This window comes from Tenrec ecaudatus, chromosome 1, assembly GCF_050624435.1.
Source record: "Tenrec ecaudatus isolate mTenEca1 chromosome 1, mTenEca1.hap1, whole genome shotgun sequence".
Lineage (NCBI taxonomy): Eukaryota > Metazoa > Chordata > Mammalia > Afrosoricida > Tenrecidae > Tenrec > Tenrec ecaudatus.
The window spans coordinates 170126321-170187268 of NC_134530.1; the positions used below are offsets into that span (position 1 = coordinate 170126321).

At 49.9% G+C, this 60948-nt stretch overlaps 1 protein-coding gene across 1 annotated transcript; it reads left to right on the forward strand.

Annotated features, from left to right (window-relative positions):
• The first annotated feature begins 45717 nt into the window (after positions 1 to 45717).
• SLAMF8 (SLAM family member 8) lies at positions 45718 to 58717 on the forward strand. The gene is made up of 5 exons (XM_075540432.1): positions 45718 to 45742; positions 49728 to 50054; positions 53755 to 54060; positions 54140 to 54250; positions 56043 to 58717. The coding sequence occupies exons 1-5, from the start codon at positions 45718 to 45720 to the stop codon at positions 56105 to 56107; spliced, it is 834 nt and encodes a 277-aa protein (XP_075396547.1). The 3' UTR covers positions 56108 to 58717.
• Positions 58718 to 60948: the final 2231 nt, after the last annotated feature.

Below are 60948 nucleotides of genomic sequence, written 5' to 3' on the forward strand. Positions count from 1 at the left end.
GATAGATAGATAGATAGATAGATAGATAGATAGATAGATAGATAGATAGACAGATAGATAGATGGATGGAATATATAGTATATATTCCATCCATCTATCTATCTATAGTATTAGTAACTCATTTTCCCCAAAAGGACAGGGGCGATTAAGACCACATCTCTTAGTGACTCAGACAGTGGAACGTGCTCTAAATGTGTTTCGTCCCTGGGACCCTGTCCTCCAGTGAAGATTCCCCACCTAATGCATAGCCTCTGAGAAGTAGGGAGAGAGGGGTCCAGCAGCTAGGTCCACAGCTGCCCTAGACGATAGCCAGCTGCTTGCTGCCCCCTAGTGGTCAGGCTGAGCTTGGCAGTGGCATCTTGAGGAGGCAAGAATGTGGAGCTTGGGACCATGGGAGTGGAAATTAATTGGTTCAACGCTTTGTAGAGTCGTCTGGAAATGTCTAGTAAACTTGAAGAGGCGAGTAACCCATTATGGATTTTACCCTAGAGAAATCCTCAAATATGTGCATAAGGAAACACTTATAAATGTTCTTTGCAGCGCTATTTATAAACCAAAAATCACAGCCATCAAGTCAACTCCGACTAATGACCACTTTGTACAGAATTTCCAAGGCTCTAAATCCTTACAAGGGCAGAGAGTCTCATCTACCTCCCTGTGGACAGCTGGTAGGTTTGAACCACCTACCTTGTGGCCAGTAGTCCACCGTTTCCCTGACAGTGCCACCAGGGCCCCTAGCATATTTTATAATGATGATTAGTCGACAATGGAAACTTTATCCAGCATCATGAGAACAGATCAATAGCATGAGACATCTATATCCAATGGAGCACTACACCACAAGTGACAAGTGACAGCTAGAGTCGCAGCTATCAGCATAGACGCTGAGGACAGGTGAGTTGCATACTCTTTCCCCAATAAGAAACCATAACACACCTCCACCAAAAAGCAACACTCACACCATCAAGTTGATACTGACTCACGGGACCCTCTAGGGAGGGTAGAGCTGCCCTGTGAGTTCATGGGAACCCCTTACACGAGCAGAAAGGCCCCTCTTTCCCCCTCCCTAGGTTTGAACCACCAGCCTTGTGGTTAGCAGTGCAGCGCGTAACCCACTACACCACCAGCATTTTGCAGGCATTTTCTTTCTTTTATGAAAGAAAGCAAACATCTAGAATTAAGTAGAGCTGGGAAGTGTGTAACTGAGTGTTTTTACGTGCCTAATAAGGTGCATAGACTATCTCTACAGAGAGAGACACGAGGTGGTGGTGTTGTTTTTGAAAGGTGGTGTACAGGGGAAACAGTCTCTGAGGCGGAGGGAAAGCAGACAAAGACTGGGGGGCAGCAGGAGCTTGGCGGGTAAGCAGGCCAAAAGACCAGTGGAACACAGTGAGAGAGGGCAGCATGGGCAGCGCAGCCTAAGATGGAGCAAGAGAGGGGACATGACAGAAAGGGACTGTGTTTCCCTCCTGGCACAATGAAAAGAGTCAGGGAATTTGAAGCGGAGGAGTGTTTGCATTGAACCTCTATGCATTTTGAGTTCGCTCCCGTGTCAAAAGCACAGAGGCAGGGGGAAGTGAAAAGCTTTTGTAGTACTGTGCCAGCTCCAGGACAAAGGTGGCAAGCACAGATGGTAAGAGCTAGACAGATTATAGATACATTTGAGAGAGGAGTCAATAGAACCAGGCGATACCTGTGACACCAGAGATGACTGCAGTCGCTTCATGAGTAACTGGTGGTACTCTTTGCAGAGATGAGAAGGGCTGAAGCAGGAGCTGGCACAGCAGGGAGGAGAATGAAGCGTGGACCCGGGATACGCGAAGGTCCAGGTGCTTCTGGGGATGTAGAGCAAGCGGTTGCATTTCCCACTCCCAAGCGCACAGGAGAGGTCCAGCCAGGCCAGCAGACATAAAGTTTGGTCTCGTCGAGATGTTATCTAAAGGCGTGGCACCAGGAAGACAGTGCTACATTAAGAAGAGAGGGTCCAAGACAGAACTCTGAGGATCCTTGCATTGACTGTCAGGAAGAAGGGGAAGATAGAGCAAAGTGGCCCGAGAGGTAGGAGGCGTATCAGGAGAGAAAGCGGTGACAGAGGCCAGCAGAGAGAAAAAGGGTGGCAGAGGCTTGTGCTCTGAGTTGGCAGCCCAGACTCGTCTCGTTGTGACTCTGACAAAAGCCGTGTGGCGGAGTGATGCCGGGGAGGGATGGTGGAAGTGGGGGAGCTCTTTGGAGAAGCTGGGTTATGAAAGTAGGAGAGAACTGGGGTGGGCGCTGGAAAAGATGAACAAGGCAGATGCGAGAGGTTTGTTTGGTTTGGCTTGTTGTCTTCGTGCGTGTGTGGATGCAGATGGCAGGCGGGAGTGGAGGAGATGAATGCCTGGAGAAAAGGGTGAGGCCGGAGTCTGAGTCCACACATGTGGCTGAGCCAAGATTCCCACTTAGGCCTATCTGCCCCCAAACTCCATGCTCTTCCCCGATGCCTCGTGGCCTCTTTTGGTTTATTTTCTTCCTCCTGATGTCCTCCTCTCAGGCTCCAGTGCACTAATCCTTCGCCCCGCCTCCGCTAAACACACAAGTCTTAGAATGTTCCCATTTCCATTTGGGCCCTGTCTTTACCCAGGGAACTGGAGGGGAAAATAAGCAGGCTGAGGAAAATTAAGTCTGACCTATTTTATGCATTCTGTATAAATGCATGAACTAGATTATGTTTGACAGTGGTAAACAGTGAATCCCAAAAAATTCAATTTATCGCTTTAATTATATATGCTTTTCTCCCTCAATCTCCAGGGGAAGAATGAGCCTCCAACTCGCCGGCCCTTCCCGAGAGCCATTCCTTCGGCCCCCAAGCCTGCTTTTGGTAACCACAGGCTTCTTGTTAAGGCCGTCCTATTTAAACACAATGGAAGGTGGGAAAAAAATGTAACATGCTGCTGAAGAAGATGCATGCAAGCAAGAACGCAGCGGCTGTGCATGAAATGGAGAGTAATGAGCTGGAGGTGGGTGTGCGGCTGTCAGTCAGTGGAAGAGCGCCGATGACATGGAAGGACTTCCATGGAAATGGTCTCGCGCTCCCCCTCCCGATGTGGGACTGTGATTCTCCTACTGGACGACCTCAGAGGCGACCACCACCACCCTTAAATCCACTTCCTTGGCATGCAGGACAAGCAGGTGAAAGGTTCCGAGGGAGCTGTGCTCGGTCTTGGCCTCCATCCAGCACGCATTTTGGGGTACACACGTTTTCCCAGCTACTATGACGCAGGAAGAACAAAGCAAAGATGGCCCTAGTCCTCGAGAAGCGTGCGGGACTGTCAGGAAACCTGCCCAGCGGCGCTTACAATCACAACGAGGAAAGAGAGCGCTCCGTGCTAAGGTGGGGAAGGGGGGTGGCCTTGCAGCAGCCTGGGTGGGGGACAGTGATCAGGAGTTTCTGCAGGGAGGGAGCCACAGGTTGTACCCGAAGAAATGACTGGAATCTAGCCAGACGGACAAGGGAACTATGCCGCATGTGTGCACATACACACACACATGACACCTGTGAAACAAAGGCTCACATCAACGGGGCCATTCTTATTCGGCTCATTTGGCAATAGGGGTGGCACTTTGGGGCACTTTGGAGTCTTGACACTCAAGTTGATGACTTACACAACAGAGTGGGGCGAGACAGTGTCCCCCAAGGTGGGCAACGCCAGGAGAGGAGCGAGCTGGGAGACCGTGCCTAGGCTCCATCTTCATGTCCAGTCAAAGGGGCCTCTGGGACTTCCTACAGGAGAACAGGCTCTGCAGATCGGACAACACAGGCTCCTGGGTTGCCTCGAAGAGATAGGGGAGATTCACTGGATGTGAGGTGATCATTTAAAACCATGGGCACGGGTGAGAATGCTGAGCAAGGAAAGAGCCCGGGACTGGGATTGGAAGAGCCCCAACACAGCCACTGAAGGAGGCAGAGCCTGTGAAGGAGAGCCGAAGGAACAGCGGGCGAGCTGGAGGAGAACCAGGAGAGGTCAGTGTCACCGAACGGATGTGTTAGGATGGAGGGAGTGGTCCGCAGGAGCAACGCTGGCACGCAGTCACATGAAACGAGGTCAGCATAGGGACCACTGAATGTGCTCATGATATTGCAGAGATGTGAAGAAACTGAAGCCAATTTGGAGTGGGTTCAAAGATGGGGAGAGGTAAGCAGATGAAGCCTGGCAACCGATGCCATCTTTCCAAATGCTTTCACTTCGTGGCACATAGAGAAAATCGTATTTAACCGGAACATGGACTAATTCAGCAGGGCTGCTCACTGCTGGAGGTGTAGCCTGCCCAGCTGCCCGAGGACTAAGATCTGCACATATCTCCTAACACCCATAGCCATTTCAGGCACACCAGTGTGTCGGGCCTTGGGAGGATTCTTGTTGACCATGAGGAGGCCTACGCCCAATTCCAGTCAGGTCTCTGCATGGGCAGCCACCACCTGTCTTTCCCTGGGGACTTGTGTTCCTATGATAATGAATACGTTTAATCGGGGCTCCTACTCAGGGTGTCTAGGAAGAAAAGTATAGTGACCTGCTTCCAAAAACTCAGCCAAAGGAAAGCCTGTGGTACGATCTATAACCAATCATGAGGAGGTGGCATTCCATTCCATTGATCATGGAGGAACCAAGATTAGAACTCAGATCTACCTGACTCTGGGATTCCTAACAATTCCCCTTCGGTGAATCATGGACCTCTGGAGATACAAAGATGGATTCAACTTGGCCTTTGCCTTGTGGAGATCACAGCCTGGAAGTGAAGAAAGATGAACAAATGAATCAAATAATTGGGGTCCAAAAGAGCATTGTACAAGTCATACCAAGTCTGTCCCCAAATTCCTTGAGGCTGGGATGGAGTGGGCACAGATCAAGCACTTTTAAAAATGCTTGTTGGGTGGATGGATGGATGGATGGATGGATGGATGGATGGATGGATGGATGGGTGGGTGGATGGATGGGTGGATGGATGGATGGGTGGGTGGATGGGTGGGTGGATGGATGGATGGGTGGATGGATGGGTGGATGGATGGGTGGATGGGTGGATGGATGGGTGGATGGATGGATGGGTGGGTGGATGGATGGATGGATGGATGGGTGGATGGATAGATGGATGGATGGATGGATGGATGGATGGATGGATGGATGGATGGATGGATGGATGGATGGATGGGTGGATGGGTGGGTGGATGGGTGGATGGATGGATGGAAGGGTGGAGGGATGGAGGGATGGAGGGATGAAAGGATAGATGGAGGGATGGATGGAAGGATGGGTGGAGGGGAGGGTGGAAGGATGGATGGATGGATGGAGAGATGGAAGGATAGATGGAGAGATGGGTGGTTGGATACATCGGTGGGTGGGTAGGTAGGTGGGTGGACGAGTGTGTAGCTAGACAGTGAGGTTTCAGTGTGAACGAAGGCTCTTTCCTTAGGGCAACTTGTCCCTAGAGCCACAAGAGGTCACTTGTTGCCCATAGAGCCACAAGAGGTCACTGCAGACCTGACACAAAGTTGTGGCTTTGGAGCATCCTCCTGGGTTCTCTGGGGAAGGAAGAGGAGCGAAGGAGGGAGGGAGGGAACCAGGGCAATGTCCAGGGGCTTTGTGGTATTTTCTGCCACCTGCAGGCCCGGCCCAGAACTTCCGTACCATTGTTGGTTCCATTGCTGCCAGATTCTTGGTGCTTTCCACCCACAAGTTCTAGGCTTTTGACCCATTTCTCCAACACGTTTTCTTCCTCAGCCCACACTCAGAGGAATGGCCCAGGCCTTCCACTGGGCCTCTGGTTCCAGCTGAAGATGTGACTTCAGTCCCAGCAGGGTGTACAGCTGAATGCCTTTGCACCTGTGACACTACCTCTCTGAGCCTCCTGAGTAAACGCTGAGGCTGGGAGCAAGGCTCTAGTGGCTGCAGACTGGCCGACACACTCTTCCTTCTACAACGGCTCAACAATATCCCCCCACTTGTCAGATAGTTTGTAAACTGTGGAGGCTTCCGTGTTCCCGTTGTTGGAAGCTCTGCCACTGGCCTTTAAAATGCCAGCAGGCGGACAATTTTGAGTGGCACTTCCCAGCTAAGACAGTCTAGCAAGAAAGGTTGGTGGTCTGCTTCTGAAAAAAGAGCCCCAGAAAACCTTCATTCCAGAACTCTGTCCAATGTAGCATCGAAAGACGAGTCCTCCTAGGCTGGCAGGCATTCAAAACCCACACTGGCCGCAACACTAGACTCAAGCAGATAGACGGTCGTGAAGAAGGCCCACCTCGGGCAGCATTCTGCTCTGCTCTACAGAAAGTTGTCCAAGAGTCAGAGCCAGCTCAAAGGCAGCAGCTTTCATCCAGCACCCCCGGCTTGCCAGGCATTCTTCGAAGCCTGCTATGCCCAGTGGGGTGGCCCCTAGCCACAGGCAGCTCTTCAAATGAATTGCCACTACAGACACTTAAAATTCTGTTCCTCCGTCTCGCTGGCCAGCCTCGTGTGCTCAAAGCATGTGGCTAGAACTGGATCTCCCAGAGACCATTTTCAGCACCACGGAAAGTTCTATTTGAGAGCCCGAGGTGCTCTACGTGTGTTCATTCCACTGGCCCTTCACAGCAGCCCTGTGACGCAGGAGCAATCACTGACCCACCTCAGAGAGAAGGACCCGGAGGTTAAGTGACGTGGCCAAAGTCTCCCAGCAGAGAGGTATCCAGAACATGACTCAAGCTCTGGCAGGTGACTCCAGGGCCCATGCCTCTGTGCCCAGAGCTACCCTCTGCCCTCAGTTCTCCTCATCCTACCCCCCCTCGCAGAGTCTGCATGCGCTTCCCATCTCTCACAGCTGTTCCTCTGTCAGCTGACCCTGAGCGAACCTGACCTTCGAGCTCCTTCTGAATGAGAGGCCCTGCTCCAGGATTCTCACCCCCACACCTCCTTTGGACGCCTCCATTTCTTTGGACTATTGACATGTCTTGATCCCTCCGCTAGCCTATCTCATTCTCGGCTCGGGATCAGCCTGTGTCCTGGACCCTTGCTAACCTCAGCAGCAGCCTCCCTGCCTCCGAAGGCACCTTAGGCTGCAAGCGTGGCTGGGCCTTCACTAGCTCCTCTGAAGAAGCCCTGACATCTCACCGCTCCGCAGGGGTTGAGCCCGAAGTCAGACAGCAGGTCAGACGCTCACACTGGCGGAAGCAGCCCAGGGCAGAGGTGCCAACCTCTCTGTGGGCAAAGCACCAGAGGTGCAGGAGAGCTAGGCCGTTTGTGGTGACCCCTTCTGTCCCCTACCCAGCTGCTGCTGTCACACAGGGCCTCTGTCCCACCCACTGGACCTGCAGTTGACCAAAGTTGGAGACCCCTCAAATCAGGGACCTGTGGGAAAGAATCAGAGGGGTACACGTGTTAACTAACTTCGTTAGGCGGACTCCTTCCTGAGTTCCTGGTCACGTTTTACCTCTCTGCTGAGTCTCGTCACAAAGGCTTTGCACGGTGGTGCGAGATTGGTTGCCCACTTCAGAATCAGAGACGCTGGGGTGAGAAGACTTAGAAAAGGGCCCCTCTCCATTCCTGGCTTCCGCAACCCAACTCACAGTGACCGCACGTCTACCAGAGCAGAACACTGCTGTCCCAGCACCGTCCCATGAGCAGTCGCATAGCAGACCACTGTGACCCACAAGGTTATCAGGGGCTGGTTTTCCACAGTAGATCACTAGACCTCGCTTCCTAGTCTGCCTTGGTCTGAGCTGCTCTGAGACAGTCAGCCTTGGAGCCACAAGCAAGCCTCCAGGGCCAGCAGGCAGTGGTGATGCTTGAGCTTCCCTGCCCAGGAGCCAAACCCAATTCTTGCCCACATGGAAGGCAAGAATTCTATCACCGCACAGCTACAGCCTAATCACGTATGAAAAAGATGCCTAAAAATAACTGAGGTATGAATGCTGTCCTTTAGTCCACACATCAGCCCTTAGTCAACTGCCAACGGGCTATCACAGCAGGTTCGTGCGTGCTGTAGGAAAAGCCGTACGCAAACAGAATTGCAAGGGCACAACTTGATGTCAGAACGCAATGCTTTGATGTAGAAATAAGTATTCAAGCAAGGGTTCTTACGTACAAAAAAAATAAGACACCGGTTTCTTGTCCCTTTTTCTTGTGGCTGGAATGAAAGTCTGTCGAGTAAATGATGTCAGTCCGTGACTGATTACAGTGCAAGCCCCACAAGATTGCAGCGCTCCTGCCACGGCCTCGCTGGGTTCCCTGATCCCAGCCCCGCTTCGCTCCTTCCCAGTGCTGCCTTCTGAACAAAGGCCCTGTGGGTCTCAGGGGTGATGGTTGTAAGGAGTCCATTCCTGCCCACGGTCATTGTTCACTTTCCAGGCTTGGCTTGGCATCCATTGAAAGTTGATCCATGGAGTGAGTTCAGTTCCAGGCTGGAAGGGTGTCTGAGGGCTGTCAGGGGTTCCACCAGTCTCTGTCAAAGGAGTGAGGTTAATCTTTTCTATGATTTTCTCCGCCCCCCCCACCCCCACCCCCATTTTTCTCCCACTCTATCCAGGACTTCTCTGTCACCTAAGTCAGAGAGGTCAGTAGTGGTGGTTTAGCACCATCGAATTCTTCTGCCTCTCAGTTAGTGGAGACTGATACTCTTGTGGTCCATTCACCCTTTCGACTAGTTCTTTCTTTGAGTCTTTGACTGTCCCCATTCTTCTTTGCTCCCGACAGGGAAAGACCAACAATTGTATCTTAGATGCTGAGGAGAGGCCAACAATTGCATCTTAGATGGCCATTCGCACGCTTCAAAGACCCCAATTGCTACTTACTCATCAAGGTAAGAACACTGTTCTTGCGACTATGCTCTGTCACTGATCCCAAGACTATGGTCCTAAGAAATATTGAAGTATATCTTATGAGGAGGTTAAGTTCTAAAAACAATGTTTATAATGAAATTTGCTTAAATAAAATCACTCTTAAAAATTCTTTGACCTGCACATGCTAGACAACAGACTTTAAATAATAGGCAATCTTTCCAAGATATATGGAGTATGTCTCAGCACTGCACCATCTCCCAGGCCAGTGACACCAAGTCCAAGCAAATTCAGCAATCTCTTCATTTGTCCTGAGGATGTCCCATAGCCAGGCCCTGTCCTGACTCCCTGGGGTGGGATTTTCTGAGCTACAGATAAAGTATCAGGATGCACTTTCGAATGATTTGCCTGATTCCTTTCTACCTCACCTGAGGCCAGTTAGTGCATGCAACCCTCCTTCCGCCAAAGAGGAAACACCAGTTTGAGCATTCAGAGTTCCCTGGCTATGTCATCTATTTCGAATCAAGCAGAATATATAGTGGCTTACAGATCCTTCCCCCCAGCAGCACCTCCGCTGCCTGTGTTCAGCATCACAGGCTGACCTGTGGTCCTCCTTGTGCCTCAGGGCAGCTCTGTACTGCTCTGACAGCTGTGCCGCCCTTTGCGAAGTCTCCCAATGTGAGTATCCCTTCCCGGAACCAGGGACTGTTAGTTGTAAGCTGCTGCTGGGATGCATCTTTCCAAATACAAATGGATTTATAGATGAAGCTTGCATCAGACGCATGCACGTGACCATGCGTGGGAGAGAGGAGGATGGGGTGGTTCTTATCCCACTTTCCTGGGGCCTGGGCAGGGCAGCCCTTCGATGTGTGAGCTCTACATAGGGACAGAACAACCGCATTCTGAAGCCCACTGCTTCACAATGACATTTTGGCACTGCACAAATCAAATTAAAATACTCATCAGCGCTGCCTCCAGGAAAATGGCAACATCGAAAGGCAAGCGGCTCCCAGGGGCAGGGGAAATATCAGAGGAGTACAACCCAATTCTGCCTCACCAGCCATGGGGTTTCTGAGACTAAATCTCCAAGGGAACAGACAGCCTCATCTTTTGCCCACAGAGCGAGTGGTGGGTTTAAACCATGTCCTTGCAGTTAGTACTTCAGTGCCTAACCCACAGCGCCACCCGGGCTCCCTGCCAGGGAACTAGGGAAACATAATTTCACATAAGCTCCGTGACGAGAGGCAGGGCTTTGCAGAGCGGTATGTATTTACCAGAAGGAGCCCTGGTGGCGCAGTGAGTTATGAGTCGGCTGCTAACTGCAGGGTCAGCAGTGAAACCCCACCCCCGGGCTGCTCTGTGGGAGAACTAGGAGACTGGAGCCACGGTCTTGGAGACCCAAAGGAGAAGTTTTACTATCCTGTAGGATCACTACAAGTCAGAATCAACTCTATGGCAAGGATGTTTTGTTTTGTTTTGTCTTGTCTTGTTTTATTTACGTGTTCATGAAACGTCAAGCCTTTTTTATGGACCAGTCAAGATGACCAGACTTTTTCATCTAATCCATCCTATGCTGTAAGCATACAAACCAAAGGCACTGCTACCGAGTAGATTCCTACATAGCAACCTTATATAGGGTTGCAGAGAACATCGTCTGCTGTTTCCCTTCACCCACTTTTCTGTTGTTCATCCCCATGGGAGTGGGCTATATGTCGATCTTTTTTATTGATTCCCCCTTTCTCTCCCCACCTTCCCCTTCCCCTCCTGGTATCACTATTCTTATTATTGGTCCTGAGGAGTTTATCTGTCCTGGATTCCCTGTGTTGCAAGCTCTTGTCTGTACCAGTGTACATGCTCTGATCTAGCCAAACTTGTAAGGTAGTATTGGGATCATGACAGTAGTTGGGGGTGGGGTGGAGAAGAACCATTAAAAAACAAGAGGAAAGAGGCTATACTGCACCCTGATTGGCTCATCTCTTCCTTGTGACCCTTCTTTCAAGGTATGTCCAATTGTCTACAGATGAACTTTGGGTCTCCACTCCATGCCTCCACCCCTTCACATTTGGTATGATTTTGTTCTGGGTCTTAGACGCCTGATACCTGATCTCATCAATGCCTCACGATCACACAGGCTAATATGCTTCTTCCATGTGGGCTTAGTTGTTTCTCACCTAGATGGCCGCTTATTTATCTTCAAGCCTTTAAGACCCCACACACTATAACTTTTGATAGCCGGGCACCATCAGTTTTCTTTGCCACATTTGCTTATGCACCCATTTTGTCTTCAGTGATCATGTCAGGAAGGTGAGCATCACAGAATGCTGGATTATTAGAACAAGTGTTCTTGTGTTGAGGGAGTACTTGAGTCAAGGTTCAATGTCCATCTGCTACTTTAACACTTAACATATAAATCTAAGTACATATAGCTATTTCCCTATCGTTATATATAAATAAATTTACATGCATATATGCCTGTATTTGGACCTCTATAAATTCCCTTAGATTCCTAGTTCTTTCTTGTATTTCCTTTGACTTTCCTCTTGTCCCACTATCATGTTCAGCCTTCATTTGGGTTTCAGTAATTCCTCATTGTTACATTGCCCTTGATTAAGCCCCACTAGGCATCTTTCACCCTTTTCTCCATTGATTTTAGTTCACTTGTTGTTCCCTTGTACCTGGGTTGGTTTCTCCAAAGGCCCCTTCCTTTCTCCCACCTCCCCTTCTCCTATGTCCCCCTGGAACCACCTGTCCTAATGTTTTCTTCTCCAAATTGTTTATCCCACCTATCTTATCTAGATAGACATGCAGAGACATTAATAAGCACAACAACAAGGCAAAGCCAAACAAAACAACCAAGGAAGAAAAACCCAACACACACACAAAAACAAACAAATAACCAAAAAATAGCAACAAAAAGAAAGCCAATGACAAGAAAGGAAAAACCTATAAATAGTTCCAGGTCTGTTTTTTGACCTTTAGGAGTGTTTTCCAGTCAAGACACACTCTGTCCCCACACTCTGTCCCCAGGGACTTCATTGCTTTGCTCTCCTTGCTGCTCTGGTGCGTGCCCTTAGAGACTGTAGCTGTTTATAGGAACAGACAGCCAGATCATTCTCCTGCAGAGCAGCCAGTGAGCTTGAGACTCTGACCTTGTGGTTAACAGACCAATGCCCAACTCACAATGCTCCCTAAAACCCTTATGAAATGTGAAATGCGCCCTTCTCCATCTGCCTTTGCCCTCTCCCTGTTGGGGGAGGGGGTCAAATCTTATTGGTCCTTGGAGCTAATCAAAATCCATTCTGATTCATATATTTCTCTTCTCCTGTCCACTTTTCATTATGTCATTCCTCGTGTAACTAATTGAAGAAAGGACTAAGGGGGGAGGCCCTAAGTGGGGAGGGTGTCTGGACTCGCCCGGATCCAACTCCGTCCCAACCAGTACCACCCTATCACATTAAATGAAACTAGTTTGTGCATCTATTTCACTTCCCTTTGAAATTCTGGGTTGACCTGCTCTTTGTTTTTAACTTGATGCCAGTAATTTGTTTTCATCAAACTAGAGATGTAAATTCTTCCTAACTACTATCTTTTCCTGGATAGAGACTGTAGTGATTTGATACCCATGAAGAAAATTCCTTTTTTTTAATCGTTTTATTAGGGGCTCATACGACTCTTAGCACAATCCATACATACTTCAATTGTGTAAAGCACAAAACTCTCTACCTAAGCCCCTGGCATCAGCTCCTCATTTTACCCTGCCTCTCCACTACCCCCTCCCTCATGAACCCTTGATAATTTATAAATTATTATTTTGTCATTTCTTGCCCTGTCTGACGTCTCCCCTCACCCACTCTTCTGTTGTCTGTCCCCCAGGGAGGGGGTCACATGTAGATCCTTGTAATCGGTTCCCCCCTTTCCAGCCCACCTTCCCTCCACCCTCCCAGTATCGCCACTCACACCACTGGTCCCGAAGGAGTCATCTGCCCTGGATTCCCTGTGTTTGCAGTTCCTATCTGTACTAGTGTACATCCCGTGGTCTAGCCAGGTTTGTACGGTAGAATTGAGGCCATGATAGCTTATTTTACTCGGTGCTCTCTCATCTCCAACATCACCGGGCTGCACTGTGTGCTCTATGAATGGCCACTGGGACGAGTGAAAAGTCTGAGACGCACACTGAGGGTGAGGACAGGATGGTATAGTCCCTGTGACACACTCCAGAAGAAAGGCCCCAGGGACAAATTGCCCTGTCCCAGAAAAGGAACAGTGCTTGGGCTGGATGAGATCAAGTTCAAGAGCTTCCCAGTTTGGAGCCCAGGATCTGGATGGGAAAGACAAAGGAAAAAAGTAGAAAGTAACAGATAGCATACTATAGAACCGAAGTCAACCGTGGAAGCGCAGCGCCACAGAAAAGCAGTCTAAGATGCAGGCCCAAACTATGTTCGGAAGGACTGAGCGTCCGTAAGTGCAAAGCCACTATTTTTCTCCCAGGTGCAGACAGAACAAAAAAGCTGGAGTGGGGTGGGGCTGGGGGAGAGGGGAGAATTGAGTGCCTTCTTCATAGTGTGTGTATGATCTGTCTTATCTCACCTTTAGAGCAGGTCTTTTTATCCCCATCAAGCAATTAATGAAACTGAAATACAAAAAGGTTAAGAAGCTTGCCTAGAAATTGGCCCCTCTAATAAGCGTGTTCTCCATCCTTCATTCTCCCTCTCATAGAGCCATAGATAGATTTTAATCCGATACACCTGGAAAATAGTAATCCACTTTAACTGTCTAGCAGGTCATGCCCACACAGTAAATGGTAGCTATTAGCATTATTGTCTGTCAAGGATACAGGAGTAACACATGCCTACGGTGTGACATTGAACAACCAGTGCCTGGCTGAACACTAAAGATGTAGTTAACGTTTAAGAGATGTACCTTGCTTCTTCTCAGCCAAACACTGGCCAATTTCACTCCAATAGTTTATCCACCTCCCCACATGAACACATGGCATGCATGACAGATGTCATGGCTTCTCTGCACAGCCATTCCAACAATGGCAGCCATAGCTTGGCAAAGCAACATGTCTGACCATGGGAGTGCACAACTGTCAACAGTCCTCAATGTCCAGCTGAAATTGCTTCCTTGAGCCCGGTCACTCCCCTACATAACTCTCATTGGGGCATGATGGGGAACGGTCTTGGTCTGGTGGTAGAATGATCATCTTCTATGTGGAGGACCCAGGTGTGTTCCAAGCCAAAGTGCCCCATATAGGGCTACCACCCTTCTGTCACTGGAGGGCTGTGTTGCTAGGATGCTGCACAGCCTTCAGCAGGGCTTCCAGGCTTAGATGGATGAGGAGGGACTTGTAAAAATCAGTCCATGAAAAACAAAGAGATCCGCAAAGTCTGACTCACAGCCCATCATAGGAATGGCACAGGATTGGGCAATTTTTTATCCCAGTGTGCCTGGAGTCATCACGAATTAAGAACTGACTCAACAACAACTCAGAGTAAGTCCCAATGCTCAATGGAGTCACTCAAAGTAAATATGGCCCTCATGTTCTACTTAGCTCACCAAGCACTTGAAGACTCTATCTTGTCCTTTCAACAATTAAAGAGTGGGAATTCCCACACACCTAATTGTGCTCATACAGAATGTGGGCATAGATCAAGAGGCAGCTTTTCAAAAACAAAAAACCAAGGTTTTGATTTGAAATCAGTAAAGGTGTGTGTCATGGGGTGTGTCTTTGTTGTATTCTGTCACCATATGCATTAAATTAATGCTGAGCAATCTGAGAAGCTGAACCCAAACAAGAAGTACTCTGCGTCAGGGTTGAGGGAAGGCTTATTAACCTCCTGGGATATGCCGATGACACAATTTTGCTTGATGAAAGTGTGAATGACTTGGAGTACTTAGTGATGAAAAATCAAAGACTGCAGCCTTCGGTCTGGTTTACAGCTCCATGTAAAGAAACAACCATCTTCACAACCGATCAACAGACGGCATCATAATAAGTGGAGAAAATGTTAAAGCTGTCAAGAAATTCACTTTTCTTGGATCCACAATCCATGCCCAGTGAAGCAGCCGTCAAGAAGTCAAACAACATATTTCTGGGTAAAACGTGCAGCAAAAGACATCATTAGAGAGTTAAAAAGCAAAGGTGTCACTCTGCAGACAACGGTGCGTGTGACACATGTCACGGCATTTTCTCTTTTTAAATCATTTTATTAAAGGCTCAGACAGCTCTTATCACAATCCACACATACATCCATTGTGTCAAGCACATTGATACATATGTTGCCATCATTTTCTTTCTACTTGAGCCCTTGGTATCAGCTCATTTTTCCCTCCCCCATGCTCCCTCCCTCAGGAATCCTTTATAATTTATTAATTATTATTTTTTTCATGTCTTACACAAACCACCATCTCCCTTCACCCACTTTTCTGTTGTCCGTCCCCCTGGGAGGGGGTTATATGTAGATCATTGTGATCGGCTCCCCCTTTCTCTCTGCACCTTCCCCTTCCTCTCCTGGTATGGCTATTCTCATTATTGGTCCTGAGGGGTGTATCTGTCCTGGATTTCCTGTGTTGTGAGCTCTTGTCTGTACCCATGTACATGCTCTGGTCTAGCCGAATTAGTAAGGTAGAATTGGGGTCATGATAGTGGGGGGAGGAAGCATTAAAGAACTAGAGGAAAGTCATATGTTTCATGGGTGCTATACTGTATCCTGACTGCCTCATCTCTTCCTTGTGACCCTTCTGCAAGGGGATGTCCAATTGTCTACAGATGAACTTTGGGTCTCCACTCCACCCTCCCCCTCATTCACATCAATGTGATTTTTTGTTCTGTCTTTCATGTCTGAGACCTGATCCCATCAACACCTCATGATCACACCCTGGTATGCTTCTTCCATGAGCCCTTTATATCACCTCCGCATTTTCCCTCCCTCATGAACTCTTGATATTTTATGAATTATTATTTTCATATTTTACATCGTCTGCTGTCTCCCTTCACACACTTTTCTGTTGTTCATCCTCATGGGAGTGGGCTATATGTCGATCTTTTTTATTGATTCCCTCTTTCTCTCCCCACCTTCCCCTTCCCCTCCTGGTATGGCTATTCTCATTATTGGTCCTGAGGGGTTTGTCTGTCCTGGATTCCTTGTGTTGCAAGCTCTTGTCTGTACCAGTGTACATGCTCTGATCTAGCCAGACTTGTAAGGTAGAATTGGGATCATGACAGTGGGGGGTGGGGTGGAGAGGAACCATTAAAAAACAAGAGAAAAGAGGCTATACTGCACCCTGATTGGCTCACCTCTTCCTTGTGACCCTTCTTTAAAGGATGTCCAATTGTCTACAGATGGGTCTCCACTCCATGGCCCCACCCCTTCACATTTGGTATGATTTTGTTCTGGGTCTTAGATGCCTGATACCTGATCTCATCAATGCCTCACAATCACACAGGCTAGTATGCTTCTTCCATGTGGGCTTAGTTGCTTCTCAGCTAGATGGCTGCTTATTTATCTTCAAGCCTTTAAGACCCCACACACTATATCTTTTGATAGCCGGGCACCATCAGTTTTCTTTACCACACATGCTTATGCACCCATTTTGTCTTCAGTGATCATGTCAGGAAGGTAAACATCACAAAATGCCAAATTATTAGAACAAAGTGTTCTTGTGTTGAGGGAGTACTTGAGTCGAGGCCCAATGTCTGTCTGCTACCTTAATACTTAACATATAAATCTAAGTACATAGATCTATTTCCCCGTAGTTATATATAAGTATATATACACTTGTAAATACCTGTATTTAGACCTCTATAAATGTCCTTTGACTCCTAATTCTTGCCTGTATTTCCTTTTACTTTGCTCTTGTCCCACTATAATGTTTGACCTGCATTAGGCTTTCAGTAATTCCTCTCAGTTACATTGCCCTTGATCAAGCCCCACCAGGCATCCTATACCCTCCTTGCCATCAATTTCCAGTCGCTTGTTGTTCCTTTGTCCCTGGGTTTGTTGGCACCCCTCTTCCTTTCCCCTGCCGCCTCCTCTCCCATGTCCCCCTGGAACTGTAGGTCCAATTGTTTTCTCCTCCAGAGTGTTTATCCCACCTATCTTATCTAGAGAGACATGCAAAAACAATACTAAGTACAAAAACAAAACAACAACAAAAAAGAAAAGTCTATAAATTGTTCTAGGTCTGTTTGTTGACCTCTATGAATGTTTTCTATTCAAGTTTGATAGGTTGTCACAGCCTGACCCCAAAAGTCTATTTTTGGGATTCCTCGGGTACTTCATTGCTTTGTTACCTTTGTTATTATGTTGCACATTCTTAGTGTTTCACCCTAGTGTGGTGGGGTCAGATCAAGCACAATTCACGCACTCTGTCTTCAGTGTTGCCCCCTGTAATGCTAGACATTGTGTCTCATGGTGGGGCCGGCCCTATGGTCTACTCTGTGCATTGGCTGAACCAAGCAGGAATATCCTCGGGGCTTGCTGGGCCAAGATGTGTTCCACTCTCTCTTTCTCTCTCCTTCCTTATAAGTTTGCTCCCGTGTACTCTGAACAGATGTGCCCCTCTCCCCAAGTTGTAGCTTCAGTGCTGTCCTCTGTAGTCCCTTCTTCGGGAGGGGAGTGTGGTCCATGTAGCTGGGATTGGGGCTGGCCCTACAGACCTCTCTATTGGTTCACTGCTTCATGCCAGTATCTTGCATTCACATCTTGGTATATTGGGTTGAAGTCTGGTCCCTCTTTCCCCCACCTGTGGAGATATAAACAATACCCTACCTTTGAGTAGGTTAGTGCCCTGTTCCCCCACTATCCATGTCTCTTCTTTCTTTCTTTCTTTCTTTCTTTCTTTCTTTCTTTCTTTCTTTCTTTCTTTCTTTCTTTCTTCCTTTCCCCTTCCTTTTGAGTTGGCTGCCATATGTATCCCTGGAATGGGTCTGGCACCTACCATAGTACCTGGACCTCACCCCAGGAATGTATGCATATAGTAGCTTTTCCCCTATGCCCCTTTTGCTTTTTATGTTTACCTCAGTGGACTAGTATTGTACTTGTGCTTTTGTGCTTGGCTTATTTTGTTTAGCATAATTTCCTCCAGTTCTTCCCAAGTGGCAATGTGCTTCATGCATTCATTGCTGCTTTTTAGGGATGCATAATACTCTATTGTATGTATGTACCACAGTTTTTTAATCCATTCATCTGTTGGTGGAAATTTGGATTGTTTCCAACTCCTTGCAATTGTGAACTTCACTGTGATGAACATTGGAGCACAGATGTCTGGCCATGGTTTGTTTCCTGCCTCTTCTGGGTATGTGCCCAGTAGGGGGATTGCCGGGTCGTAATGTAGCTCAACCTCCATCTGTTTTAGATATCGCCAAAATGATTTCCATAATGGCTGCACATACCTACAGGTCCACCAGCAGTAGAAGAGAGTTCCTATCTCACCACAGCCCCTCCAACACTTGTTGCTTTCTGGTTTTGTGAACTGGGCTATCTCTGAGGGGGTTCAGTGGTATCTCAGAGTTGTTTTGCTTTGCATTTCCCTTATGGCTAGTGATTGGGAACATTTTCTCATATGCTTATTGCCCATTCAGATTTCTGCCCCTGTGACACTTCTATTCAGGTCCTTTGCCAACCTCCTCTGTGGGCAGTTAGTTTTTTCTTATTATAAGCTAGCAGAGTATTATAGATTTAATAATAAGGCATGTGTCTGATGTGTCATTGATAAAGATGTTTTCCCAATCTGTGGGCTCTCTTATTACTCTCTTGTTGAATTCTTTTGATGTACACAGATGTTTTATCTTCAGTTTATCCCACTTGTCAATTTGTGCCTTCTCTGTGTTTGTGTCCTTCCCTATTTCTGATAGCCTATGTGTTCCCTGTGCCAGAGTTCTCAGGTTTGTCCCAATTCTCTCATTAATGGCCCTAATAGTTAGCGGTTTTACCTCAAGATCTGTGATCCACCTTGAGTTTATTCTTTTGCATGGAGTGAGATAAGGGTCTGCTTCATTTTTCTGCAGGTAGATCTCCATTTTTTCCAGCACCACTTATTGAAGAGGGCATCCGCTTCCCATTTGATATTTTTGGGGCCCTTATCAGAGATCAGTTGTCTGTATGATGATGATTTTATTTTATTTATGGGTTTTCATCTCCACTAATTCTGGGTTTCTTCCCTCTCCATATGAAATTGGCAATCCATTATTCCAATTTTTGAAGAAAGATGATGGTATTTGTATCAGGATCGCATTGAACTGATATAGTGCTTTGGACAGAACTGACATCTTTACTATATTGAGTCTTCTGATCCATGAGCATGAGATATTCTTCCATTTGTTGAGGTTACTCTAAATTTCTTGTAATAGTGTTCTGTAGTTTTCCTCGTACAAAACTTTTCTTTTAAGTCAGGTTTATCTCTAGATATTTCAATTTGTGTTTGGCTAATGTGAAGGGTAGTACCTTTTTGATCTCCTGTTCCATGGTCTTGTCTGATGTATATCACATGATTTTCAACTGCATTACATGCATGAGAAAACTGGGAAAAGAATAAGAAAGACCCAGGTAGAGTTGGTGTGTTAGGCAGGGTTCTCTAGAGAAATAAAGCCAGGACACTTATGATTATATATACAGTAGAACCCCAAACCTTGACATTAGTCCAGTCTTGAAGGAGCATCGAGATGTGATGCAGTCAAGTTCCAAATCATTTTTTCCCATAAGAAATAACTGAAAATGGATTAATTTGTTCTTGACCACCAAGTTTTTTCCCCTAACCTTGCCTTTTTATAAAAAAATGTCAAAGTAAATAAATTCAGAGTCAAATAATATAATTTAAATAAGAAACACAACATTAAAAATGTTGTTAATGACTGCAGTATGGCCCACACTTTGAGAATGACTAGGTTCTGGAGCTGTGCACAGGGATGTAAGTCATTGTTTGGAAGATGAATCCTCTTCCATATAATCAATTGGTAGAATCTTTTCAGGAGTTTTTTTTCACTAGAACCTGGCTGGCTTTCTCTTTAAAAAAAAAAAAAAAGGAAATCTGTCTAATGCGGTCTGCTGTGGGCATTTGTGTAACTGTTTTCCAAAAGGGCTTATTGAATTCCCATCAACAATAGCAATAACACGGTTAGGAATTTCCTTAGCATGATGATTCTTTTTTTAAAAACTCTCTATTAGCACCCTTTTTTATCTAAAAGTAGTATAAAAAGCCACACAACCTAAGAAAGTTATAGCAAAATGCTTGGACACCACCACAAGAGGTTTAAACAACGCGTACTAACAATGCCAACTAACACTGTGTGACCAAAACACAAACTGCTTTTGTTTACAAAAATCATGTGCATCAGGTCGGATTCTGATGTTTTGTGGATTGGCAGTTCGATGCAAAAATTTCTGGACGTTTCGTGTTGAAATCCGATTATGTCAAGGCCTGATGCAGTTGAGTACCAGGGTTCTACTGTATAGACATATATAAGAGGGTAGGTTTATACAGCACGAAGGAATACAACAGCTAATTGGTCCACACAGCAGTACAGAGAGCTCAGTTCAACTCACGTTTGTGGAACAATTAATATACTGGAAGTCCTTCAACTCACGAGGGCTGCTGGGTCCAAGACCAAGGAAGCAGACAGCTGAGTCTTCCCTAGGACAATGAAGGCAGTCCAGCCACAGGCAGCAAACAGCAGGACTGCTCACCAACAGTCAGCAGCTCAAGAGATTAGCAAAGCAGGCCTGGATGGGCTATCAACCTCAAGCAATCCAAGACAACAGGATCTGCCAGCCTCAAGCTCAATCGATGTGTACACCAGCAGCATGGCAAAGCAAGTCTCAAAGGAACCACAAGGTCTAGCAACATGCTCCACAGGTTGACTGTGCCACAGGTAGTGCAGCTCACAAGTTGAGGCAGAGAACTAGTGAAAGCCGCTGTACACAGGTCAAATCACCAGAGAGCAAGAGAGAGAGGATGGGATTTGCCGAGCCATTTACCTCTTTGCCTTCCAATTAAACTATGGCATCATTAATCCCATGTGTTACTATTGGTCAGGTTGGCACAATAAACATACCTATTGCCAGTAGTGTGTTTAAATTAGGGTGCTGGCAAAGAGCATTCACTAAACCACGGGCTGCCAGGAGAATGAACAGATCTGTTGGAGGAAGTACAGTGAGACTATCCCTTAAAAGACAGGACAGAGACCTTTTTCCTCATGTACTTTGGACATGTCACCAGGAGGGAGAAAAACACCATGTAGTAAAAGGTTAGCAAATGGAAATGCATTGACACAGTGGCTGCAACAGTGGGCTCAAGCATAACAACAATTGTGAGGATGTTGTACATAGTGTCGCTGTGAACCACAACAGATAGCAACAGCATCATGTCCTTACTCTGTTGTGTCTTCCCCAGGTAAATAACTCCCAATCCCTTGACAACTCTAATATGAAATGCTTCCTAGACCCTGTTCATTGTTCTAGTTTGCATGGTCTTGAATTACTTTGTCCATGTGCCCAACTACTGCTGAGTTCAGTGGCGGGGAGTTGGGGGGGGGCTGCTACCTCCATTGTTCAGGGGCCCTATGATGCAACTTGGGCTAACAATAGTTCTTGGCCACCTCACCACCCTATTGCCTCTTCAGTTTGGTTGCTGACTGAGGTCCCTGGACCCTTTGTACAGGTTCTGCTGTGAGCCAGGTGTTACCTACTCTGTATGTTCCCAGTTGGCTGCTGTTTTAATTACAGACTATGGTTCTCTAATCACTGTTCCAGGGTCTTAAAGTATCCTGGGCAGTGAGTGAGTCATCGGGACTTGGGAACATGGGCTCATTTAGAATGGCTCGATGCTTTCTGGATGCCTTCTCTCTTCCATATCCCCATCCTTGCTTGTTCAGCACTTTGAAGTTGCAAGATCATTCTCCAAGATGAGGAGGCAGAACTACAGAATAAGGCCTCGGGTCCTCTGGTTCAGATTCTTCGTTCTGTGTTCAGGGCATGTAGTAACTACGTTCCTAGGTGATGGGGTCTATATAGTCTTCCCAACTGCTCTGTACAGGAATAGTGACTGTTACCACCATTTGCATTTTGCACATAGCATGAGGATTTCTGAAGCTTTTAGAATTTGTTTCCAAAGGTCACACAGAAGAGGTGGATACAGGAATCTATGCTATGTCATCTGATTCCAAAGCCTGCATGTGTTCTATTTTACCGAGCTCATAGTACGGGATATGTGTAGCTGTGTGGGCGGGGGCGTTACGGGGTGGTGAGGGGACAGGAGTAGAGTAATGATAAGAGACTCTTAACAGTTCTGCACCCACCTGAGAATCCATGACAGAACGGACCCTCCAATGAGGAGAGAATTAAGCTGAAAAGGCCCCATCTGAACCCGAAGTACTGTGGACAGCAAGGATGACAGCATGTGATTGGACAGGACCAAGCACCTGCTGGGAGAACGATCTCACTACTTTTCTCGGCATGGGCTTCCAGCCTTGCCCTAACAAAGATGACCACATCGTACCTGACTTTAAAGGGCAGAAATGTATGTCTTGCAGTGCTGGGGTTAAGCGTTCAAACGTTCAAATGTGGGTCTTTGCCATCTCTGTTCCTTCTACAGCTCTTCTGGTTTCTGGTATCTGCCCAGAGAGCCTTCAAGATCATTTGCTTGTAGGGAGCCCCCACCCCCAGCCCCCGCAAGGGTGTCTGCCTTTCCCCTGTGTGACTCTGTCTATTATTCTGCTCTTTTCAAAATTATGTGATTGGGTTTAGGACCTCATTGGCATAAATAACCTATTTCCCAAAAGTAGTTATCAGCATAGCCACAGGGGTCAGGACTTGCACAGCCTACTGGCTTCCTCAAGGCAATCCTTGCATCTCTCAGTGTCTCGCACCAGCACCTAGGGCAGTGTGTCAGCAATGAAGGACACCAGTAAATACATGAGGACGGTCCACTCAGCCCTTCACACCACGGAGAATATCATCCTGTATCCTAAACTCCCCACTGCTTCGTATTCTCCCTCAATTCAACGTCCCCCAGCTCTTGTCTGGCCTAATCTGACACCTTTATGTGAGTGGCACTGTCTTCCTGAGCCACCTGTCTCCTCACAAATGTATTCAGTTAAGAGCACTAATGCAACATGGACCGATTTCTAGTGGGGGGTGCTTCCATCTTATTTAGAGTTCTCTTACCGTCCACACAGTCCATCCATGACCCACCTCCATGATTACTCCTCCAAGGACAACTGGCCCTCAGTCCAATCATGTCCAGAACCCATTCCCCACAGGTCTATGGCCATAGTGCGCCACAGGAGTAGGCCCCACCCTTGTTAATTGGGTTCTTTTGTAGATGTGGGTGCTACAACTCTCAGGCTCACTAGAGAAAGAGTCTGGTCCTCTGCCTTCCACTATTTTTGTTCCCCATCTGTGGGGGGAGAGGCCATCCCCCACAACTAATCACGGGTTCGATAGGCACAATTGCACGGTTGAGATATATAAATATTATAATAAAGTCATAGAGAGGATGTGAGATAGAAGAGAGATTGAAATAATGGAGTCAGACACATTTCATGGTAGCATGCTCACCTCAGCCCTGCTCAGGTGGAAATAGGGGGATGGGAAAGGGAACAGGGAAGCAAGGATGGGAGAGGAGAAGGGGGACCGATGAGAGGCCAAGAGGGGAGCCTGGGAGAGCTCTTTATTGCTAACCCAGGCTTATATACCTTTGGGGGGACAAGCCCCCTAATTACAGGTAAAGATAAAGACATACTTCACAGGAAGGGGTTGCACAATAGGTTATACAGCAATGAGAGGGGGACAATCTAGGGATATACATGCAATAGGAAGTGGAGGGATTGGGGGTATACATGTGACAAGAAGGGCGGATCCTAGATTCAGGATGGCAGCCTAACTTTGGATGTCACTGAGCCGGTTTGACCTGTTCTCTGGATCTCCATAGAAACCATTATCAGTAAGGTGTAAACATCTCCTACAGGGACCAGACTAATGGTCGCAAGCCTTTAGGGAGAAGTAGCACATTGTCCTTAACAGCAGAGAGTGGACTCTACCTGTAGTGGGATGAGACAGTAGTCTGGCAGCTGACTACGCTCAGGGCAGTAACTTGACAATCATTTACCATTCACTGTAAGCAGTGTCTTAAGACTAACATGTATGTGGGGGAGATGGCTTGGGAGAAATCTTTCTGTTTCCCCGCACCCATCCCATAGGATGAACACAAAGATGGCATTCATACGGTCATTCAACAGGCACTGAATGGACACTAACTGTGTTCCAAGCACAGGTCCTAGGCTCAGGAAATAGTGCAATGAACAAGACATGCAGGGTTCTGCTCTCACAGGGCTTCCATTCTAGTCCGCCATAAATGTTGATTGATTAAGGGCTTGAGTGTATGAGTGGTTGGCTGATTGAATGGATATAATCAATCACCTATTGTTTAGGTACCAGGCCTCCCTGTCAGAAGGTTCTTCCTCCTACGGCTGCTTCTTTTTTTTATCATTTTATTGGGGACTCATACAACTCATCACAATCCACACATGCATCAATTGTGTAAAGCACATTTGTACTTTCATTGCCCTCATCATTCTCAAAACATGTGCTCTCCACTTGAGCTCCCCAGTATCAGCTCCTCATTTTCCCCTCCCTCTGGGCTCCCCCTCCCTCATGAACCCTTGATAATTTATAAATTATTATTTTGTCATATCTTACACTGTCCAACGTCTCCCTTCACGCACTTTTCTTTTGTCCATCCCCCAGGGAGGTTATAATTAGATCCTTGTCATCTGTTCCCCCTTTCCATCCCACCCTCCCTCAACCCTCCCGGTATTGCCACTCTCACCACTGGTCCTGAAGGGATCATCTGCCCTAGATTCCCTATGTTTCCAGTTCCTATCAATTGGGATCATGATAGTGGTGGGGCAAGGGGGCGAACTAAAGGAAAGTTGTATGTTTCATCTTTGCTACACTGCACCCTGACAGGCTCGTCTCCTCCCAGTAACCCTTCCGTAAGGGGATGTCTAATTGCCTACAGATGGGCTTTGGGTCTCCACTCCACACAACCCCTTATTCACAATGATACAATTTTTTGTTCTGATGATGCCTGATACCTGATCCCTCCGACACCTCATGATCACACAGGCTGGTGTGCTTCTTCCATGTGGACTTTGTTGCTTCTGAGCTAGATGACTGCTTGCTTACCTTCAAGCTTTTAAGACCCCAGACACTATATCTTTTGATAGCCGGGCACCATCAGCTTTCTTCACCACATTTGCTTATGCACCCGCATTGTCTTCAGTGATCGTGTAGGGAAGGTGGGCATCATGGAATGCCAGTTTAATAGAACAAAGTGTTCCTGCATTGAGGGAGTACTTGAGTGGAGGCCCAACGTCCATCTGCTACCTTAATACTAAACCTATACAATATGCACATAGATACACTTCCACATCCTCATAGATATATTTACATATGTACATGCCTTTATTTAGACCTCTATAAATGCCCTTTGCCTCCTAGCTCTTTCCTCTATTTCCTTTGACTTTCCTCTTGTCCCACTATCATGTTCAGCCTTCATTAGAGTTTCAGAAATTCCTCTTGGTTACATTACCCTTGTCACGCCCTACCGGGCCTCCTACACCCTCCTCACCACCGATTTGGATCACTTGTTGTTCCCTTGTCCCTGGGTTTGTTAACTCCACTTCTTTTCCCCCCATCTCCCCATCTCCCCTTCTCCCATGTCCCCCGGGAACTGTCGGTCCGGTTTTATTCTCCTCCAGACTGATCATCCAGCCTATCGTATTTAGACAGACCTGCAGATATAATAACATGCACAAAAATAAGACAGAGCAAAACCAAGCAACAAAATAAGACAAAACAACAATAACACCCACAAGCCAATGACAAAAAAAACCACAACAACAAGAAAGAAAAGCTTGTAGTTAGTTCAAGGACTGTTTGTTGGCCTTTAGGAGTGTTTTCCAGTTGAGTCTGATGGGGTTGCAAGCCCTGGCCCCAAAGTCTATTTTTGGTACCCCCTCGGGACTTCGGTGCTTTGTTTCCTTGCTGCTCTGTTGCACACCCTTAGTGTTTTGCCTCAGTGTGGTGGGATCAGATCGGGCGGAACTCCCACACTGTGTCTCCAGTGTTGTCCCTTATAGCGCTATGGGTCAGTGAGGGATGTCATGTCTCATACTGGGACCAGCCATATGGTCTTCTCTTTGGATTGGATGCTCTGAGCGGAAATATCGTCGCCAAGGCTTGGCGGGCCAGGATGTGCTCCACTCTGTCTTCCTCCTCCTTCATTTGTTCCCATGTGCTCTGATCAGACATGGCCCTCTCCCTGAGCTGCAGATTCAGTGCTGTCTCTGAAATAAATTCTTCTGGGCGGAGGGGCAGGCGTCCATGTAGTTGGGATTGGGACTGGCCCCTCAGACCTCTCCACTTGTTCCCTACTCCATGCCAGTATGTTCCTGCTGCTACTTCTATCAATCTTTTCTCTCAGTTCCCTTTGGTGGAAATCTGGTGAAGCGTCTTGTTCATGACACTCATATTTCCAAGTGTATCTCAGTGTCCAGGGACTTCATCATTCAGGGTCCCCTCATCTGAGCTATATCTTCTCTGGACTGTTTTCACCTCCTCTTCTGAGTGGTACTCCCTCTCTTGCACTCCATGAGGAGGCCCCCAAACCCTGATGTGTCAGACAAAGCTGTATCCCTGTAGGGTAGCCTCCAAACTCTTCTCTTTCCATAGAATGGCTGGGGCTCCCCACCCAGAACTCTGGATCCTAGGAGCCAAGGAGGGAGACCTGGCTACACTGCAGCAAGACAGCTGCTGAAAGTAGCCAGGTTCGGAGAAAAGAGCTCCTAGCTGTGGATCAGGGTGCTAAGTAAGTGGGAAAAGGAGGGGAACAAGCTCCAAGGGTCTGGGCATCAGGCAAGGGGACCTCTGGGAGAGGGAGAGAACCCTAGTGGAGGAAAGAGCTGTAGCCCTCCTCCCCACTGAACTCCCAAGCATTCAGGTCACACACACACACACACACATGTTGTGTCCTATCACATGATCACCCTTTGACCTGGGGTCATTGACCCTGTTGGGGTGACATGGCTCCTCGGTGAGGCTAAGAGGGGCTCCCCTTCCCATTCTATCCTAATTCTACCTCAATGGGAGATCCTATGGGACTGCCTGGCCTCTGTCTTCCTCTCCATTATTTTCAAGGACACCAAGAACTACTCTTATAATGTTACAGTAATGTCTTTAGATCCATGAGCAAGGCCTGGCAACTCTGCCTGAATGCCATGTCTCGTCACCCAGGCAGGTTCTGAGCCACAGCCAGCTGGCAGGGTCCAGTCGCACTCCTCTTTGGATCTCCCATCGTGGCACACCCAGAAGTGGAACCACAGTAGGTACTCTATTGACTGAACAATGGCCCTTGCTTAGAGCATCTACCCACTAAAACTTGGGCGGAAACAGTAAGGTCCACAGAGAATGGGAGAGTTGTGGCCAGTCAGAGTAGTGAAATTATGTCAACTAGACAATCCTGGGTAAGGGTAAGGATGGAGCTCAACCTATCAATTGCATCACAGCCTGATTGCACCCAGCTCCTTAACCTTCTGTTGCATTGCCTGCCAATCCCAGGAGCCTTCAATGAAATGACGGTGGATTCATTCAGTTGACTTTGGACCTTCATATCCACCAGCCTGTACCTTCCACTATCTGTTTCATTATCCTGCTTCCTGCTTGTCAGAAGAAGCCCGACTTAACCAGAATGTGTTTACCTCTTTTTAAACCCATGCAAGCCATTTTTCTAAGTATAAATCCCTTTCTATAAACCAACATATACAAGTGGGGGGGTTTGCTGCTCCGGAGAACCCCACTACCATAGTTATGTCACTTCCACCATCCCTCATCCCTAGCTACACAGCCAGACAGTTCTCCCTGCCACCAGCTACGCTGCCCCTTCTGTGCTACTCGGGCATTAATTTCCGAGTTTTCTCCTCAATGCCCATGGTCACCCCTCCCCACCTCAAGTCTTTGGGTCTTACCCACCCACAGGAACAGCATCTGGCTGATGCCTTGGCTGTCCTCAAGCCTGCTTGGTTGTGATACCCACCACTGCCACACGTCTGTGGGATTTCAGACCCTGCAGGACAGTAGCGCAGCAACTCTTCTTGGTTGCCTTGTTTGCATTTGCTCTCTGAATCACTGCCAGCCTTTAGGAGCCCAGCGCTTAACAGGCCCAGCAACTCTGAGATTCTGGGCACCCAGCTGGGTGGGAGAAGGACCGTCTCTTCACGGCTCAAAGAGACATGGCAGTCCATGCAATACGTTCCAAAATACACCAGCACTGACATAGTAACACACATACACTGTCTCCCTTGCTCACAGCTACCCAGAGATGCACACAAGCAGACCTACAGGCACAGGAGTGAACAGAGGGGCAAACTGAGGAAATGCTCATCTGTGTGCTTCACAGATGAACGAAGACCATTTGTGCAGTGCGGGAAGGAGAGTGAGCTCAAGGCCTCCATGGTCTCTCATCTTAAACTCCGCAGAGCCCCTGTCTATTTATTAGAAGAGAAAGGAGGAATCAGAACTACAGAGTGTATATGCGCACACATGCGTGCACACTCATCTATAAAGCCGTGCCCCTGGTGACTCAATAGACGCTAACTGCCAGGAAGGAAGCCCAGTAGAAAGACCCAAGCAAAAGCCTGGGATTCAGACAATTCCACTTTCAAGTTCCAACTCTGCTATTTACTGGTTCTGTGAACTTGGCAACTTCATGCTGAGACACACTAAGTCATGTCCCTGTGGGACCATAGCAGGGGTTTAAGTTAATGAGATAGCAAATTCCTCATATGTACTGTATTTCGTTGGCACGTAGTGGGTGCTCACTAAGTCCTCGTTCTAGGCTAAGCAGATCACCCCCCAGGGCCTCCAGGCTGCCCTGCTCCTGCTGTCCATGCTACTCAGAGCCATAGAAGATGCAAAGCTTGGGGGAAGCCCAGATGTAGAGGGCTCTGCAGCCAAAAACAAGCCTGTCTGGGGTAGCTACTGATTTTCATTCCCAGACTCTCTTCTTTCTGCCTTGACAATGATAACTAAGCATTAATTTGGGGCTTTGTGACCCTGCACTTCAGTGGAATATCACTGGCATATCCACAGTGGGAGTACAATGTAAGGGGTCTGTGGTTTCCTTTTCAGTAGCAGACCGGCATTGCAGTGTTTGTACTTCCAAAGGATGGTGGCTTTCTAAGCAATCACTTTGGATGGCTACACGTTCACCCCAAGTCTAACCCTGGTTTGCCTCCAGTCACAATGAAGGGGTTGGAACCCAAGGCTATTGGGTGCCAATTGTGTTCCCAGAGCTTCAGATCCACCGATATCCCCACCCCACACCTGCCCCCCTCCTCCCTAGGGGCAGCGCTCGCATTTCCTGCTTCTCTAGGGAAAGGGTGGTTGCTCTCTCAAGCCTCCAGAGTAAGATTTGCGGGCTAGTTGAAGTTCACAGCTCCTTTGGTTGAGGAGTTTGTGGGTGAGTGTCTGGGAGCTGAGTCAACCTACATGGAGGAAGACCGCTCAGGGATGCATGCAAAGCCTCCCTCCCTGATCATGGGCCAGAGGGCCAGGAAGGCTCTCTTCTAGCTCTGCCTCCCCAGGCACCCAATCAGGACTCGAGCCAGCCTCCCACTTCCTCTCTCCTTTCCAAATGAGCAATCTTAGTTCACCCAAATCCCTCACCCCGACTCCCCATCTCGATAGCCTTTGGTCAGGGTTCTATGCAGGACAGACATGTGTTAAGTCTACCGTGTGGTAAGAGAAAGATGGAGGCCCGCCCCAAGCAAATAGGGAAACAGCTGCAGTCAGGAACTGTCTTCATTTCTTAATTGAAGCTGTATGTGTTAATCTGGGTGGACTAGAGAAACAAATTCAGAGACATTCATATGTAAAAGAAAGAGTTTCATATCAAAAAGCAATTGTATATTGAGATAACATCCCAGCCAAGTCCAGATCAAGTCCATAAGTCTGATATTGACTCATATGTCCAATACCAATCTATAAATCCCTCTTCAGACTCATGCAGCACATTCAATGACACCGAATGCAGGAAGATCACAGGTCAGTGGGAAGTCTTGTAGATCCAGTGGCGGTGGAAGCATCTCAGCACTGGCATGGGACTCCATGTGGCTCCTCCAGCTCCAGGGCTCTGGCTGCCATCAGTGTGTCTCCACGGGGCTTGTCAACAGGAATGTGTAGCAGAATGTAGGTAGTACCTGGCCTCCAGTGAGCTATTTATCTCCTTACTGCCTCCAAATGAGGTCATTGGCAGGCTAACCTCCACCCCTCAAGTTGACACCAGATTATGTAATGACCACACTGTAACAGAAACACAAGTGAGTGACTTTAACAAATTCATTTCCTCAGAATGTAAAAGGCTGGAAGGCCAAACACAGGGTGCAGTTCAAGGGAAGGCGCTGTCTCCGCTCTGGGCCTTGTCTCTGCTTCTCTGGTGTTCTCAGCGCTCCTTGGCTCCTTGGCAATCTCCAAGTGGCACCTGTCTTTCCCCCATTTCTGCTTGTTTCTCCGTGCGTAGTCTGCTCTCTTCATCTCCCAAAAAACGACCGGGGTTAAGACTCACCCCTCGGGGATAGGACCTCAGGACCTTAAAGAGAGAGAAAATTCTCGTTCGAAATGGAATGGCCTCCACAGGCACATGGGGTTAGGTTCTGGCATGTGTCTTGCGGGAACACAAGCCAGTCCATCACAGAACCCACAAGTTAATATCTGTGAGATCACCTGCCATCAAGCTTCATCCAAATGGTGTCGCCATAACACGGATAGTCTGCCGACTCTCTTCCGGCTGGGTCAGAGCAGGAACGGCAGAGCGCAGCCCCTGCCTCCCACAGCCAGACAAGCATGGTGAGGAGCAGCCTGGTAAGGGAACGTGGAGATTCTAAGCCACTGCCTGCCTTAGCGCAGCAGAGGTCCATTTTATTAAGGGGACCTGTAGTGGTTACAAGTTGGGCTGCTCCCTACAAGGTCAGCAGTTCAAAACCACCAGCAGATCGGCTAAAAAGTTACAGTCTTGGAAACCCATGGAGGGAGTTCTACCCTGTCCTAAAGGGTAACGAAGAGTCAGAGTCGACTCCATGGCAGCGCGATTTTTGGTTTGGGTCTCGCGTGCAATCCTAATATCCCATTTTCAGGGGCACAAAACCTTCTTCAGAATGTCTTTTGGAAAACAACCTCCAGGACTAACCGCTTCATTCCCAGACCCAGCTCTGAAAGGAGCATAGCCTTTCCGCAGCAAACAAACCATGTGCCACCAGCAGCAACGTTCGACGGGCCCTCTTTCTGAACAGCGACCGCAGTGGCGCGTGGTTGAAGCGCGTGGCTCCCGTGGCGCAGGCGTGGGAAAGATGTTGCGGTCTGGTTCTGTTAGGATCACAGCCTTAGGCAGCCAACGAGGCAGATCTCCTCCGTCCTGTAAGGCTGCCGAGAGTCAGCACTGGCCACATGGCGATGAGTTGGGGTAATTTGGGGTAAATTTTGGGTAATTTTCAAAACATTTTAATTGATTAAAGACGCCCTACCAGTGCCATGAGGTAAGCACCAGAACAGCAGGTCGACACCCTCCCCATGCTCTGGGAGAAGAGCAAGCAGTCTGGTGTCACTGGACAGTATAAGTGGACCGGTCCTGCCAGGGGTCTGCTTCAAAGAGAACAGTGTGCAACTAGATGTACAAGCTCTGGGCTTGTTGGTTTAAAAGTTGTCCTTTTCCTACCTTGCTGTCACACCTCCATAAAACGCAGTTCATCCAATTCAGGGAGCTCTTCATTGACTGGAGACAGACCCCAGCCCCCCCTGTGAGCACTAACTCTCCCATCCAGTCATGTCCGACTCACAGCGGCTTTACAAGAACTATCCTGTGAATTTCCAGCTCTGTAACTCTTTATGGGAATACCAAGCCTCGTCATTCTCCCATGGAGTGGCTGGTGGTTTCAAACTGCTGACCTTGAGGTTCGCAGCCCAATGTGTAACCACTGTGCCACCAGGGCTCCTATGTGAGCATTAGAAGATGCCTCATACTCAGGGGTCTGAGTCTCCATAAGTGTCCACAGGTCTTACTGGAGGAGCCATCTCCACAGACCGATCCTCACTGTTACAGTTAATGACTGTTTCTGGGGCCTCAGACATGAGCCAGGTGTTCTAAAATCCACACATGCCTCGGTTCCTATCCCAGGAGCAAATGTTTGAAGTCCTGGAAGTGGCAGCTATCAAGTGGACTCCGACACATAGGATGGAGAAAAATTGCCCCATCGATCTCCCAGGCTGTAATTTTTCCCCAAATACTTTCAGTGGGGGCTCTTACATCCCTTATCACAATCCATACATTCATCCTGTGTATCAAGCACATTTGCACATATGCTTCCATCATCATTTTCAAAGAATTCTCTTCCCAGTTGAGGCCTTGATATCAGCTCCCCATTTCTTCCCCCTCTCTCCACACCCAACCTCCCTCACGAGCCCTTGATAAGTTATAGATGACTATTTTCATAGCTTGCATTGTCCTCCGTCACCCCTCATCCACTTTTCCATCTTTTGTCCCCCTGGGAGGGGGTTCTAGGTTGATCCTTGTGACCAATTCCCCCTTTTCCTCCCCCACCCTTCCCTTATCCTTCTGGTGTCTCTACTCTCATTGTTGGCCCTGAGGGGTTTATCTATCCTGGGTTCCCTGTGTTGGGGGCTCTTATCCGTAGCAGTGTGCATGCTCTGGTCTAATCTGATTTATAAGGTAGAATTGAGGTAATGATGGTGAGGGGAAGGAAGCACCAAAGAACTAGAGGAAAGTTGTGTGTTTCATCGGTGCACCGACTGGCTTATCTCTTCCCTGTGACCCCTCTGTGAGGGATGTCCAATTCAGGATCAGACAATCAGGTCTTTTCTTCTGCAGAGTCTCTGGAGGGATCAACCCCTGACCTTTGGATTAGCAGCTGAGTACTGGACCATTTCTTCTTCCCAAAGAACTAGAAAGGAAGGCTCCTTTGAGATCCAGCTAGATGCCAGTCACTGGGTGAGGCGTTTGACATGAAGCAGAGTCTACATTTCAATTTCCTGGCGAAGTCTCTGGCACAAAGTCTATGGTCGAAATCTATTAGCTTTTCCTCCTTCTGCAAAGCAGTCTCACTGGTGGCCTGAGCCCTTGTCCCTGGGGCTGCAAGAGTGTGACCCCTCCTTTCTGACCCTACTTCTTCCCGTTGTGGTTTTCCATGAAGCCAGCACGCCCTTCAGGGTGGTTTACAAAGAAAGCATCTTATAAAAAACTAGCCATGTTCGGACCTGTGAATTAACCCTTATAAGTAAAGCAGCCTCTACTACCATTCTTCCGTACAGACTCTGTCCCTGCATACAGTCCAGCCTTCCTGAGGGATGCCCAGTGGCTTGTGCCTTTGTATCTCCTAGGGCCCCTTCCACCCCAGAATGCAGGTAGGTGGGGAGCCGTTGCCCACTGGACACTAATGTAAGAACTTCCCCCGGGACGATGGTCCACCCAGACTGGCAGAGAAGGGCCTCCAAGGCGGAGAAAGGGGAAGCAAGAGTTCCTGAATCCGGAGTCAACTGGGGAAGGAAGGGGGGTGGTTTCTGGGAAGATCTTGAGGAACACTGCTGTGGAGTCCGAGGTGGGAGAGGGAGGCAGGGGGCAAGCCAGAAGAGGGGAGGCCGAGTTTGACCCAGGGCTAGTAAGCTGTGACCCATGGGGCAAACCAGGCCCACTGCCTTTCTGTTGAGAGTTGTCCTGGAATGCAGCCACACTCACCTGTTTACATATCGACTGTGGCTTCTTCGATGCGACCACTGCAGAGCTGAGACGCTGAGTGTCAGGGCAAGGATGGCCCTTTAGCAAAAGTGCGCCAACCTCTGGTTTAAACCGTGTAGCAGTGGGTACGTGCTCAGAATCTACTGAAGGGGCTCGGCTGCTGCCTACCCAGGTGGGCACCCCTACCATGAAGGCTGACCCCTCTCCAGTGACGGCCATGGGAGAGGAGCCCCTGCGTGTCTTTCTCTTTAAGTCTCTTCACAAGTTCTGAAACTTTTTTAAATAGTTTGGTTTTTTAAGTGAAAGTTCACAGAACAGATTGATCTTCTGTTCAGCAGTTCATACCCATGCTGTCTTGTGACATGGAATGCGATCCCCACAAAGTGGAAGGCCACACTGCCCCTTTCTCCCTGTGCCTGCCATGGCCTTCGTCAGAAGAGCCAAAATCTTGAAGCGGGAGAGTCACATCGGACCCTGTTTCCGCCCATCCCTCCCTCTCCCAACGCAGCACCAGAGCGCGCAGGATGGGAGTGTTAGCTGTCCTTCGGTGCGTTGTTTCTGCTGTCCGGGGTGTGGCTCAGTGCTGTGGAGTCGGTTCTGACTTGTGGCGACCCTGTGCACAACGCAACACAACACTGCCGCCCTGTGCCTGCCTCACAACTGCTCTTGTGTTTGAGCCCGCTGTCGCAGCCACTGTCTCTCCGTCCCTCTCACTGCGGGACTTCCTCTCTTTTACTGACCTCCTAGTCTATGAAAAAGACACTATGTCTTTTCCCAGGGCCTGGTCTCTCCTGGTAGCCTGGCTAAGTACACGAAAGAAAGGTTCGTCAGTTCTCATTTCCAAGGAGCATTCTGGTTATACTTCATTCGAGACAGGCATGTTTGTACTTTGGCCAATCCACGGTACTTTCGATATTCCTCGTCAAAGCCGTCACTCAACTGTACCCAATCTTCTGCAGAATATTCCATAACCCCCTTACACAAGGCTTCCTTAACCACTGTCCAACGTCCCCATGCACATGAGGTGACTGGGCACATGACGTCTTGGGTCAAGCACACCTTTGTCCTCAAAGCGGCGTCCTTGCTTTTCAACTCTCGAAAGGGGTTTTGTGCAGCAGATTCACCCAGTGCGATACCTTGACTGGTTTCTTACCTGCTGCTTCCAGAGTGGGAGCTGTCACGCAGACAATCTCAACAGGGCGTAACGGTAAGTGATCTCTAGCCAAACTTGACCTCTTTGCTAATGTCAAGGAGAATTTCTGGGCCTGAGATTAGGGTGTCAACACCCCACCACCAAAATTATCACTACCACAGACACCAGCCATCGATACCATTATCAGTGCCACCACCACTGCCACCAGGATGACTCTCTCCTCCATCACTGTCACCGTCTCCCCAACCACCACCGCCATCTCCAGCACCTCCACAATGACCACCACCATGTCCTCCTGCGCTACCGGCATCACCACGGACATTGCCAGGCCCACCAACCTCACCATCTGCAGTATCGTCTCCACCTCCACCATTATCAGCCTAACGACACGGAGGGTTGTTTGCCCTGCTCTGAGCCCAGTGAGGGAACAAAAAATGGGGGGAGGGGAAGAAAGTCTTTGCCTCCAAGTTTTGAGAGTCTAAGTCTCAGAGGGACAGTGTAGTTCTAAGAGGGAGCCAAGAAGGCTGAGTTCCAGCCATATCTCTCAGGGGTAGGGCAGCAGACACACGGGAGAGACTGATCCCCTCACTAGCATGACTGTGTTACCAGAGAGGCAGGCATCTTTCCTGTGGCCTCATGCGAAGATTGTGGGACCACCGAGTGATTGGCAACTTATTTAACCTCTCTGAGCCTAATTTACAAAGTGATAAGACCTACTTTGCAAGACTATTGATGCTTGTTAGGAATAGAGCTTGTGCTCTAAGTCATTTCCAGTTTGTAATTGGTATTCTAAACAAGTAGGTTTTTGTTTGTTTGTTTGTTTGTTTGTTTCTAAGTCTTACCTAACCTGAGATTAGATTCCTACCCTAAGGTGGGTTTTGAATCCTCTGAGGATTCCTGCCCTTTTCTGTAAAAAGGCTTAAGAGGCAGAGTGGGAGAGAGAAAGCCAGAGGGTCTCTTGGACCTCGACAGTCCCCGCCAGGACCTGACTGGTTCTCCCCCAAGCATTGCCAGGGCAGACAGGAGCACACAAGGCTCCTTTGCCAGAAGAGCTTGAATGGGTCCTTAAACATGGGGGAGGAAAATAGGAAGCAACTTCAGAATGCATGGCCTCCCCTGGCCAGAGAAGGAAGCGCGGTCATGTGATCCTCCCAGGCCCACAAAGGTAAGACGTGATTTGGAGGGGCACGTGCTCGCATTTCACCCCGACACTAAGCAGCCTTGCCCTGCTGCGTGGTTAAAGGGGTCTGAAGACGGGAGTAGGGAGAGGCTGTTATCTCCCACGAGGCCCGGGACTACGGCCTCCTTTAGCAGTTAGAGAAAGCTTCGCAGTTTGCAAAGATTCGATAGCTGCCTTTGGGTCCACCTTTTATGGAAGTAACTGTTGGGACTTATTAGCTTCTCTGGGCCTCGGTTTTCTCATCCCAATATGAGGGGGGAAATCAATAATTCCTACTTTGCAGGATTGATGTGAGATTACATGTAATACATATAACCCTCATACCTGGCTGCCTGGCCCACCGTAGATGTCTAATAGATTTCTTTTTAAGGCTTGTGTACACTTTCATCTCCCTTGATCCGCACTGTAATCCTTGAGAGGTAGTATTCTTTCCCCTGCCTCCTTGGGGGCGGGGAGCTAACCTCGGGCAAGAGGTGAGTTTGGCTCCTGCTTGTTTCTCACCCTCCATTGTACATCTGCTCCCTCCTCCTGATCCGATTCTTGCATGGGGGGGGAGGGGGGGTATGGCTTGGATCTATGCAGGACCCCCGGTGGAACAGTGGGCTACATGCTGAGCTGCTAACCACAAGGTCAGCAGTTCAAGCCCATCTGCAGGAGGATGATTAAGCTTACTCCTATAAAGATGTAAAGTCTCAGAAACAAAACCTATAGTCACGTGGATTCTGGCTAGCTGGCAATGAGTTTGAGATGCAACACGAACACACACCTGGGCTCCAGTGCTCCCCCTGCCCCTCCTGTGAGCCCTCCAGTTCCTGAGCCCTTTGACCTGGTCAGGGTGCAAGAAGACTCCAGCAACATCATAACTCCGAATCTCCCCTTTGGAGATGATCAGGCAATGTCATGGAGAGTGGTCTCCACGCACACATGCACACAGGCTTCAACCATGACACCGGACACAGAAGCCACAGGCATTTTCTTTCTCCACAGACAGAAGGCTGGCACCTCTCCTCTGTGTGCATGGGGGCCTCTATTGGAATCACGATGAGCCCTAGTGGCGCAGCGAGATGAGCGCTGGGCTGTAAACCCACCAGCCACGCGGAGGGAGAAAGGGGACATTATCTGCTCCTGTCCAGCATTACCGTCTCAGAAACCCTTACGAGCAAGTACACTCTTCTGCTCTGTCCTTGAGGGTCATGGTGCATCCAGATCAACTCAACAGCACTGAGGTTAGGTCCCTTTGACTCTGCTCGCCTTGGCCCTGACACAAGGGAGCATTAGATCTGACCCTCTGGAGGCAGGACTCTGGGCAACTCCCCTGCTGCGTTTCCAACTTTCAAGCTGCTGCAGTGGTCCTCAAGTGACACCAGGGCTGAGGGTCCCTCAGGGGTTCCGTGGGACCAAGGAGCAGCCCGCCCTGGATCAGTACTGGGAGCTCTGCTCTGACCCCTCCAGAGGATCAAAGAGGGAACTGAGGCTTGCTCAAGTCTCCATTGGTGGAATACATCAGGAGGTGGGTTGCCCCTTACTTATTTAAAATGATGCACGCTATGGAATTTATGGTTGTTGAGAGAGGTGTATCCACCCATCTCTCAGTGTTCATCAATATCAGTCCTTTGCGGTGCCTGAGTTGGGTTTGGCTTGCTCCCTGGTGCGGGAGAGCAGCCACTTGGCCCTGTGATGCCCTGCTTCTGGCTTTGTGGACCCCTGATCTGCAGTCACAGGGTCAGGTCTGAATTACCAATGGGGGTTGCACTAGCCCCTCCCACCTCTCTAGTGAAGATGAACCTGGCCCCATGACAGGCACTGCGAATATCCAGATCCTCACTCCTTCAAAGCAGAAGCAGAAGCTGGCTCCCTGGGCCTGCAGCATTGCCTTCACCTGGAGCTCATTAGAAATGCAGGCTCACAGGCCCACTCCAGACTTCCATAAGGAGAATCTGCATGCCAATAAGCCCTCCCAGTGAGGTGATTCACCTGCATCATCCAACCACAGGAACTCAATCGCCTGTGGTTCAGGCCTGAGATGCAGACAGTGGATAGGACAGAGACCAAAGCAAAAGCCCACTGCCATCGAGTCTATTCTGACTCATAGCAACCCTATAAAACAGAACAGGTTTCCGAGACTGTACATCTTTGCAGGGGCAGAGAGCCTCATCTTTCTTCCATAGAGCAACTAGTGGGTTTGAACCTCTGATCTTGCACTGAGCAGCCCAATTTGTAACTCACTACAACATCAGGTCTCCTTACAAGACAGAGAAGCACCAGAGTACAAACACATAAGGATGCTAGGCATTTTTCCTCACTTCTATTCCTTTCTCATGTTTCTCTTCCCTACCCTGTTCCTCTCTCATCACCAGTTCAGTACATGCCCAGAAAACATCACCCTGCTGAAAGCTGAAAAGCCTAAACCAGGTAGCCTAGAAGCTACCAGGTGCTCACCGGTCCGTCAGGATGAACCAGCAGAACCTAAGCCCTGGCCACGCCCTCTGTAAAAGAAGCGCCCCCCACCCCCACCCCAGCCCCAGCACCCTCATAAAGATGTACAGACAAGACAGCTCATGAAGGAAGCACCTGATGAGTGGGATCCACCCTTCAAGTCGATCCTATAGATGGCCTCCTTCCCGAGTTTCGATAGCTTCTCTCCTTCCTGCTCCCACGCTGGTCTCCTCCAGGGGGACTTCCACAGTTCGCAAGGGACAGAGCCTGACCACACTGCACCTTACAGGAGAAAGATGGATGCTGGGAGCCACGTGGCTGCCCTCTGGTGGCGCTTTTGGGTAGTCAAGGACTTTGGCAAGAGCCCACACTGTGGTCAGACCCACTCATTGTGTACTGTGATTGGGAGACCAGTCCTCATCTTGTATGTGACTGTACAGTTTAGATACTGTGGGGGGAGGTCAGATGCTCACAGGCATCTTCCCTGAAGGCAGTCCCTGCCAGACTGCTGTCTCCCCACACCACGGGGGTGGGCCTGCCCCCTACTGCTAGAAATAATGGATTAATGGTCTCAATCAGTTGAGCCAGGGAACAGGCCAAACCGATCTGTGGCATCCAAGGTTAGGCTGCCATCCTGTACCTAGGATCTGCCCATCTTGTCACAACCCCTCCTCTTCCATTTGTGTATATTTCCCTAGACCACCCCCTCCCATTACTGTATTACCTATAGCACAGCCCCTTCCTGTGACGTAGGTCCTCACCTGTAATTAGGGGGCTTGCACGTCCCCAGAGAATATAAAAGCCTGGGCTAGCATTAAAATCTCTCTCTCCCTCCACGTGGACCACCAAACGGGGCTGAGGTGAGCATGCTACCATGAATCGTGTCTGACTCCATTTATTTCAATACTTCTATCTCTCCTGCTCTCTATAACTTTACTATGATCTTTACTTATTATCGCTGTACAATTGCGCCTACTGGACCCGTAAGGATGTGTTAGGGGCTGGCTTCCCCTGACAAGATCCGATTGATAAAAGATGGACCACGGCCCATTCCTGATGTTTTCAAACTGCTTACATTGTGATTAGCCCAGTCCATGACCCAGTACAACACCAGGGCTCATTAATGCCGGATAAAATCTAAGTACATAGCTGCGTTTGCTATCCCCCTGAATCATTCCAAACCCTCACCCCCACCCCCACCCCCCAGGGGCAGTATTGACCACTTAGGAAACACTCGAATATAGAATAAAAGTCACCGGTTTGTCCATCCAACTCAACACTCTGTGGCCAGCGCGCACGTTCATGTCACCCTCGGCGCCACTGGCCGAAAGAAAGAAACATCAGTGGGCAAACCGTGGCGTGGGCAGCAAGTCTGCTTCTTCAGTTCCTGCGACGCTCTGTTGCCTGACCTTTGCTCAAAGAGAACCTTCTCTCACACTCTTTGGAAGAACACTACGCTGTGCCTGGTTCAGGAATTCTCCCAGGTGTCGGCTGGGCCAGTGCGATGGCTTCTTTAACCATCAATAGCATGATCACAGTCATCAGCAGGAGTCCCTGACCTCGAAGTGGTGTAGTTAGGTGCTGTCCAGTCAGTTCTGACTCATAGCGACCCGACCTACAACAGAGCAAAAAGGCCATCTGGGCCTGCCCCGTCCTCACAGTGGTGACGTCGGAGCCCACGGTTGTGAAAGGCGGCAAAATTAGAGACAGGTGGCTGTCTCCACGGAATGCCTAAGCTAACTAAAAATGAGCTGGCCATGTCACAATAAAGAGGTTTGAAAGAAACCAGGCAGGCATTAGACACCTATGGGGACAATCCAAAGCTGAGCATGCACAGACTAAGGTCACCTAGACACAGGTGAAGGTCAACCTGGACACACACACACACACACACACACTGGGCACTAACCAGCGACACTAAGAATAATCAACACGCTCAACCACGTCCCCCCCCCTCCCCCGCCCCCGAGTCTGGACAGGAGGGGATAAATAGCACAGAGAGGGCAGGACTCTCTTTCATGTGCTCACTCCTGCAGGTCGGAGAGAGGGTCGCCCCCAGTGCTGGATGCGGATGCGCACGCACGTTCGGACCCTCTTCGGGATTGCACACTCTCTCTCTTCCTTGTGGTCTCCAAGACTCCGCTTTGGGCTCTGTGGACTCCATTTTCTGGCCATTTCCTCCCCTGCAGCAGCCACTTTCGGTGGTGAACTTTCCCACGGCCCTGGCCATGGGGCCTTGCGCGCTTGCCGGGATGCGTGTAGGGAGACCGTATTACCCAGCACTCCCCTCTCCCTCTGAAAAGTTGCCTGGATTTACAGACGTGCGCTGCCGCATCAATTCTTTCAGCGTCAAGAAGCAAGAGCGGAGGGAAAGCACCCCAGATGCAGCCTTGGTGGGCACACCGTAAACGTAAACGTGTGCTCAGGGCATACGCCCCCGCGCCCCAGGTGAGGGCCCAGCAAGCGCGGGCTGGGCGTTCTTCCACACCGGGTCAGGACAGGGAGTGCGTCGAAGAACGCATGGGTGCCTTGTCCAGCTCCCCCTTCTCCGCCTCAATAAAACGCAATCTTGGTTTCTTTTCCGTCTCTGGGAAGCTATGTCTTTGTCTCCAGAGCAAACAAACCCTCCCTCCACGACAGATCCTACCCCCTCCCCCCGCCCCCCCCCCAGCCACTCTCCTCTGGCGAGTCCACCGCATTAGCCTCCTCCAGCTCTGGGCACCACACCCGAGTGTGTGAAAGCCACCAGCCCCTCTCCCCACTCTCAGCCGGGCCAGGACAGGGGTGATGCTGGAGAGGCGCCCCCTGGAGAAAAAGGCAGGGGACACTCCAGTCTTCGCTGAGCTCTCTTAGGGAAGTGGCAGAAGCCGGGCTCCTTCCAGAGCTTGCTGCCTCCCAGGGGGATTTCCTGCTTCATCCTACCCACCCCCACTGAACAGCGAGGGGACACCAGGGCGCACTCAGGCTGGCCTTTGTGGCCGACAGACCACGGAGCGGGCTGTCCACGTGGTGGAGGCAGGCAGAGGCAGGGGTGCACCTGCCCACCCCCACCCCAGACCTGCACCCCTGCCTTAGGCTCAAGGCTTCCCCCTGAAGGTGCCTGATGGTGCCCTTCCACCTGACTGGCTCCCCTGCTCTGTTCCCCATTCCAAGCACCCCACCCCTTCCCCTTTCCACCGCTTCCCCTAGTGCACCCACGCACCCTGAGGCCAGGCCAAATAGTGAGGGAAAGGTGAGTGGGCAGTGACAGGGGCTGGCCCTGTGAGCATGGCACCCTCGGCGGCCCTGACTCTCTGGCCACAGAGCCTCCTCGGGGAGAATGGTCAGGCCTCAGCCCTTGCTGGTCCCAGTGTCCGCCTGGTCCTCCCTGGCCCCGCAGTGGTGTGGGCTAATGGTGGCGGGAGCAGGCTGTTCTCCCAGGCAGCTGGAGCTACTACACCTGCCTGGGCTGACGCCAGGCTTAGCAGAAAGGCCCCAGGGGGGGCAAAGGGGGGTGTGGAGTAGCAGCCCAGGCTGCCAGCTGCTCTCTTAATTAGGAATGTAGGGAGTGGCCCCTTTGAACTCACCAGTTAATTTACTCCAGCGCACTGCCCCCTGTGGCTGGGTAATTAATGTGGTGCAAACCGGTGATTATAAGCAGGGGGGGAAGCCCGCCCTACTGCAGACTTAACCCTTCCCAGCGCCTGGCTTTCAAGCACAGTGGGTCTCTCCTGCAGCAGTCCCTGGGGCCCAAGGGTGTCCTTGGAACCCGTGGCCATGGAGCCAATGCAGACTCCTGGCGACGCCCGGATGTCAGAGTAGAATTGTAGTCCGGGCGCTTTTCAACAGGCGAGTTTTCAGAAGTGGACCATCAGCACGGCCTTTAGAAGTGCCTCTGCTTGGATTTGAACCTCCAACCCTTGGGTTAGCAATCGGGTCCTTGGCCATGTACATCACCCAGGGGTTCCCTAGGGAATCCTCCCTTAACTTCCTCCTACTCTCTTCCCCCAAGGACAGGACTTGGAGGGGTTAGGGTGGGGGTGAGGGTGGGAGTAATTCATCTGCTTGAGTGAGTCACTAGGGGTAACCAATACAGCCCCCAGGGAGGGTGATTGACTGCCTACTCTGTCTTGAAAAGGGATTCAGGAGGTGCCCCCCACCCCCGGGCCTCACTGCTGCACCCCCAGCCCTGCCACTGCAGAATCAATTAGCCAACCCATGCTCAGACAACATTGTCCAAGGGGAGCCAGATAAAGACCCAGCACTGACCCTGGCCTCCATCATCCGCTGTGCAGCCGGCTCTAAACCCTGACAGATGCTCCTGTACCTGGCCCTCATACCCACCCCAGCAGGTAGGCACACTCATAAAAGTCCATTTCAAATGATTAGGGCAAAGACTGTAAAATGATTAGGGCAAAGACTATACAGATGTGCTTTATACAATTGATGTACGTATATGCATGAACTGTGAAAAGAATTGTATGAGCCCCAATAAATTGTTAAAATTAAAAAAAAAAAAAGTCCATTTCACAAGGGAAGCACGGACGAGGCCACTCTGCTCTGGGTTTCCCAGCCAAGATGCAGACCTAAGGAGACTGGCTCTAGAGCTTGAGTTCTCCGCTTCCACCCTCATCTGCGTGAATGTGTGTGTGTGTGTGTGTGTGTGTGTGTGTGTGTGTGTGTGTGTATGTTTAAGGCTCCTCAAGTACTGCTCTCTGCTCTCTCCCCTGAGCCCTCCCAAACCTCCCACCTGCCCGGGTAGATCAGGTGTCTTGCTCAGGCTCCCAGGAGGTCCTGCGCACATATCTGGTACTGCTCTTGCCACCCTGCTGGTAATGATAGGCTTGGGTGTCCCATCTTCCCCAGTCAACTGTGACCTCCTTGAGGGCAAGGGCTATGCCTTTCATCTCGTGCCCCAGCACCTGGCACATAAATAGATGCTCAATAAAAGTCTCATGAGGGAACCTTGGTGTGAACAATGGGATCATAAACGCAGCCTCTCCCCAAGCTGCTTCCAAGTGTGTCTCCTGCACCTCTGCCCCTTTCTCTGTAATCTAGATTTTTTTCTTCTTAAGTCCAGTCCTTACCCCTAGCCTGTCCACCTGTATGCTGTCCTCCCACCAAAAAGTAACTCCCCACTCAAAATAGTCACCGGGAACACCAGCCACCAAGCAGCACTGTTCAGAGCTGAGCGCTTAACCATTGTTCCAGCAAGACCCTTTCCTTCTCAACCTATGGAAGCAGAATTTTAAAGGGTGACACTTGAAGGTCCGAGAGCTGAGAGCTAGAATAGAGGCCCAGTACTTAACCCAGTGCTCCAGCCCTCCATACCGGAGCCTCAGCCTCCCTTCCCGTGCTTACCCATTCCATCGTAAAGGATCCCTTGCTATGGCCCTTCACAGGACCTGAAGCCTGCTTTGTACTCTACCATCATCCAGAAGTTAAAGATTGGATGGTGTCCCCGCAAAATGTATGGCCCTGCTGATTGGGTGATCCACCCTAACCTCTGTTCTCAGAGGCCACCCTCTGTGTGGTTGAGCAGCCCAGGGTGCTCCATCCTGTTTTCAGGGCTCACCCCATGCCTGGCCCTCTCCCTTTGCTCCTGCCCACCTTCCTCACCCAGCTCTGTTCCCTCTCTGGCAGAAGCCTTCCCTAGCCCAAGCCAGGAGGCTGTTCCCCCACCTCCTGCAGCACCCTGTTTTCCCAGGTGTGTCTTCTTTCTACTTTTGGTTGTAGGTAGCTGGAAGGCAGGGCCACCCCCATCCCAAAAATCCTCCTGCTCATGCCCCCTCCATGCCCCACACCCACCATATGCCCAATTCCTCACTGGTCCATAACAGAGCCCCCAAGAGCCTTCCATGTGACTGATAAGCCAGGGCCCCTGCAGGTCCACAGGCCACAATCAGGGTTTCTCCTTTCCACAGCGCCTTCCTTCCCTGAATGAAGAAAGGTGAGTGACTTGAAAGGGATGAGGAGGAGGGAGCTGGGGCAAAAGGCACTACAACTAAATGTCAAGACCAGATCCAGCTGTGCCCCTTCTGCCTGGCCCACTCTGATCCTCAGATGCCCAACCCCATCTTGGAAAAGATGACTGCAGTATCCTCTCAGTGAACAGTGATCGGGCTGATATTAAGTAAATACACAGAGGTGGTGTAAACAGGGAGTACCGGACTACTAGCCAGCAGGTTGGTGGTTCGAAACCACCCAGGGGTGCCTCAAGAAAAGACCTGTGATCCACTTCCCAAAGGCCACAGCCTTGAAATCCCTATGGAACAGGTCTGCTCTGTACATCAGTGGGGGAGCGGGGGTGGCGGGGCATGGCTTCTGAGATGTACTGGGCATTAATGGGGCACAGACAGACATAAATGGCTTTGCTGGCAAGGCGGGCTGTAAATCCAAACCCAGCCCTCTGCTATCAAGTCAGTTCTGACTCAGCGTGACACTAGATAAGGTTTCCCAGACTAAATCATTAAGGGAGCGGACATCTTGAACTTTCTCCCTCAGCTCAGCTGATGGGTTAGAACCACCAACCTTACAGTTAGTAGCCCAGTGCCTAACCCGCAGTGCCACAGTGCTCCTTGCAACACTCCATGGAGGCCAGTCAACTTACAAACATGCGCAAGGGTGCTGAGGAAGAGTGTACTCACTACTGAGTCAGAGGAGGAAGGGTCTCGCTCTGCCGAGAGTCCGGAAGGCTGGAGAGAAGCCGGACAGGCCAGGTGAGCACGCTTAGTCGGGAAGGAGAAGTGGAAAGCACCCACAGTAGAGGAAGCATCCCAGCACGTGGCAGTATGAAACAGGGAGTTCTGAGAGCAGGTAGCCCTGGCTTGGTAAGGCAGAGAACAGCATGAAAGCCGGAGGTCAGTCTGGAGAAGCAGGTTGGAGTCCAACCCAAAGCACCTTGTTAGTTAAGCCAAGGAGTTAAATCTTTAACCTGAGGAGCTGTGGGAGGCCAGGAAAGACTGTTAAGCAACGGGGAAGTCACTTGATTGGAACTGGAGTTTGCAGGGCTTCTCTGGGCCCAAGAGGGAAGACGGAGAGCAGTAAGGCAGGGCTGGGGCTTGTGGACCACATGACAGTCAGTCAGGAGGGAGGAAAGGGGCTTGTTCAAGGGCGTGCTGCCCAGGATTGCACTCTCCAACCATGGAAAAGAGGATGACTTACAAGAATCTGCTCCTGGAAAACCCAGCGAGACCGACAGCCAACTTCCACTTTGCGTTGGACATTTTCACTTTCAGAGCATCTGGTTTTGAGTCAAGATTCCTCCTCCCGGACATGGGACTTTCCAGAAAGCCCACAGCTCCATCCCTGCATCCGGTTGGCCTGAGACACGCTGGCTCTGGGTTGTCGGGGAAGCGTGCCCGTCCCTCCAGAGCAGGATGGCCATGTGGAGTCTGCTTCTCTGGGAAGGTAAGTGGGGCACGTGCAGACCGCCAGTCTCAGAGAGCTGCCCCTCACCAGACCTCTGAGCACTCCTTTCCCCATCCTGAGTGAGAACCCAGGAACTGGCAAGGAGTAGGGAAGAGTCGCACAGGCTCCTGGGCAACAAGAAAGGCAAGATGGGCAGCAAAGAGAGGCAGAGTCCTGGGAGGGAGGAAGTGGCAGCCCCGAGAGCAGCCTGGAGACATGGCTGGTTTGTGGCTCCAGGTGGAAGAAAGGGAGGCTGGTGCTGCTTGCCGGTTTAGAGCTGACGATGAGAGTGTGGATGCTGAGTAGTCTGTGTCAACACAGGGAAATGCTACACACAGATTAGGGAACCAGGGAAGGAAAGGGCTAGACAGGTCTCCCTAGAGTCTAAGGAGGGGAGGGGAGCTGAGAGGAGTATCAGAGGTCTCTCCCTACTGGCCTGTGGGAGAGGGGGTGAGTATTGAGTTAGAATGATGGGGCAGAAGAAGGGAAGAAGGTTTCATGTGGTCCTTTTGGACTTCAAAGTGACTGCTGATGGTGTGATGCTGAAATGACAGACGCTGGGTCTCTTGTGTGATTTCTGAGTTCCCTTCCTTGGTCAGCAAGTGGCTGCTGTGACAGGGTCAGCCCTGCGGGGCTGGGCCATAGGGGGTACGGGGAAGGCAAAGACTAAGATGCCTTTGTTTGTACCAGAGACTTGGGGACTTTGTCCAGTGTCCTCCACCTGGGTTCCAGAGTCTGAGGGCTCTGTCGAAGGCCCTGAAGCTGTTTTCACTCATCTGTCAGTTTGTCATGAGGCGGTGTTTGGGGGTGTTGCTATGAGACTGGAAGCTATGCTGCCAGTATTTGACAGACCAGGAGGGTCACCGATGGCAGCCAAGTGTGAGAGAAACATGTGGCAGTCAGTTTCTATAAAGATTTATATTCTGGGAAATGCCACTAGGCAGTTCTCAGTGCTACTGAGTCGCCCGAAGTTGGAGTCAGTCAACAGCAACAGGCTTTGGGCTTCCAGAATAGGTCAGCCAAGCAAAGTCTCATGGGTCACAGCAGACTCTTGGCCAGGGTCATGCCTGAAGGTGAGCTCTCTAGGCCGGAAGGCTCTAGTCTACACACTAGCAGACACATCGGCAACCACAAAAATGGCATCGGACAGAACAGCATTGTTCAGTGACATGCAACGTCACCATGGAGCAGGGTCGGCTGGAGAACTAACAATAAGCCTCGTCAGGGAAAACACACTTTGTCCCTGAAAAAAGAAAAAAGGTTTCCATCTGTCTGGTTCACAAAACCTTTCAAATCTTTGGACATATGGGGGGGAGGTCTGTTTTTAAAGGGGTTCTTAATGGCATAAGCGATCAGTATAGCTAATCTGGTACCAAACCAAACCAAACCTCCTGCCACGGAATCGATGCCGACTCATCGCGACCCCACAGGACAGAGGAGGACGGCCCCTGTGAGTCTCTGAAACCGTCACCCTAGACGGCCTCTCTTTCTCCCGAGGACCAGCTGGTGGTTTGAATGGGTGAGAAATCCGAAATGAGAACGAATGATCTGCTGAAGGTGATACAGCCAGCTGTGGCAGAAACAGGGATAGCTCCGCCCTGGGAGTCACCATTCAGTCCTGTGCTAATCTCTCTGCATGTTAAGTTTCTATCCTGCATTAACACAGAGTTCAGCACCAGTCAGGCCTGGAGACAGGTGGGACCCAGAAGGGCAGTGAGATGGATGAGGGACTAGAGTTAGCTGTCAATCTAAGTGTCTATCAGAACACGGCTCTTAGTCTACACTGTACTCCATGCCTAATACCATGCCAGGTGTGTGAGGAGTCCTCAGTGCATTCATTCATTCATTCATTCATTCATCCATTCAAACATGCATCCATCTATCCATCCTTCCTTCTATCCATCCATCCATCTATCCATCCCTCAATCCAAACATACATTCATCCATCCATCGATCCTTCCTTCCTTCCATCCATCCACCCATCCATCCCTCAATCCAAGCATACATCCATGCATCCAGTAAAATGTACTGAGCTTCTCCTCCATCCTGGCCCAAAATGCTAGTAGGCACTAGGAGTACAAACATAAATAAGAAAGTGTCATTGCTTTTGAGCGGTTCTCAGTCTAGGGTGAGACAGTGACGCATCAGCAGACTAACATAACAGAGGAACTTCAAAACCATCCAGTCCGTTCTAACTCAAAGCAATCCTGCGGGACAGACTAGAGCTTCCCCTTAGGGTTTCCAAAGCTGTGAACCTGGGTTGAAACAGACAGCTTCATCTTTCACCCACAATATTACTGGTGAATTCAAGCCACACCACTGACCTTTCGGTCAGTGGCCCCACACTGAAGCCACTGTACAACCACGGCTCCTAATAGAAAGATGGGGGAGTCATTAGGTGCCCTGGTGGTACAATGGTTAAGTCCTCAGTCACTAAACTGAAGGTGGATGGTTGAGCCCCTCAGCCATCCTATTAGCAAACACACTGGGTGATCTACCTCCACAAAGATTGGCAGTTTGGGGGCAGTTCTATTCCATCACATGCAGTCACTATGAGTTAGAACCGACTTACCAGCAATGGGTTTAAGGGGAGTGATAGTGGTGAACCCAGAGTTTGTAACTCCCACCTCTCCTGGTGTGGGAAATGGCAAAAGTAGGGAGGCAGTGAGTCTTGAAGGATGAACAGAAATTAGCTTGGGAAGCAGTCAGGAGGTAACTCAAAGTCGAAGTAACTCCCACCCATGCACCTACTACGTTCCCAACTACACTCAGCATCCTGCCCCCTCACCACCCGGTCTGCCTTTTCTCCAGGGTCCCTGATCACAGGAAGGAGCACACCAGGGATCCCAAGGGCCCAGAAGCCACCCTGGAATCTTCTCTCCTTCACACCCCAGATCTATGCATTATGCAAGACCTGTGGATCGCATCATCTTCCTCTCAATTCCCCCCACTCCTCCTGTCCTTGTTGCCAGCTTCCTCCACACAAGCTTCTCACTTCTCCTTAAATGAATGCAAACAGCCTCAGTTTGACCCTCCCTCCAATGCCTTCTCCATGCCTCTGCTGGAGCACTCTTCCGAACCATGCAGCTAAGCATGTTACTCTCCTGATCAAAATCTATCCAAGACCCCCATTGTTCTAAAGTTAAAGCCTAAGCCAACCTCCACTGTGGGCTTTCAGGGCTCGCTGCAGGACTGTGGTTCCCGCCAGCTCCCCAAATCCATAGTATAATTTCCTCCTCCCACTGCAGAGCAGTATTTTCAGTTCCCCAAGGCACCAGGCTCCCTCCTCGGGGCCTTTGAACACGCTGTTCCCTCTGATTGTCACACTTCCCCATGTCTCTCCAGGCAGCCCTCCGCTTGCCCTGGCTGATTCCCAGACCCCTACAGGCCTCAGTTTACATTTCTTCTCTGAGCGCCTCCAGGCTGGGTAAGGTCATCCTAGCCTGCCTTCTCCCAGGCCATCCCATTCTCTCCCATCCTGTTGCTGTTGGCTACTGTCTGATTGAGTCTCCTGGTGATGCTGTGTTGAGTCTCCTGGCCATACTGTATTGAATCTCATGGTCATGTTGTGTTCAGTCTCCTGGCGACACTATATGTTGAGTCTCATGGTGATGCTGTGTTGGCAGAGTAGAACTGTGCTCCATAGAGTTTCCAAGGCTGTGACCTTTCAGATGCTTTCTACCTCAGTATCTTCTGAAGTGGCTCAGGGTGGATTTGAACCTCCAACCTTTGGGCTAGTAGTCGAGTGCTCAGTGGTTTTGATCCAGGGACTCCTTTTCCCATTCTCCTACTTCCTGTATTGTAATTGCTTGCTGAAGTGTCTGGCATCCTCAGTGAGTGCCGTGAGCACAGGGACCAGATTCTCCCTTGACCTGGCGCAGTGTACACATGCAAGGTGAGTGGGGCACTGTGGCTGAAGGGAGGCTGGTACCCTCGCTGGTCATTCAGATGGAGGTGCCCGAGTAACTCTGCTCTGTTCTTTCAGCTCTGCTTCCCATGGCTGTTACTGGTGCCAGCATCCAGGGACAGGTGGGGGGCTCCGTGCTGCTGGTGGCAAAGCAACCTCCCGGGTTCCAAGTCCGTGATGTCATCTGGAGATCTCTCTGGCCTTCGGAGGAGCTCCTGGCCACGTTTTTCCAGAATTCCTCAGAGACTCTATACCACTCCCGCTTCCTGGGCCGAGCCCAGCTACACAGCAACCTCAGCCTGGAGCTGCGGCCACTGGAGTCTGGAGATAGCGGCAACTTCTCTGTTCTGCTAGTAGACACGGTGGGTCGGGCCCAGTCCCAGACCCTGCAGCTCAAGGTGTATGGTGAGTGCCCCTGACTCGGGCCCCCCGCCTCCCACAGGCACGCATCTAGAGTCCTGGGGAGAACTGGGTTCCAGAAACCTCTAGCCTCTGGCCAAGTTGCTGATTCAGGAAATTTCTGCCTGGCAGTCACCTGTAAGCAAGCCCCTCAGGTGCTCTCAGGGAGCTCCTACCTGGGACAGTGGGCCAGCTTCACCATCACACAGTCCGAATCCGAACTCGACTTGCCTTTTCTTGGCTCAGTGGCCTCGGACTCAATGTGCAACCTCCCTGAGCATCACCTTCTTCACTCGTCAGATGGAAGCTGCAGGCTCACCATGCAGACTGGCTCGACGGGTGAAATGCAGTGGTGTTTGCAAAAGCTGTAGGTCAATACTGAGCCTTGATATGTCATTAATTCTAAGACGTTATCATAGATTGTAAGGCACACCATTATTTTCGATTGGGAAACAGGCACAAGCCCAGCAGTGTTTGATCCCACTATATATATATATATATATATATATATATATATATATATATATATATATATAGAGAGAGAGAGAGAGAGAGAGAGAGAGAGAGAGAGAGAGAGAGAGAGAGGCATTAAAGGTTAGGAACTAATTCAATGGCACCTCACAAGCCAAGGGGAAAAAATGTTGCCAAGTAATCTATAGTACAATTCTTTCATTATTTAAAAACAAAATTATAGTTAAAACTATAGAATACTCATTTTGTATTTCCTTTAAAGGCTCTTTTAGGTGTGTTTAGAAAGATTTCAGTTATGTATCATTCATAGATTATTTGTTGCTTCAAAAACTCCAACTGAAAACCTACTGGCTTAAACAACTATTATTATTTCCCCAGACTCTATGAGCTGGCAGGTCTTGGCTAGATGCTGTCTTTACTCCACTTAGGTCTGCTGTAGCCAGTCACGCAGCGGCATTCGGCATCTCTCTTGGGTTGCTGACTTGGTTTGGAAGCCTATCTGGGCGTCCAGCCAGGAACTCCACCTCTGCCACCCCTATCACCATTTCTTCAGCATCCCCGCCAACTACCTCTGCCATTACATCCTTCATCATCATCAATACCAACACTACCACCACCTCCACTATCACCTCCTTGACCATGGCCTCCTCCAACACCACCTCCATCTTCACCATCATCAATACCAACACCACTGCCACCTCCACCATCACCACCTCCGCCATCACCGCCTCCACCATCACCACCTCCACCATCACTACCTCCGTCATCACTTCTACCTCCGTCATTATCTCCTTCACCATCACCACCTACACCTCCTCCATCACCTCCTTCACCAACACTACCTGCTTCAACGTCACCATCACCACCTTCTACTCACTTCATTGTCCATCACCACCTCCTCCACCATCTCCACCACCTCCTCCACCCACTTCTACGTCCACATCATCTCATTCACCATCACCACCCCCACTACCACCCCCACAAGCACCACCATCACCACTACCTCGGCCATTCCCATCACCAGCACCACTCCCACCTCGACCACGTTTCTGCTGACTGAGGAACGGATGGCCTTTGCACTCTCATTGGTCTGCCTCGGGGGCTGAAAAGTAGATGCAAGTGACCTCAGACTTCCATTTCAGTGGAAATTTGAATAGAGTGGAGGTGGGGGACCAGTTTTAAGAAAAGCCAGTAGAGGTGGCAGCTGGGAAGCAGCCCGCAGTGAGGGAGAAAGACACGCAAAGAGCAAAAACTAGAGGCGAGAGAGACGCAGAGGCTAACCGCTGTCCTCAGGTACGCGCTCAGGAAGCCACAGGCCATAAGGCACCTTTGTGCAATGAGCCAGGTAACCCTCCTGGATAGACACAGCCCTGCACCGGGTGCGGGCTGCATTTTAGCACCCCACCCCTGAGGTCTACTTAGCCCAATGATTCTGTGGAGTGGAAAATCTACCCAAGCCTCCAGGCAGCCCTGAAGCCTCTCGCCGGCTCTGCAACTCAGCAGCCACACATGTGAAATGAGGATGCTGAACGCGATAACACACGCAGCACCCACGCCACTAAGCTCTACAATGCCTTGTTCTCAGCGTCTGAATTACAGATTTTAAGGAAATTGCTGTTTTATTGCTTCCAAGTACATAGCGTGATTAGAACTAATTGCACAAAGCTGCCAAGCGGCAGTCCTTTGGAGCTCTGCTTTGACAATAGATAAGAATGATTTGAATTAGTAGATCAGTTACGGAAAATGTCAATGGGTGTTTCCACTGTGCCTGATCGTGTTTGGAAGCAGCTTGTCCTCTTAAGTGGGGTAAATAACCCCCCACCCCACCCCCTGTCATCTTTGTTTATACTATTAGTGTGCCCAGCAACGCTTTCCTTTCTTTCACATCGCAAATCTCACCAGACTGTGCGGGCATTAACGAGGTTCTGCTCTGTTTGACTTTGGGATGCTGTCAGAGCCCGAACCCTCCTGTTATCACCAGAAGGCTCCCCTGCTGGTCCCTGGCCATCAAGGTTCAGGATCCGTGTGTCTCCTCTCCCTGCCCAGCAAAGGGGAGGCATCGTCTCAGACTGATTTTTGGAGAACTTACGATTTTGCCAGAAGGAGCCCTGGCGGCACAGTGATCAAGCTCTCTGCGGCCAACTGGAAGGTTGGAGGTTCAAACCCACCTGCCACTCAGCGGGGAAAAGGGGAGGTAGCAGTTGGCTTCCGTAAAGATGCCAGCCTTGGGAAGACTGTGGCTGTCCTACCCCATCCTGGAAGGTGGTCACGCGTCAGAGTTGCGGGGATTTTTGCACTTGGAGATTTCCCGAGGTCCCTGGGTGAGGCAAATGCTGTGCACTTGGCTCCTAACCGAAAGATGAGGGTTTGAATCCACCCACTGGTGCTGAGGAAGAAGAGCTTAAGACATCCACGAAGACCCCGCCCACGGGAACCCTGTGGAGCCATCCTGCTCTATACCACTTAGGGTCGCCTTGAGTTGGAAGCAGCTCCACGGCGAAGGATGTGCCTTTTTGTAAAACTGTCTCTTGCTTTGATGGCTCGGCCAGCACGAGGGACTTAGTGGAGATCGAGATAACCAGACAGGCCCCCAATCCCCTGGCTCATCCTTCAAAACATTTTACACCCTTGCAGTTACTTTCTTAATTATTTACAATCCCTTGTCAATATCTGTCTTCCTCGTCAGACTGTAAGTTTCAAAAGGCCAAGAAATGGATTTGTTTTCCTGCCTGGCTTGTGCAGGTCTGCTGTCTGCTGTTGACTGAGACGGAAGAAGAGAGGGGCAGACAGCGTGCGCGGCTCAGAGCCAGACCTGGGCCCCCAGGGATGGCTGCACAGCCAGGGCACAAAGCAGACGCAATGAGCCAAAGCTGGACCCTGCAGTCAATGGGAATTTTGAAGAGGGCAAGCAGGCATGACATATGTACCTTTAGGGAAGCATGAAAGATATGGACGGGCGTGACATGTTTCAAAGAACTGCGGACGGAGCAGGATAGAGAGGGAGCGCCAGCCAGAGGGATGACTGGAGAGGCTGGCATGTGTGCCCACATCAGGAAGAGTTTGGAACAAAAGGCTCAGGAGCTCAGTGTCTGTCTATGGGTAATGGGAAACCAGAGCAGTTTGGTGAACAAGGCTGGCCAGAACTGGCATCTAGCACCTTGTGGGTCCTGGAGCTAGCCCTGTGGGTCCAGCCGCGTTCCCCTGTAACCCATTGCCTGCTTCTGTTCTTGCCCAGATGCAGTACCCAGGCCCACGGTCCAAGTGTTCATCGCTGCAACAAGGGACGCCCAGTTCCCTGGGACCTGCCAGGTCTTTCTCTCCTGCTGGGCCCCCAACATCAGTGATGTCACTTACAGCTGGCGACAAGAAGAGACCATTGACACTACTCTGAAGCCACTTGGCCTGTTTGCAAATGGACAGGTGCTCATGGTTTCGCTGGGGCCCAGAGACAGGAGTGTGGCCTACTCCTGCATCGTCTCCAACCCTGTCAGCTGGGCCTTGGCCACAGTCACCCCCTGGGAGAGCTGTCACCATGATGCAGGTATGCCCAGGGCTAGGGTGGTTATGGGACCACAAATCATCATTCTACCTCTGATCCTCCCACTTCCATCCATGTCCAGCACCAGGGAAAACCTCCTACAATGATGTGCTGCTGCTGCTGCTGCTGCCAGCCTCGCTGATCCTGGTGCTGGCCGGTCTCCTCTCAGCCTGGCACTGCAGTCCCTGCTCAGGTAGGAGTCCGGCAGGTGCAGGAGGTGGATGGCAGGATGGACCTCCTGCTAATGAGATGATCTGCGCCTCCTTACCTCTCCCACCTCTTCTCTCCGCCCTCTCCATCTCACACTTGGGCCTTTAGCCAGACTGAACTACTTACAATTGCTTGTGCAGGTCTTCAAATAAATGACCCCTCCCTCACATGCCTCTCTCCGGGCCATGCACATGCTCTTCTCTCTGCCTGGGGCGCATTGTCTCGGACTTCCCACCAAATACCCTTTCTCCTACTTCATCTTCAAGATGTGGTTACTCCAAGAAACCTCCCAACCTTCTTTCCAACCCACAAAGCGAGACACAAACAAGCCGATTGCCATTGGGTCCGTTCTGACTTGCAGTGACCCTCTCCACGGTGTCTGAGGCTATCAATCTGTACAGCCTCATCTTTCTCCCTCAGGGCAGCTGGTAGGTTTGAACCACCAACCTTGTGATTAGCAGCCCATTGCCTAGCTCAGGGTGCCACCAGGACTCTTTCCCCTACTCCACCCCACCCCCGTTAAGTTCATACCTACTCCATTCACAACATTTATTGCATTGAACTTCGCTGAACTCTGAGCCCTGTGGAGGCAGAGTTGGGATCACCACTGGCGACCTCTTTAACAGTGGTTTCTAAAGCAGATCTGGGACTCAGAAGAGGTATGGTGAGTGGAAGGATGGATGAATCCCTCAACTGACATCCCTAGAGGTGGCTCCCTGTGAGAAGCACCCCCTAGCCAGGGTCTGAGAGGGTGATCTCCATGAAGAGAGGAGGAAAGAGGGAGCTTAGAGATCAGGCCAGGCTCTGAGCTCAGGATTGTGCCTCTGCCCCTGGCCCCGGATGCCCTGTCTCTGAAAGAACCATCCTAATTACCTGGACTTCATGGCCATTTCCATCCCAGGCTTACAGGCCCCAGGTCAGCAAGAAGAGGGAGGCACTGAGACCTCACCTTGAGGGGGTGCCCCGAGGCTCTGGTGCACTCTCAGAAGGCAGAGGAAAGAGTTCGTGCCCGGCCCTGTCTGCTCTGCAGAAGCTCTGCTCCTGGCCCTTTGCCTCAGACAGCCCCAGGATTGGTAGTAAGATGATGGGGGCCAGGGAAAGAGCAGATTTTTGTTCTCGGACAGCTTTATTAACACAGAGTTGCCATGTCGTACCCTTCACCCATTCAGAGCATAAAGCCCAAAGGTTCTCAGGGTACTCACCAAGCTGCCCATCGATCACAGCGATCGTTTTAGAGCATGTTCATTACTCCCAACAGAAAGTCCACACCCCTGACCCCGCACCTCCAGCAACAGGCAACAAATCATCTTTTTAGGTCTGTGTACATTTGCCTGTGCTGAGAAGTTTGTACGCATGGAACCATTCGGTGTGCGGTTCTGTGTGACTTAGATTTCTTTCACCTACCATCCTGTTGTCAAGGTTCAAAAAAGAGCAGTTTTGCCTCATGAGAAAGGACACAGAGAGAACTTGACTCCCTGGCAGAGCGGGAAGGCTCCCACCTAGGACCCAGCTCTGCCGCGTCCTTTAAGTGGTTCTAGCTCAGTTTCTCTATCGCACCTCCAGCTACAACCACGGGAGAGCCGCAGATCAAGTTTAGACAGACATGGACAAGAATTTCTTGTTCTCAGAGTCTCTCCTCTCTTAGATCAAGAGAGAGCTACTTGGAGGTGACCGCTTAGAAGGGAAATGTTCGCAGTGAGAGATCTTGTGCCTGGCCCAGAACGCCAAGAATATAAGCATTGTATGAGTAACTTGCTCTCTGATATTCTCACCAGGGAACAAGAAGCAAGATGCCCGTGCCAACGGTGTGGCTCCCGAGACAGAGAACCCACCTGTGTAGGGTCGGCCATGAGAAAGGATATGAACGGACATCTAGATCATCAGGAGCCCTGCTGCCCAGCCAACATAATGCTTTGGGACATCGCTGGTCTCTAGAAATCTCAGTGGTCCTCATACCTCCTGTGAGACTCTCTCCTTGCCTTTGGGGGACAGCCAGCACAGCTGTCATTGTGAGAGGACAGAAAGTACCTACAGAACCTCCCATCGCCTTCCCTCACTCCTTCACTGTGCATGTCGTGGCTCTACTCTGGGTAAGAGGAGACCAACAGAAACGTCCCTCAGAGATGCTAGAAGTTGTCCAGAACCCGCCGGAACTACGATACTCTCCGGCCATTATTTATGAAACAGTAGACAACGGGCACCAGAGGACTGTCGCCAGCCTGGGTACGGGACTCTAAAAGGCAGTTGACATTTGAACCTGCAGATAAACTCTACTTCTAGCCTCAACGGCAGCCCCTGCAACTTGAGATGATGATGCTTCCTGGCGACCCAGACATTTTCATAAGATAAGGCAGGAGTGAGAAGGGGACAGGAGGCTCTCCTGGCCGAGAAGACTTCCAGATCATCTGAGTCCATAGACTACCATGGGATGGTTGACATTTCATGGTTGGGGTGGATGACACCTTGCAAGTGATTCTTAATTGACATCCTTGCCATCTTCTTTGACCCTCATGCCTCCTTCAGGAGCGAGGAATGAGGGGTGAGGTTCTCCTTATTCTCTGGAACCAGTGGTTCTCAACCTTCCTAATGTCGTGACCCTTTAATAGGGTTCCTCATGTTGTAGTGACCCCAACTATAAAAGCATTTCCGTTGCTACTTCACACCTGTAATTTTGCTACTGTTATGAATCGGGCAACCCCTGTAAAAGAGTCATTCGACCCCCAAAGGGGTCACAACCCACAGGGTGAGAACCACTGTGCCCTCACCAACAGGAAGTGCCAGTGCAACTTTCTGCCTGAGCACAGGACAGTGAGAAGCCAGGAGGAGCAAAGCAGGGAGCAACGAAGGAGAGGAGGGACTGGGGAGGCATCCCAGATTCTGTCACCCTCCAAGAGGAAAGCAAAGAAGATCCACCCACGTTCAAGAAGCGGCAAAGGCTCCACCGCTGAGAGTAAGGACTGTCAAGGTCACTTTGAAAGAAGAACCTATTATCATGGTCACCTTTGAAAAATACAACCTGCCTTGGAATGAGTCTGTATAGGAAATCTCTGGGCTCCTGCAACTCTGGAAAAAGTTGATGAACTAAACTTACACTTAAGAGATGGAGAGCTGGTAACTTTACCCCCTAGCAGGGGTAACCAGATGTCTCCCGAGGCCTCAAATCTTAGAGGAAGAGATGACAGAGAAGAAGGAGGTATTGAAGAAAGAGTGGATAGTGAAGAAATTTCCCAAGACACCCACCCAGGATGTCCTTTTTACCCAAGGGTTGCTCCTTCCCAACTCGCCCCCCACCACCCCCATTTCCCATTTTGGACCAATGACCGGCCCGGCTGGCCTTCTAGGTGCGTGTTGCCACTCCTCCACTTGGCTGTTCCTGGAGTGGCCTTGTCCGATGGCAGCTCTGCCCGGAGATCTCATGCTGGTCACCTGGCTTTGCCTCATCCCTATGCCTTTCCCACGTCTCTCCCATTGCCTTCTCCTGCGACCACTTGAGCAGTGCACGTGGCCACCCACCTGGAGGAGAGTCCGGTCACTGAACACAGCAAACTGATCTCAGCCCCTACAAATGATGTGGAAGAGGAAGCCCAGACCTACCCGTGAGCCATGGAGACTCTATGAGAGAAGAAAGCACAGGCCCACGCCACTGCCCAATTTTCTCCATGTCCTACCTTAGAGCAGTACTCGAGAGGCCCGGAGCCCTCCTGTGACCAGGTAGCCCCCAACACCCTCCCTTAGAAAGTGACTTTAGTATGTGGTGCATCGGGGCTTTTTGTCCGGATCTGTGCTGTTCAAATAAATCAATGTCCCTATCCCCAGTGACTCATTTGTCAACTAGTTGCCTAATGAGTCCTCCACGGAAAAACAAAATGTGAAACCAATTTGTGTGCTAATAGACATTGGGGATTTGAGCTTTGAAAGTCACACTCCAGCAAATATTGACTGCATCCCAACATGGACATGGTGCGGTTTTGGGTGCCGGGGAACCAGTAGTGAGCACCACGGCCTGCTTTCCTGGAGTGGAGACTCTAGATCGTACAAGCAAACAAGTGTGTGTGTCAAGTGTTGACAGGGCCTACTCAGAACAAGAATCCTAAGGAAAGGGCTAGGAATGGTGGGCCAGGGAGGGCTGGGGCCATTCTAGATCATGAGAAGGGGATCTCAGGTAAGGTGGTATTTGAATGGAGAATAAATGAAGTGAAGGAGCCTACCACGCAGTGACTGGGGCAAGTGTATTCTGGACAGAGACAGCAGGAAACACAATGGCCCTGAAGTGGCTGCATGGTTGGTGTTTGCACAGAACAGAGACCAAGGGGCTTGGATCAAAATGAAGGCGGTATTGCGGATTGACTTAGAATCCCATTGTCTGTACCTGTGGAAGGAATCCTGTTTTGCAATGGGGGTTGTTGGGTTTGGGTTTTTGTTTTAATCATATTAATTAGACCATATGCAAACTGGGGGCTGGAACCTCATCATTTCTGAGTGGTATAAGGAGCAGATTAGACAGAGACATACTTGGCCACACATGGGGCAGGGGCGGGGGAGGGCGAGACAGAAGCTATGTGAGGGTCATCAGCGAGCTCTGAACCAGGGAAATCCTGGGAATGCCTGCATGGAAGGAATCAACCTCACTTGGATGGTGGCGTGGACTTTTCACCTCCAGAACCATGGGCCAATAAATCCTGGTTTGTTAAAAGTCACTTACTCTGGTGTTTCTGTGGCAGTGGCACTAGCTAACCATGACAGGAGAGGGATGTGGAAGGCACAGGTCACATAGGAGCCTGTGGGGCTTTCAACACCCTCTCCTTGGGGCTAGAGTGAGAGGGAGAAACCCCCCATCTGTCAGAGTGAGTTTTTCTGTGGATGGCCTTGATACCATTGTCCTTAGACTAGAATCTTCTCATATCTGCTCTTGCTAGTTTTCATTTGCTTCTCCTTAAGCAATAGTCTTTTCAGTAGCTTTTTTACACAAAAGACAAGAGTGTCTATGGCCATGGGGTCATGTGACTTGAAAACGAAGAAAATGAAGATGAAGTGCAGTAAGAGAGAAGAGTTGGAATTATTTTTCTGCCCTCAGTGGAGATATGAGTTCCCAAGGCCTCATTCTTGGAGGGGGCGGGGGGGTGAAAAAAATCACTGCAAAAACCTTGGTGACCCCTCTGGCAACTAACTCTTCCTCTGTGTTTATTAAGCATCGCACCTGGTCTCTTAAGGAATAGTTGGTTACTTACTCACTCTTTGGGGAAAGCGCCACCTCCTTTCAAAGGTGACTTCATGGCTCCTTCTCCCTGTTCGGCATGCCGTCTTATGGAAGGACCCTGAAATTGGAACCTCCCCTGGACCTCAAGATAGAGTGCGTGGTGCCTCTCCTGGGACTAAGCATGGGTCCAGGTGAGTCCTGTCCCCCACAGCCAGAAGGGGCAGGCAAAGCACACGGGAGCAGTGCACAGCCAGCCTGAGCCAGAAGATAATGACCAGATGGGTGAGAAGTCTGAAAATCGGGTCATATGAGGTGTAGAACCTTGGCATGTTTCATTTAGAACAAAAGGCTCAGAAGACCTGAAGGATTATCATGCAAGCCCAGATGGTATGACTAAGGTCAATGGATTTTAGAGCAGTGCGTTAGGCCGGGTTGACTAGAGAAAAAGATCCAGAGACATTCATATATGTGTGTGAGAGAGAGCTTTATATCAAGAAGTAATCATGCATCCATAAAACATCCCAGCCCAGTCCAACCCAGTCCATAAGTCCGATTCTAGTCCATAAGTCCCTCTTCAGGCTCACGCAACCACATGCAATGGTGCAGAATGCAGGAACATCATCAGCCAGTGGGTGCAAAATCTTGTGGATCCGATGACCGTGAACATGTCTCCAGGACGCCCACAGGTCTCCACTTGGTGTCAACAGGAAGGTGAAGGCAGAAAGGGAGGGGGAGGTTCTAGGACCCTCCTTCTGAGAAAGTCACACCCACAAGGAGGCACCATCTGTGACCCGATTGGAAGGCTAGACTCCATCCTTCACTTTGTAGCTTCAATTTGACGAGAAATTATGTAACAACCCCTAGCAGGAAGAAAACGTTGTGGTTACTCAGTTCCAGTTTCTCAGTTCCCGAGTGGATGACTGAGGCCCAAAGACGACTGCTACTTCCCCAACCTATTGCCATCAAATCAATTCTGACTCAGTCATACCATATGCTACAGAGTCAAACTGTCCCCATAGGATTTACTTCCCTAGAGTGACAATAGTAGTCATGGCAGAGTCTGGATTCGACTTAGGTCATCTGGAGCTGTCCAGTCCCTCACACCATGTCATGGGCCCCGGGAAATGCTCCATGACAAAGGGAGAGACCCAAGTAGCGAGCGAGCTGCTGCAGTGAACGTACTTAAGCAAAAGCCATGTCAGGGCAACCTTGCAGACCAGAGATTGTTTGTCTTTGGTGAGAGGTGGCATCAGACTGAATGACAAATAAGCCGCACATCTATCTAGACTTCCTCCTTCTGTGGCAGACGTGGCTAATTAATTATGCCACGCTTTCCCCGCCGAGTCCGGATGCTACACATCTCCAGTCATCCCTACCAATCTAGTTGAAGTTAGAAGTCAAGATGAAGCTTCTTTGCCACTCCTGCCTTAGATCATCCAGGAGCTCCTTCCAACATTAAGCAATTGAAATTAAGTAGAGACTGG

Excerpts from the sequence above, each read along its gene's own strand:
- SLAMF8 (XM_075540432.1), top strand. The coding sequence starts at position 45,718 with ATGTGGAGTCTGCTTCTCTGGGAAG. Across the intron at positions 45,743-49,727 it reads GAGTCTGCTTCTCTGGGAAG|CTCTGCTTCCCATGGCTGTT; the intron begins GTAAGTGGGGCA and ends CTGTTCTTTCAG. Across the intron at positions 54,061-54,139 it reads GAGCTGTCACCATGATGCAG|CACCAGGGAAAACCTCCTAC; the intron begins GTATGCCCAGGG and ends ATCCATGTCCAG.